This window comes from Malus sylvestris, chromosome 2 (genome assembly GCF_916048215.2).
Source record: "Malus sylvestris chromosome 2, drMalSylv7.2, whole genome shotgun sequence".
Lineage (NCBI taxonomy): Eukaryota > Viridiplantae > Streptophyta > Magnoliopsida > Rosales > Rosaceae > Malus > Malus sylvestris.
Window position 1 is genome coordinate 4,555,627 of NC_062261.1, and position 67,849 is coordinate 4,623,475.

At 37.9% G+C, this 67,849-nt stretch overlaps 9 protein-coding genes and 1 long non-coding RNA gene across 27 annotated transcripts; 6 read left to right on the forward strand and 4 right to left on the reverse strand.

The window, feature by feature from the left end:
- Positions 1-4,337: 4,337 nt before the first annotated feature.
- LOC126595933 (uncharacterized) lies at positions 4,338-11,208 on the forward strand. Of its 2 annotated transcripts, none has more exons than XR_007613768.1 (5): positions 4,338-6,159; positions 6,281-6,350; positions 7,443-7,523; positions 10,375-10,457; positions 10,554-11,208. It is a non-coding gene; the product is annotated as an uncharacterized LOC126595933 (long non-coding RNA). The 2 variants fall into 2 exon arrangements; XR_007613765.1 differs by having other exon boundaries at positions 4,357-6,159; positions 6,281-6,320.
- A 736-nt stretch (positions 11,209-11,944) lies between these two features.
- LOC126588144 (uncharacterized) lies at positions 11,945-12,754 on the reverse strand. The gene has a single exon (XM_050253217.1). It carries the CDS (start codon positions 12,752-12,754, stop codon positions 11,945-11,947), a length of 810 nt encoding a protein of 269 aa, XP_050109174.1.
- Positions 12,755-15,846: 3,092 nt separating this feature from the next.
- LOC126595914 (sugar transport protein 14-like) lies at positions 15,847-18,777 on the forward strand. Its single transcript, XM_050262299.1, has 4 exons — positions 15,847-16,078; positions 16,862-17,184; positions 17,277-17,906; positions 18,096-18,777. The coding sequence occupies exons 1-4, from the start codon at positions 15,940-15,942 to the stop codon at positions 18,567-18,569; spliced, it is 1,566 nt and encodes a 521-aa protein (XP_050118256.1). The 5' UTR covers positions 15,847-15,939; the 3' UTR covers positions 18,570-18,777.
- Positions 18,778-19,125: 348 nt separating this feature from the next.
- Positions 19,126-22,282, reverse strand: LOC126595966 (CRS2-associated factor 1, chloroplastic-like). The gene is made up of 5 exons (XM_050262370.1): positions 21,229-22,282; positions 20,882-21,009; positions 20,513-20,738; positions 20,285-20,412; positions 19,126-20,179 (listed from the first exon to the last, which is right to left on the reverse strand). The coding sequence occupies exons 1-5, from the start codon at positions 22,082-22,084 to the stop codon at positions 19,193-19,195; spliced, it is 2,325 nt and encodes a 774-aa protein (XP_050118327.1). The 5' UTR covers positions 22,085-22,282; the 3' UTR covers positions 19,126-19,192.
- A 2,225-nt stretch (positions 22,283-24,507) lies between these two features.
- Positions 24,508-28,079, forward strand: LOC126596025 (probable glycosyltransferase At3g07620). 3 transcript variants are annotated; one of them, XM_050262472.1, is made up of 5 exons: positions 24,508-24,786; positions 25,051-25,911; positions 25,999-26,129; positions 26,390-26,744; positions 26,860-28,079. In XM_050262472.1, exons 2-5 carry the CDS (start codon positions 25,072-25,074, stop codon positions 27,526-27,528), a joined length of 1,995 nt encoding a protein of 664 aa, XP_050118429.1. In that variant the 5' UTR covers positions 24,508-24,786; positions 25,051-25,071; the 3' UTR covers positions 27,529-28,079. The 3 variants fall into 3 exon arrangements, with proteins under 3 accessions (XP_050118429.1, XP_050118421.1, XP_050118412.1); XM_050262464.1 differs by having other exon boundaries at positions 24,509-24,693; XM_050262455.1 differs by lacking the exon at positions 24,508-24,786 and having other exon boundaries at positions 24,793-25,911.
- A 39-nt stretch (positions 28,080-28,118) lies between these two features.
- Positions 28,119-28,930, reverse strand: LOC126596073 (probable LRR receptor-like serine/threonine-protein kinase At4g29180). The gene is made up of 2 exons (XM_050262545.1): positions 28,799-28,930; positions 28,119-28,706 (listed from the first exon to the last, which is right to left on the reverse strand). Exons 1-2 carry the CDS (start codon positions 28,872-28,874, stop codon positions 28,351-28,353), a joined length of 432 nt encoding a protein of 143 aa, XP_050118502.1. The 5' UTR covers positions 28,875-28,930; the 3' UTR covers positions 28,119-28,350.
- On the reverse strand, positions 28,119-44,550 carry LOC126595975 (putative disease resistance protein RGA3). 10 transcript variants are annotated; one of them, XM_050262446.1, is made up of 13 exons: positions 43,311-44,550; positions 32,610-34,253; positions 31,852-32,468; positions 31,583-31,772; positions 31,314-31,503; positions 30,998-31,219; positions 30,834-30,920; positions 30,544-30,720; positions 29,691-30,465; positions 29,484-29,602; positions 29,148-29,365; positions 28,945-29,059; positions 28,119-28,864 (listed from the first exon to the last, which is right to left on the reverse strand). In XM_050262446.1, the coding sequence occupies exons 1-4, from the start codon at positions 44,451-44,453 to the stop codon at positions 31,745-31,747; spliced, it is 3,432 nt and encodes a 1,143-aa protein (XP_050118403.1). In that variant the 5' UTR covers positions 44,454-44,550; the 3' UTR covers positions 28,119-28,864; positions 28,945-29,059; positions 29,148-29,365; positions 29,484-29,602; positions 29,691-30,465; positions 30,544-30,720; positions 30,834-30,920; positions 30,998-31,219; positions 31,314-31,503; positions 31,583-31,744. The 10 variants fall into 10 exon arrangements, with proteins under 10 accessions (XP_050118403.1, XP_050118348.1, XP_050118387.1 ...); XM_050262391.1 differs by having other exon boundaries at positions 30,834-30,904; positions 31,852-34,253; positions 43,311-44,547; XM_050262430.1 differs by having other exon boundaries at positions 29,691-29,792; positions 31,852-34,253; positions 43,311-44,547.
- Positions 44,551-46,812: 2,262 nt separating this feature from the next.
- LOC126596036 (probable glycosyltransferase At3g07620) lies at positions 46,813-50,331 on the forward strand. 2 transcript variants are annotated; one of them, XM_050262493.1, is made up of 5 exons: positions 46,813-47,101; positions 47,447-48,530; positions 48,608-48,738; positions 48,828-49,176; positions 49,423-50,331. In XM_050262493.1, exons 2-5 carry the CDS (start codon positions 47,682-47,684, stop codon positions 50,089-50,091), a joined length of 1,998 nt encoding a protein of 665 aa, XP_050118450.1. In that variant the 5' UTR covers positions 46,813-47,101; positions 47,447-47,681; the 3' UTR covers positions 50,092-50,331. The 2 variants fall into 2 exon arrangements, with proteins under 2 accessions (XP_050118450.1, XP_050118444.1); XM_050262487.1 differs by having other exon boundaries at positions 46,814-47,101; positions 47,596-48,530.
- A 1,199-nt stretch (positions 50,332-51,530) lies between these two features.
- On the forward strand, positions 51,531-55,045 carry LOC126596046 (uncharacterized). 5 transcript variants are annotated; one of them, XM_050262534.1, is made up of 10 exons: positions 51,531-51,791; positions 51,916-52,020; positions 52,312-52,457; positions 52,569-52,821; positions 52,932-53,036; positions 53,229-53,357; positions 53,524-53,573; positions 53,679-53,776; positions 53,869-54,153; positions 54,341-55,045. In XM_050262534.1, the coding sequence occupies exons 3-10, from the start codon at positions 52,388-52,390 to the stop codon at positions 54,908-54,910; spliced, it is 1,560 nt and encodes a 519-aa protein (XP_050118491.1). In that variant the 5' UTR covers positions 51,531-51,791; positions 51,916-52,020; positions 52,312-52,387; the 3' UTR covers positions 54,911-55,045. The 5 variants fall into 5 exon arrangements, with proteins under 5 accessions (XP_050118491.1, XP_050118478.1, XP_050118470.1 ...); XM_050262521.1 differs by having other exon boundaries at positions 52,325-52,457; XM_050262513.1 differs by having other exon boundaries at positions 51,954-52,020; positions 52,325-52,457.
- A 6,234-nt stretch (positions 55,046-61,279) lies between these two features.
- LOC126596080 (ethylene-responsive transcription factor TINY-like) lies at positions 61,280-62,599 on the forward strand. Its single transcript, XM_050262554.1, has one exon. The coding sequence runs from the start codon at positions 61,608-61,610 to the stop codon at positions 62,433-62,435; it is 828 nt and encodes a 275-aa protein (XP_050118511.1). The 5' UTR covers positions 61,280-61,607; the 3' UTR covers positions 62,436-62,599.
- The last annotated feature ends 5,250 nt before the right edge of the window (positions 62,600-67,849 follow it).

Below are 67,849 nucleotides of genomic sequence, written 5' to 3' on the forward strand. Positions count from 1 at the left end.
TAGATAAATATCGTTTGTTAAAAAAAAATCAAATAGAATGTGACTGTAAAGATACAAAACATAGGTTCGAATAAAATTATGATATATTTACATTGAGGGGGTTAGGGAATAAATTGGTTGCGACTCGCCAATCCCGAGATTCAAATCTAAGACATCTCACTGACAGGTGAAGAGAAATACCACTAGACTGAAATACTAAGAGCTAGTTTGATATTGTTGTGCTTTTTAAAAAAAAAAATTGTTTCTATTGTGCTTCGAGAATAAATAGTTGTAAAATAAAGTTTTTGAGTTTTTGATAAACTTTTTTTTAAGTGTGTTGATGCACAAAATCAGTGAGGACTTTGGTACAACATAAAGTATTAAGTTTGTGACATTCGCTAGATTACTCCGATCACTAGTGTGGATAAGTATGTAAATGGATAGGGACAGGGAAGCAAACACAAGATGTACGTGATTCATCCAGATTGGCTACGTACACGGAGTAGAGGAGTTCTCATTAATTGTGAAGGGTTTACACAAGTACCTAGGTTCAAGCTCTCATTTAGTGAGTACTAGTGAATGATTTAGTACAAATGACATTAGGAAATATTGTGAGAGAATGATCTCTATTTATAGAAGAGTTTCTAGCTTTGTTCTGATATTGACACGTGTCGTGTTGTGATTGGCTTCTGATGTTAACACGTGTTGCGCTATGATTGACTTCTGATGTCGACACGTGTCGCACTGTGATTGGCCTCCTGGTTGGAGGGAAACTCTTATGGGTCCTTGATGGTATAACGTTGATCGGTGCTCAGTAGTTTCGAGATTGGTGAAGTATGGTACAAACAAAGTGCTTATAAAAAAAAAACAGTGTCTGAGTGTTTGATAAACTTTTTTTTTTTCAAGTGCTTATAACAAAACAAATAGTGTATGAGTGTTTGATAAACTTTTATATAAAATTAATGTGGATATGTTAAATGACTAAAATGATATGGTATTGAATGTGATATAATAATTGCCAAAGAGAATAATGCAGGGGCAAAAATTTTAATTTTATAAAGTATGCGGAGGTATACTTACTATTTGAAAATTTCATTAAACGAGCACTGTTCACTATTCTTTGAAAAAAAAAACTTTTTTAGAAGTATGACATCTGCTTCTACTTTTCTACTATCATTGACAATTGTTTTTAGAATATTTTTTTTTTTTAACCAAACACATTTGTTGTGTGCTCCAAAATTTTAATCAGCTGCTTTTTTTAGAAGCACCATAATCTCAAACCAACTCTAAGTGGCTAGACAAACACAATGTTAATCCACACCTTATTTTGCATTTTATCATTTATTTGTGCCATTTGTCTTATGATAGCCTTTTAGTGTAAGATCTTCATTTAAGTTTAATCTTGAACAAAAGCTGTAATTTTATTTTTTTACAAATTTTTTGTGGCTTTTCGGTTAAGAACTTTTAGCTTTGCCCTCAAGACCACGATTTGAAATTCCGGCCCCCTTCACTAATATTGCTTGCATATAATAATAACTAGCACGCGTGAGAGTGTTTTTTCCTAGTCATGAGCCCTACCGCGGGACTTACAAGTTTTTAATAACTTAGGTTAGACGCAACTTATAAATTTATATTTTATTTTCGGTATTTTTATTTACCAAGATACTTTTGTTAGAAAAAGTTAGAAATACCAATCAAAACTGCTTTATTACATTGTGATCAAGTAGAGGGGAAATTTTTGTAACAGGAACACGGATAATACATCATGTGTTTTTATGTAAGTGGTGGAAAATTTTACTTTTTAAGTTATTAACTTTTTGACACACATATCTCATCATTTGTATAATGACACGTGGTGTACCACCTCGTGTAAAAAGAAGTAGATAAATCAAATAGAATGTGAACCACCTTATTGCATTTCTTAATAATTAATAAGAACTAATTGAGTGTAAAAAGAAGTTTAGATAATTGAGTTGGGTTTTCACAAGCAAGGGTGGTTTTTAGGAACTAATGTTGGATACAAAGATATAATAAATACATAAATCAAATAGAATGTGAACCACCTTATTGCTAGCCCATTGTAAGTGAGATGTCTTATATTCGATTCTTGCCAAAAACAAATTTGAACCATGTTATTACTAGCCCACTGTGAGGCTTAGCCCACTCCCTAGCCCCTTAGTGTAGATAAATATCGTTTGTTAAAAAAAATCAAATAAAATGTGACTGTAGAGATACAAAACAGAGGTTCGAATAAAATTATGATATATTTACATTGAGGGGGTTAGAGAATAAATTGGTTGCAACTCGCCAATCCCGAGATTCAAATGTCACATTCCGGCCTGGACGAGACCACTTCCCGGGCTCAATTTTACCGTAGCACGATATTGTCTGCTTTGGGCCCCGACCACGCCCTCACGGTTTTGTTTCTAGGAACTCACGCGAGAACTTCCCAGTGGGTCACCCATCATGAGAGTGCTCTCGTGCGCTACTCGCTTAACTTCGGAGTTCCTACGGAATCCGAAGCTAGTGAGCTCTCGAAAGGCCTCGTGCTAGGTAGAGATGAGAATATACATATAAGGCTTACAGGATCCACTCCCCTGAGCGATGTGGAATGTTACATCAAATCTAAGACCTCTCACTTACAAGTAAAGAGAAATACCACTAGACTGAAATACTAAGAGCTAGTTTGATATTGTTCTGCTTTTTAAAAAAAAAAAATTGTTTCTATTATGCTTTGAGAATAAACAGTTGTAAAAAAAGTTGTTGAGTTTTTGATAAACTTTTTTTTTAAGTGTTTATAAAATAAAATAAAAAACAGTGTCTGAGTGTTTGATAAATTTTTTTTTCAAGTGCTTATAACAAAAAAAAAAAAATAGTGTCTGAGTGTTTGATAAACTTTTATATAAAATTAATGTGGATATGTTAAATGACTAAAATGATATGGTATTGAATGTGATATAATAATTGCCAAGGAGAATAATGCAGGGGCAAAAATTTTAATTTTATAAAGTATGCGGAGGTATACTTACTGTTTGAAAATTTCATTAAATGAGCACTGTTCACTATTCTTTGAAAAAAAAAAACTTTTTTAGAATTATGATAGTCTTTGCTTCTACTTTTCTACTATCATTGACAACTGTTTTTAGAAATTTTTTTCTTTTTTAACCAAACACATTTGTTATGTTGCTCCAAATTTTTAATCAACTGCTTTTTTTAGAAGCATCATAATCTCAAACCAACTCTAAGTGGCTATACAAACACAATGTTAATCCACACCTTCTTATTTTGCATTTTATCATTTATTTGTGCCATTTGTTTTATGATAGCCTTTTAGTGTAAGATTTTCATTTAATTTTAATCTTGAACAAAAGCTGTAATTTTATTTTTTTTACAATTTTTTTTGGCTTTTCGTTTAAGAACTTTTACCTTTGCCCTCAAGACCACTAATATCGGTAGTCCAAAAACACAGAAATTTCGATGGAAATATCGAGATATTATCGATATCGATAAAAATTGAATAAAAACTACGGAAATTATAAGAAAAACTTGAAAATTTTTATTGAAACTTTGCAGGATGTTTATTTAGTCAATTATCTATTAGTTTATCACAAAAAATTGGAAGGAAATGCATTACATGATAGATATAACTGATTTAAGTTGATTATATAGAGAGCTGGCAAACATTGTGAATGTAGAAAATATGTAGTAATTAATTAAATAAGTTTAAACACACCATAATCATTTATATATAATGAATTAGTACAATATTTTACACTTTATACATTGCATGGTAAGATACATGAGTGACTTAGCAAAGTCTAAAATATCGATGATATCAGAAATATCGGTAGTCCAAAAAAATATCGGTAGTTTAAAAACACGAAAATTTTGATGGAAATATCGAAATATTATGAATATTTTAGATCATGCTTGCATATGATAATAACTAGCAGGCGCGAGAGTGCTTTTTCCTAGTCATGAGCGCTACGCGGGACTTAAAAGTTTTTAATAACTTGGGTTACACGCAACTTATAAATTTATATTTTATTTTTGGTATTTTTATTTACCAAGGTACTTTTGTTAGACAAAGTTAGAAATACCAATCAAATCTGCTTTATTACATTGTGATCAAGTAGAGGGGAAATTTTTTATTGTGACGGGAACACGGATGATACATCATGTGTTTTTATGTAAAGTGGTGAGAAATTTTACTTTTTAAGTTATTAACTTTTTGATACACATATCCCATCATTTGTATAGTGACACGTGGTATACCACTTCGTGTGGCGGTCACATTGAAAAATCTCTCCAAGTAGAGAGAGAGTTTCCTCACAAACAAAAACCCTCATCAGATGAACCAAAGCTAACACACCACCATAAACTAAGGGTTATCATTTGGAACATACAGAATTTCTGCATTCCTCTGTCTCTTGCCCCTCTCTATCTTCATATGTCGCTTTTAACTTCCTCAGGTTCCATAACCTTTAAATTGTCAAAGTCGTAACATAACTGGCCTGCATCTTGAGCGGTCGAAAGAACTTTAAGCCCTGTACTCGTCTCTTTTAGTCGGCAAACAATCAATTGCCTTGAGCGGTCTAAATCCCTTGGGCTGATTCATGCGCTCGTTACATATCACTGAGATAGTGCTCGGTCTACTAAATCTCTTGGGCTGATTCATGGGTCTAGTACCTTGATCTTTCAGCACTTGTGGCTTTTCTCTTTGTAAAACAATTACTTTTCATCACGAAAGAACAATTTACAAAACTTTCAAGCTCTCTCTCTCTCTAATTCTCTATGCACTCTTTTCTGCATTTCTTCAATTCTCACATGGTATCCTCGCCAAGAAACAATCCCGCGCTTCCGCAATCTCCTTAAAATTTCTCTTTCTCTTCTCAATCCTCTAGTTTGTACAACTTCTGAGATAAAATTGGGCAAGTACAATCATCCGATTCCCAAGAAAATTGGAGTTCTTGATCATGAAGATCCACTGTTTGATAAAATGCAGCAGTGAAGAGATTTTTCTCTTCCCACGGTATCAAATCGGCCGGCCTCACCTTCAACAACAGCTGCACCGGTCTAACCTGTGATCAATGTTTTCTACGTAGTTCTACACACTAACTACCTCATTTTTAAGGTAGTGCACGAATACTTTTGCTTTTTTGTTGCAACTTAATTTATTTAAGGAGTTTATTTAATTCGCAATGTTGTCTTGAAGAATCACGCGCACATATATAGTTACTCTAGTATTACATGCATAAAGGTTGTTTATCCCAAGAGCGTCTGTAAGAAAACACCTTTTTCGGTGTTTTCATTCTTGGTGTTTGAAGCTAGACAGTCCATTTCTTTTCCCTCTTTTCCATTGTTCTATCCATGGCAGCTCCGCCATGGGATGTGCCAGAACATTTCAAGATGGCGACATGCATCAACTTCTTAATGAGATAAAGGATAGAGTAATTGATGAGCCGTCAGACCAAGAATTAATCTTGTACTTCTTGAATAGGTGGATAAACGGTCAACCTCAGCCTTCTTAGTTAGTAGCCCAGATAGATGTCGATGAATTTCATAGTAGGGGCGGGCATAAAAACCACCAAACCGCAAAACTGCATCGAATTGTATGAAAAGAAAACCGAAAATAACCGTGTTGATCGAAAAAGTCAACTTTGAGTCAAAAACCGAACCAGACTATTTCAAACCGGTTTGGTTCCGGTTTCAAATGAACGGGAGCCGGACGGAATCAAACAGAACCGTTTTATTATTAATTAATTAATTAATTATATATATATATACACACATGTCATGATATAATAGGTTAGGTTGAAAATTAGTTTCACCAAATTGTAAAGCAGTGAATCCCACCCTCATCCTCACTCACGGCCTCATCAGTCATCGCCCATTTCACACTTCTAGATTTCCATTCCTGTAGGCTTCTTCACTCTGCTGAGTCGCCGCCCACCTCACTCGCGGCTCTTTGCGACGACCCTCGTCATCCCTCCTCTGCGACAGCTTCGTCCTCCGTCATCCGTCCTCCGTCCTTGGTATTTTCTCTATCTTTTCTCATATTCTCTCTACACCCCTTCGTCAAGTCTCTGAAGCATTCGCTTCTTTGCTTGCTGCGGAGGACCTCTTGCTTCACTCACCTTCCCCACTTCAGTCGCCACCGCATCGCATCCGAATTATCAGGTTCGATCATTTTCTCACTTTCCCCAATCGATTGTGTGAATTTCTTGAAACTTTGTTTTCTGATTGGTGAATGGTGATTGATTGCGCTGTCGATTCATGTGCTCCCATGGCTTCCATGCAGAGTGATATCTTAGCTTCTCGCGAAAGGATCTTCGAGAACGGTATGGCTCATTGAGCTTTTGTTTTTCAAGGTTTGGGTTTTTTATTGCTTTTTTTTTTTTTTTTTGAAGCTTTCATGACCCCGTGTAATATTGGCATATGCTTCCTCAGAACTATAATTACTTTGATTTTGAAAAGAATTTATTTTATTTCCTTGGTTTGGGTTGTAAGAAGTGCTAACATCTGGGGAGTGGGAGGGCAGGAACACGATTTTCTTAAGAAATCTGGTTTGGGACTTGGAGTAGACATGGAACTGGAAAATAGAAAGGTTGTAGGGGTTGTGTATCAGCATTTCTGGTCAATCAACTAGAAGAAAGCCTTTAGGTTGCACTTTCAATTGGATGTGTGCAGATGTTTGATTATGATTTTTCATTGCTTCTTTTTTCTGTGCTTATCGAACGAACACTTGGGTTTCATAGGATTTACGTTTATGGTTTTGGACCTTGGTTTTTGTTTTTCTCTTGTGGTTCATATCTTATTTTTTACGAGTTCTATTTGGTAATAAGTTCTTGTTTCCTACTAAAAGAACAAAAGATTGTGTATTTCTCATCTCCACATTGGAGATGGGCACCTCTCTCGACATTGTTCTTTCATAAGACATAGTCTTGGTTTTGAGGATGTTTGGTATTTTCAGGCTTGCCCTTGAGATTATTATCTTTTGTTGGAATATAATGCTCTGTTCTTGGGGAGTAACAAAATTTTTGGCTCTCTGGAGGTGTATGATATTGGCTCTTACATGGAGTCATGGACTGTATGGTTGAACTAAAATAAATAATGTTATTTTTTTCTATTATAATGCAAATTGATGAAGCTGAGAACTAAAAGTACCCCCACAACAGAAATAATATAAAATGAAAAGTAGTATAACGTAATTGTCTAATTGGGGTCATTTTGATTGAATGGGTGTCCACCCTGTACAGTGGCATTGAGGCATATACATTACTTAGCCCATTCGCAAATAGACGATTGAGACCTAATTTATTGTTCTCATTTCATCTTAGGAGGGCGTATCATGCATATCATGCTTAAACCTTCTGTCCTTTTAAATAAAGATTTTGTGTCCACTTTCAATTTGAAGCGTACAGATGTTTGATTAATTATCTTCTATTGTTTCCCATTTGAAGCTTTTCGTGAAATTTTGGAGCGGAGGGCATCTGCACACTCTTGTCTTCTACTGTTTGATTAATTATCTTCTACAGTTCCAGGTTAGTTGAACTTAATTATACTTGACTAATTATCTTGTCTCATATTTAGCATATTTAGTAGTCTAGAGATGTATTTGAATGCATGATGATTTGGTGTTCAAATAATTTAGTATTCGGAACCGTAAACCAACAAGAATTGAATCGAAACCGGTGTAGACCGAACCGTAAGGTTCTAGTAATGACTTTAAGCGGAACCGCACCGAATCGAACCGTTGATATTTTCCGGTTCCGGTTTAGGGCTGGAACCGCACCGTGCCCACCCCTATTTCGTAGTCTAACCATAGAACAACTTTGCAGTAATGATTTGTGCTTAATTCTTGTTTTCCAAGATTTTCTCTGTTCTATATATATTCTTTATTTTTATTTTTTATGAATTGTATATATTTTTATTATGTATAAATCTCTATTTCTTGGTTAAATGTGATAGATGATCTACAACAACTATATTTGTATACGGCAATAGAGAGGGGGTCCGGCGATCAGATCTTCTGGATCGACGAATCTACATTGGATAGGATCCCTTGGATAAAAACAGAATTCTCGGATGGTGGATCTCTAAGATATCTAAAGAAAACATATTAGAAATAAGCACCAATGATCCTGAACTTCAAATTTCAATTGGATACAAGAAGCCTTATGTATATATTACCATATAGGCAATAAACGAAGGGATGCCGTAGGAACAAACTGGCATATGATTGAGCATACCACATAACCAAATCATTCAAACTCAAAGGGCTTAGAAATTGTAAGTTATTTGATAACTTGTTTAGTACGTATACTAAAACCAATATGATATCTCTACTCCTAACACTTTCATGTGTACTGCAACTGTACAATTGGTCGCTAAAAAAGATATATCTTGGTAAGAAAAAGTCTACTAGGCAACGTCGTGGTTCTAATAATGTGCACGCTGATGAAGTAAGTTTTTAGAGATTTTATATACACTCACACTACTGTAGTTTCTAGTGTCTTTATTTTTTTTATTTTTCGTTATGACGTTTGGCCAATCTCTTTATTTTCTACATAGTTTTGTTTTGTTTTGGTTTTGGTTTGGTTTTTTTTTTCTTCTTATGTCGAAACCACTTTGCAATGTCAATAGTGCACATTAGGCCTACGAAATAAAGAATAAAGAATCACTTGATTTTCTTCTGTCGAAACCACTTTGCAATGTCAATAGTGCACATTAGGCCTACGAAATAAAGAATAAAGAATCACTTGCTATATAGCATGGTTAATTTCTTATTTACAATGTTGTTTATTTTTAGCCTAAGAATATGTTAGAATATGCTCCAAACCTTATGACGTTTTTTCAATGGTCTTATTTTTTATGCTTAATTATATTCATCTTATGATTTTCGTTTTAGTTGTTGGGACAATGTTATTTATATTCAATGTCCCAACAATTAAAACGAAAATCGTAAGATAATATGATTAAGCATCGAAAATAAGACCATTGAAAAAACGTCATAAGGTTTGGAGCAGATTCTAACATATACTTATGATAAAAATAAACAGCATTGTAAATAAGAAATTAACCATGCTATATAGCAAGTGACTCTTTATTCTTCATTTCGTATGGCTAAAATGCACTATTGACATTGCAAAGTGGTCTTGACAGAAGAAAAAAACAAACCAAACCAAAACTATGTAGAAAATAATTCAGAGATTGGTCAAACGTCATTTCGAAAAAATAAATAAAGACAATAGAAACTACAGTATTGCGAGTGTGTATAAAATCTCTAAAAACTTACGTCATCAGCGTGCACATTATTAGAACCACGACGTTGCCTAGTAGACTTTTTCTTGCCAAGATATATCTTTTTTAGCAACCAATTGTACAACTGCAGTACACATAATAATTAAAAGTGTTAGGAGTAGAGATATCATATTGGTTTTAGTATACGTACTAAACAAGTTATCGAATAACTTACAATTCCTGAGCCCTTTGAGTTTGAATGATCTGATGTACTATGCTCAATCATATGCTAATATGTTCCTACGACATCCTTTCGCTTATTGCCTATATGGTATACATAAGGCTTCTTGTATCCAATTTAAATTTGAAGTTCAGGATCATCCGTGCTTATTCCTAATATGTTTTCTTTAGATATCTTAGAGATCCACCATTCAAGAATTCTGTTTCTATCCAAGGGATCCTGTCCAATGTAGACTCGTCAATCCGAAAGATCATGACCGCCGGGCCCCCACTCCATTGCTGTATACAAATATAGTTGTTGTAGATCATCTATCACATTTAACCAAAAAATGGAGATTTATACAGAATAAAAATGTATACCTTTCATAAAGATAAAAAGGAAAAAATATATAGAATAGAGAAAATCTTGGAAAACAAGAATTAAGCACAAATCATTACTGCAAAGTTGTTTGGGGGTTAGGCTACGAAATTCATCGACAACTAACTGAGAAGGCTGAGGTTGACCGTTTATCTACCTATTCAAGAAGTAGAAGATTAATTCTTGGTCTGACGGCTCATTAAGAAGCTGATGCATGTCTCCATCTCGAACTAAATGTTCTGTCACATCCCGTGGTGGAGCTGCCATGAATGGAACAATGGAAAAGAGGGAAAAGAAATAGACTATCTAGCTTCAAACACCGAACAAAGGTGTTTTCTTACGGACGCTCTTGGATAAACAAGCTCTATGCATGTAATACTAGAGTAACTATATATATGTGTCACTCTTCAAGGCAACATTGCGAATTAAATAAACTTCTTAAATAAATTAAGTTGCAACAAAAAAGCAAAAGTATTCGTGCACTACCTTAAAAATGAGGTAGTTAGTGTGTAGTACTACGTAGAAAACATTGATCACAGGTTACACCGGTGCAGCTGTTGTTGAAGGTCAGGACGGCCAACGTGACTCACATGCGTTGGCGGGCCCTACTTCTATTAGAGAAATTTACAAACAGGTGGTAAGTGTACCGTTTTTGTTTTGCCATGAAATTATCCTTTTCTCCTATGTGATATCTATTTTGTATTCTTTTTAACAATTTTTTTTATTATTTCAGGCAATAGATTTGTTGAATACAAGGCAGTATGAGATCTTCAAGTTCGGGAATCAAGATTAGGGGCCTATCTCAAAATTTGGAATCAAGAAGTTTTCATGAATTTTTGAACCACTAATGTTGTGAGAATAGAGTGAGCTTAGTCAGCTATGTAAATCTCTACAATCACATGCAGGTGGAACCTGTTGAATTGAAGGAACTTCTCATAGGCCCCGATGGTATCTACATAAAGGTGAATACAAGTGACTTAAATTTTAAACCCCGAGTCTTGAAACGAAATGGAAAACCCTAAGGAAATTGAATAGTTGGTTTTCTCCCTAGAGGGCGAGCCTTGGTGCATTGAAATGTTGCTTCTTTGTGACCGAACGGTTTCGGGTTCAAGTCGTGGAAACAGCTTTTTTGCAAAGCAAGTGTATGATTGCGTGTGATAGATGTTCCTCTTGATGCTCGCAAAGCGACAAGCCTTGTTGGTTTGGGGTCGTCTTTTTATTTAGTTAATTCTTTCTCCTAGCTGTTTGTTGACCATATATGATTGGGATGTAGGCACTTACAGAACTGACAGATTGTTTTATCGTCGTTAATGTAAGTGCTAATCTTTCTTGGTAATTTTGGATGCCATACACAATATTTTGGTGATAAAATTTAACATGTTATCTCACATGACTTTCTTTTCATCTGAGTTATTTCACTTCCTATTTAACAGTTCAATTTCTGCTATTCAATTATTCTTGAAAACACGTAATGTATGCCTAAAAACACCACACATTCAAGTCATGCGTTTTATACAAAGAACGATTTGTAATTCTGCAGGACATGGTACAATAAAATAAAATTTGTAATGCTTGTTCGAATTGATAAGGTAGGGCAAGCAAATACAACTCTAATCGCATGTTTGTATAAGTGACAAACAAGACTTTCAAAATTATATATAATTAAGTACTTACAATTTGATTTAAACACTTCAATTTCGGTGAGATACTAGTGCAAACTAAATATTTTCTAAATATAATTTAAGTACCATCAAACAAAGCTCAGATTTGTTCATCCTGCAAACTAAAGATTTTCTAAATATAATTTACGCATTGTGATGGACTCGCTTACTAATTAGTCGCGACACATTGGATTCAATTCCAAACTTTATGGTATATATATTTGTGAATAAACTAATAAAATAAAAAGCAATTTATGCAAATTTCGTACACTCCACCAACATCGTTGTAGGCTTGTAGCAACAAAATTGAAAAAAAAAAAAAAAACCAATGAACTGCGATTAAATACTGAACGTTATGCCCAAAATCTGATAATCCTAAATGGACATGTTATGCCAGAAATCAGAAATATTGAGAAAAACCATAAATCTAATCTCATTAACCCCTTTTATGAGGTCCACAATCTCAATTACTCCTCAATCTTCTTTTCTTGATGGTTTCATACACCGGCAGCCTTCTTGAACTAATCACAAAGCAAAGGCTTCCATTATCGGCATTCCGGAAAACCCACAACGTCACAAAATCTTGCTTCTCAACGAGTCCATGATCATGAACGAAGTTTTTCCAGCCTCCAGTGAGGACATGAATTTTACCCGCCCAAAGTTTGTATACCATCGGGTAATCGTTACCGTCCACATCATAAGTTGTGACATGGATGCCCTTCCTAATGTCTTCACCTTTCTTCAACAACAGGAAGATATGGTTTTCGACGTCTTCTTTGTTGATGGCGAACCTGCACTGGCCATCCCTCACATCACTACTTGTGAGTTGTTTCTCAAAGGGCTTGCTGCACACTTGAATTAAGTGCTGTATTCTAGGAACATGTGGCACATCAGGAGGGGCATAGTTCCCATAGAACAAACCTTCTGCTTCAACTTCCTCATCTTTTAGTTTTTGTAACTCTCCAGTCAAGGGTTGTTGTCCTTGTGCAGCAGCAACATTATAAACGGCTTCTAGGGTTTTTGGGGCTTCAGTTTCTTGAATTATACGTTTCCTCGTCGTTCCTTCATGTGAGTATTTCTTCTTCCAATAATTTGAACCAAGAAATTTGCATTTCATATTTTCCAATTCCCTCGCACTATCGGAATCCAAAACCTTATGCTTCATATGTATAAGAATTAAAGCACCTTCCTTCATCGTCATCGATTTGTCTTTACAATCAGGGTCTTCTTCATGGTCTCGATCATCCATGTCTTGCCTAGAGCTCTCTCCCATTCTCGTATTTCTCTTGGGATTCATGAGGGCGAAGGGAAAATTTTCTTGGCTGGTTTTGTGAAGACTCTTCACAAGTTGTTAATGCTTGGACGAGGGAAGGAAAAAAAAAAGAGAGTGAGTTAAAGAGGAATTAGGGCATTTACGCTGTTTCTTGACAAAGAAGTAATTGTTGGGTTGGAATCAGAATATGTTTGGCGACCAATGACTAATGAGGAGGTGTCGTCTAACAAAAGTTATGCTACTGTTTTAGATTTGTATAGGGATTCGAATCCCTTTCTTAATCTTCACATGGAGTGTGCCTAATTAGGAAGGCCAAATTACCTCATTTTCTAGGTCGATTTAGTAGAAAAGGTACCAGGCTCAAAGATGAACCCATTAAAGGCCGAAGCCCAAAAAACAAAGCTTCACAAACTCTCAATTTTGGTAAAATTAAAACTCTAGTAGGGAAGTCATAGGATGCGATATAACCAATCTACTAGTGTTATAATTACATACAATTTGCTTATTAGTTACCCTAAAACATAAATTCATTATTTATTCATATTACAATCTATAAATTGATAACATCTCTATATTAAGAATATATCGGTTTTACTTTTCAATTTTAATTTTGATAGTGTATTTTTTTGTTAAATGATAATGTTATTTGTTCACCCTCATCAAGCAGGTGCAAAGAGACAAATGACTCGTGGAAGATTATATCAACCAAAATTTAGTGTGATTTCTTATGGAGAAAATAATAGTCCTACTAGTAATATTTCTTTGTAGAATTGCATTGTTTACCAGATTGGATAAATGGCTTGTGCCATATTGTTTCATCTTCTTCCTTAATCCTTATCCCTTATCCGAATGGTTGTGGACTTGTAGTTGTAGGTTGACAGTTAAGATGAATAACGTAGCTGTTATTCTGCTTTCAAGTTTCATCCAAATACTGGATAATATCCGAAATGCACTCCTCCCCATCCCATGCCATGCGGCTCCACACAGAAACATTCAGTTTTGGTAATCTTCCTTCCATATACGATATTATCTTCCAGTTTACCATTTTTATCAACTTTCCCATCAGATTTTACAGTTTTATTTATAAAATACAGTTGAATTAATATTATGATCAGTTAATTTAGTCATCGGGGAAGTGTGACCCAAATTTAAGCCTAAGTGTGGCTCAACTTGACAAAAAAAGCATGATGAGTCCATGACCTAGTTGGGTTTTTGGTGTGGAGGAAAAAGCCAGCCACGAGAGTTGAATTCTTGAATGCTTAAATTCAAGATTCTATATATAAAAAAAAATATGGTGATAATCTAAAACTATATTAATGAACTTTCTTTGTTAACAAAAAGAGGGTAAAAATACATCTTTTTTGTCACATCCCGGCCCGGGACGGATCACTTCCCGGGCCCGCTCCACCACCGTAGCACGATATTGTCCGCTTTTGGCTCTAACCACGCCCTCACGGTTTTATTTCTGGAAACTTACGAGCAACTTTCCAGTGGATTACCCATCTTGGGAGTGCTCTGGCCCCCTTCTCGCTTAACTTCGGAGTTCCGACGGAACCCGAAGCCAATGAGCTCTTAAAATGCCTCGTGCTAGGTAGAGATGAGAATATACATTTAAGGATCACTCCCCTGAACGATGTGGGATATTACAATCCATCCCCCTTAGGAACCCAATGTCCTCGTCGGCACACTTCCGGCCAGGGATTGGCTCTGATACCATTTTGTCACATCCTGGTCCGAGGCGGATCACTTCCTGGGCTCGCTCCACCACCGTAGCACGATATTGTCCGCTTTGGGCCCTGACCACGCCCTCACGGTTTTATTTCTAGGAAACTCACGAGCAACTTCCCGAGTCACCCATCTTGGGAGTGACCTGGCCCCTTCTCGCTTAACTTCGGAGTTCCGACAGAACTCGAAGCCAGTGAGCTCCCAAAAAGCCTCGTGCTAGGTAGGAATGAGAATATACATTTAAGGACCACTCCCTAGGGGATGTGGGATGTTACATTTATCTTCTATCACAAAAAAATAAAAAATAAAAAAGTTAAAAACAATAACGTAATTTTATAAAACAAAATTTTGTTGTTTTTTTAAACCTCACTTACATGTAAGTTTATCATTTCTAATTAAAAAAAAAACTATATTAATAAAACCATTTTTGTCAACTGAACCCTAAACCCTAAATGACACATCCCGGCCCGGGGTGGACCACTTTCCGGGCCCGCTTCATCACCGTAGCACGATATTGTCCGCTTTGGGCTTACCAAGCTCTCACGGTTTTGTTTTTGGGAACTCACGAGCAACTTCTCAGTGGGTCACCCATCCTAGGAGTGCTTTGGCCTCCTTCTCGCTTAACTTCGGAGTTCCGACGGAACCCGAAACCAGTGAGCTCCCAAAAGGCCTCGTGCTAGGTAGGGATGAGAATATACATTTAAGGATCACTCCTCTGGGCGATGTGGGATGTTACAATCCACCCCTCTTAGGGGCCCAACGTCCTCGTCGGCACACTTCCGGCCAGGGATTGGCTCTGATACCATTCTGACACATCCCGGCCCGGAGTGGACCACTTCCCAGGCCCGCTCCATCACCGTAGCACGATATTGTCCGCTTTGGGCTTACCATTCCCTCACGATTTTGTTTTTAGGAACTCACGAGTAACTTCCTAGTGGGTAGGAGTGCTCTGGCCTCCTTCTCGCTTAACTTCGGAGTTCCGATGGAACCCGAAGCCAGTGAGCTCCCAAAAGGCCTCGTGCTAGGTAGGGATAAGAATACACATTTAAGGATCACTCCTCTGGACGATGTGGGATGTTACACTAAAGACATATTTGTCTTCTATCACAACAAAAATGTTTGAATTGAAAATTAATTTATATTATAAAAATTATGTAACTTACATGTAATTCATTAATATATTAATGATAAGAACTTTGATGAAAATCTAAAAACTAATAAGGTCTTAATCAATGAACAAAAATTAGGGAGCGGATACTAATTTTTCTTATATATATACGTATACACTCACAGACACTTGTGCTCCTCTCTATGTATATATTGTCCTTGTTCCCCATCATTCCAAGCAAGTCAATAGTTCTATTGCCATAACTGACATATTAGAGAGAGAGAGAGAGAGAGAGAGAGAGAGAGAGAGAGAGAGAGAGAGAGAGAGAGAGAGAGAGAGAGAGAGGGAGAGAATGGCAGGAGGATTTGGAGGTGCAGTAGTATCTGAAAGGCCTCATCAGTATGAGTACAGAATTACTGTGTATTTCGTCTTTGCCTGCATTGTTGCAGCTCTTGGAGGCTCCCTCCTTGGCTATGATCTTGGTGTTTCAGGTCAGTTTTCTTCGTGGTCTGTTCAAAATTTTAAATAGATTAGTTTTTTTTTTGTTAGGTAGTAGTTTTCACTCTCATTTTCTTTCATTTGCACTCCTCGTTGTTTTTCTAGCATTGGATTGAATAAATTAGAGGAGAATTGAGCGACGGGACTGTAAAAATCATTATCTTCTGATCTGCCATATATCTGTATTTCATAGTATCATCATATCCTGTGAACCAGATTTGTTTGACTGATGCTTAGCTTCAGTACTAATGTTTTTATAGAACTAATTTGAGAGATTAGAGGAGGTGTCTGAAATATGAAATTTTGAGTGTTTATGGACATATGAAGAGAAAGATGAAGACTTTTTTATGTTTGTTCAAGAAAAAAAAAAAAAAAAGCAAATGATGATATAAGGTTTTTATGGTATATTTCAAAGTAATAAATAGACATTTTTTCACTCTTGTATTATGTGTCACATGATAGTGATTTTCACGCTTTCGTTTTCTCTTTGCGCTTCTCATGTTTCCCTCCCTTGATTCTTGGTTTATTTATTCAATTCAAAGGCTGGAAAAAATAGATTGTTGCAACAAAACAATGCAATCATTTTCGTTTACTAAATTTCCAAATTGCTGCAAAAATCTTTCAATGATATACCTTAGTTGCAACAAACCATCAGTGATGTGCTCCTCACCTAACATTGGAGCTTATCCTTTCCATGATTCCCTTTTGATAAAAATAGACAGAAGTCTTTACAAATTAAGAGTTACCATAACAAGTTACTCTCTGGTAAATTTCAGGTGGAGTGACTTCCATGGATGATTTCTTGAAGGAATTCTTCCCCAACATATACAGAAGGAAGCAACTGCACCTCAATGAGACAGACTACTGTAAATATAATAACCAAATTTTGACACTCTTCACATCCTGTTTGTACTTTGCGGGCCTCATTTCTACATTCGGAGCTTCTTATGTTACCCGAAACAAAGGAAGAAAGGCAAGCATTCTTGTTGGAGCAGTCAGCTTGTTTTTAGGAGCAGTCCTGAATGCTGCTGCAAAAAACATTGCAATGTTGATCATCGGACGAATATTTCTTGGTGTTGGCTTTGGATTTGGAAATCAGGTAAGCCTAATGCTATGCTATCCATCGACCAAAGAAAAATAACAACGTTCTAATTTCTGATTTACTAACAACTTTCTTGTTCTGTAATCCAGGCAGTTCCCTTGTATCTCCGGGAAATGGCTCCTGCGAAAATTCGAGCAGCAGTTAACCAACTTTTCCAGCTGACAGCTTTCTTAGGCATCCTGATCGCTAACTGGATAAATTATGGAACCGATAAAATCCATCTGTGGGGTTGGCGATTGTCTCTTGGATTAGCTACAGTCCCAGCAGTTCTTATGTTTGTTGGGGGTCTTTTTCTTCCTGAGACCCCAAATAGCCTTGTAGAGCAAGGCAGGTTAGAAGAGGCAAGAACTATACTTGAGAAAGTGAGAGGTACCAAAAAAGTTGATGCGGAGTTTGCCAACCTGGTTGATGCTAGCAATGTAGCTCGAGCCCTAAAGAACCCATTTAGGAATCTACTTGCGCGAAAAAATCGCCCCCAATTGGTGATAGGGGCCTTGGGAATCCCTGCATTCCAACAGCTCACTGGCATGAGCTCGATCCTCGTCTATGCACCTGTCATATTTCAGAGCTTGGGATTTGGATCGGGGGCAGCTCTGTACTCATCTATCTTCACAAGTGGAGCATTTCTTGTTGCTACATTCATTTCAATAGGTTATGTTGATATGTTTGGTAGAAGAGCTTCCTTCTTAGCAGCTGGAACTGAAATGATATGCTGCTTGGTTAATCCTCTTACTTTAATTACCTGAATGCCTATAACTGGGATGCCACTGTGGCAGTATTCCAAGTCAATCAAGTACTGTTGCGTGTTTGATTAGCTTGGGATGCCACCACATTGACATCCCAATGGTACGGAAGTTCTTCTCTGGACTTCAAATAAATTACTCACTAGAATGTCTGAATTTATGCAGGTTGCTGTGACCATAACCCTAGCCCTGAAGTTTGGACAAGGAGAAGTCCTCCCAAAAGGGATAGGAATCTTCCTTGTTATCGTCATATGCATATTTGTTTTGGCTTATGGAAGGCCATGGCGTCCTTTGGCGTGGTTAGTTCCAAGTGAGCTGTTTCCTTTAGAGATGAGATCAGCTGGACTGAGTGTCGTTCTCTGTGTCAATCTCCTCTTCACGGCTTTGATAGCGCAGGGCTTCCTCGCGGGGCTTTGCCATCTTCAATATGGGATTTTTCTGCTGTTTGCAGGTTTGATAATCATCATGAATACCTTCATCTTCTTCCTCTTGCCAGAGACAAAGCAAGTCCCCATAGAAGAAATATATCTTCTGTTTCAGAAACATTGGTTTTGGAAAAGAATAGTAGGAGATGGGGAGCAAATTGGACCCAATGGGAAGCCAAGCCAAGCAGATGGGAAGTCTGGAGCACAAGTTTAGAATCAATCTCTCTCTAGCTAGCAGCCTAGTCCAAAAAACATTGTTCAGATTTCTTTTCCATAGTCTGTTTTCTGAAACCCAGTTCTATAGATAATTAGGGATTAGTTTCAACAATTTTCAAAGTTTAAAGAATTGATGTCATTTAGGTGTTGGATAAGTCCCTAAGTCATAACTAAAATGTGGAAGAGTCTCGTTCTTCTGGACACCATGTGTTGATTTGATATTAAGAGTTGTGATTGAAACATTAAAAGCACATTCATAAATCTCCACCCTTGATATCAAATCAAAGTGTCGAAATATGGAAATGCCATTTGGGATGGGTCAAGTATGCATAATCTTTAATTCGGGTGATTCGTGGTACCATAGGATCAGCCCGCTCTAATACCATAATAAAGTTTATGAGTTAGTCAAATGGCCCGTTACTAATCAACACCGATATTGTCCCCAACTTCCCGGTTCTCACCTCTGCAGTCCAATACATGTGGGGTTTTGTGTTTTCAAGACTAAAATAACAGAAATTGAGAACTGAAATGGGAAGTGAAATAAGATGAAGTCATGTGAGATAATGTGTCATATTTTATCACCAAAAGCTGTGTTTACATTCATAAATACATCTCAGGAACTCATGCTAATAGCTTAGCAAGTTCATCAACTCTCAAACTTCCCTGTGGTACAACATTATCTAGTAGATTTTCACCAAAATCTCTTGTCCTTTTAACTTTACTACCCTTCTTCTGAATCTTCTCACTTCCTCTCTTCACAGAAACTGTTATCTCTTTCACTTCTGAATCCCCGCCATCTTGTTTCACAACCTTTACTCTCTTTAAAACTGCTACTTTCTTGGGTCGTTGATGCTTAAACACCGGGCCAGGGGGAGCAGACTGCGCTAAGGCAACTGACCGTTGATAAATAATATCGGCATCCAGGGATAACTCGTCTAAAATAAGTGCACTCCCTCTACCAACAGCTTCATTCAAGAGTAACAGCACATTTTCTGTACAAAGTGCACTCACTTTTGCTGGCTCGCTAAGAATTTGTGAGCCTGCCGAAGCATCTTGAGGATTCTTGTCACTTCCAGGACCTGCCGTGATGGAATCCAACTTTGTTTCAGCACTTTCAACAGGCACTGCCATGGTCCCAGACCCCATGACTGCAGTTGGTGATGCTTCATCAGCACAGCCTGCGTTAGCCAACATGGGCTCAATTTCAGATGTATGGGGCGTAGTTTTTGACTTATCATCAGCATAGTGGATATTGTCTGGTATGGTTGAGCTGTTATCGGAATTCATTTTAGCTTCTGATTTATTGTTTATATAGCCTTCAACATCTGAAATGGGTTTGGTTTCAGAGGTTCCTCCAACAGTAGAAGCCCCATCAACTGTGACACGTGGCTCAACATATAGTGAGGGCAAGAGATCCTCACTTCCTTCTGCACCCACAACTTCAGAAGTACATGATGTTGATGCAATTGAAGTTGAATCATCAACATCAGATCCGTTGACTTCCTTGAGATCATTCTCTGGATTTAGAAGCGAAGACTTCCATTCCCGTCCCCTCCACAAAAGAATGTGCTCAAGTTCAAATGACATTAACACACAAGGGACAAGATCCTGTATTCACATGGTAAAAAATATTGCTTAACATGCTTTCTTATGAAAATAACCATTGACTTGAGAAATGTTTTGTTAAACAAAGAAACTATTAATTTTGCATACCTTTAGTTTAGCACCTATTTTTCGGTAGTCACTTCCGTTCATCCCCTGACAATTTATTCGAACTAGCTCACACTCTTCGAAGGCCTCACTGACATTTTTTACCAATTCAGAGTACACACCATTTTTCCCTGTTAAAATCAAACAACACATTATCAGTTTACTTGAGGCCAAACCTGAAACATTCTTATTGCCATTCAACAGATTAAATTCAAGGCATAAGCACGTTACCTAGCTTGCATATTGGTATCAGATTCCGTCCCTTCTTACGCATCTCAGATGCTTCTTCTACTGTTAGACCCTCGGGAGCCCGCTGAACCAGTCTAGGATATACAGGAGTGATAGGTCTCCAAAGCATGAGAGGAAACTTAGGACGAGTTTTATAGTTGTAGTTTCTGCCTCGGAAAAGGTATATCACTCCACCTTTCCTGTAAATGATCTTCCCTCCAGTTCTTTCCTGTCAAATAATATATGATCCAAGAATAATTAACTTAAAAGAAAAACTGGAAGTAAAACACAAGGACGAGCATATTCAACTAAACTGGAAGAAAAACACATCAGCAAACCTATCCATTCAGCAATCAGCAAGGAGAAACCAACCTCTAATTGCTCGCACACATTCTCCATATCGACTGTACAAACACCTTTGCATTTAATCTTGCACACTCTCCGGCGCTTCCAGTGAGCATGTATGTTATCCAACATGTTGTGTGTCAAACCATCTCTACCTACAAATTCCAAATGAACTGAATCAGTAACCAGAAACTCATAACCTTTCTTCCTATTTCCCTGCATTTCGAAGCTCTAAAGTCGAAAACTTTCATCAACGAAAACCCAAATCGAAACGCTCTCCAATTTCACAATTCTCGTTAAGTAGCAATCGAATGAATCAAAATCCGAAATGAAGGCTATAAAAAACAAAGGAAGAAGATTATCTATAGATATACCCATATTCAACTGCCTCTTGGTTTTGATGCACCCTTTAACTAATTCCTTAACTTCCTCTACTGTCAGCGGCTCCCCCAAAATCTCCTCCCTGGACTTCACATACTTAGGACCCGACCCTGCCAAATACGGACCCGGAGATTGCACCGGCTTAACCCCCTTCTTGTGCGGCGGAGGCAGCTGGAAAGAGTCGAATTCCTTCAGTTTCTTCTTGCTTGCTGGCAACGGGGCCCGACCCGTCCATGGCCGGTCCATCGTGGTGGGCCCAAATGGTAAGAACGGCGGTTCCCGGAGCTTAATGGGCTTGATTTTAGGAGTCTCGGTGTAGCTGTACTTGAATTCAAAAGGGGCTCCGTCGATGACGTAAGAAAGCCCATCGTCGCGGATGGAAATGTCGGCTTTTCTGTCGACTGCCGGCTTTTTCTCCCTCAAAATTTTCGAGACCTTCGTGGGTCTTATGATTCGGCGAAATGCCGGGTGCGAATCGTTAGGGTTAGGGTTTTTGGAGTACTTGGATTTCTTGCCTGGGATTGAAGGGCTCGAGGGATACGACGGCGTGCCGATGGATTTAAATGTTTCGCTACTCGTCGTGGCGTTGGCAGCGGCGGTGGTGGTGTCAGTGGCAGAGTCGGAAAGAGTGGCAATTCTGGTGGCGGACTCGAATCGACGCTCCCGGCGAATATCGTCCTCGATTTCTTGCTGGGCCCTCCGGCGCTGGTTGAATTTCTCAGCGTTGGCGTTGTTCCACCGCGCGAATCGGACCTCCGTTGGCGGGCGGTTCTGAGCCGCGTTGTGGGTGGGGCTCGGGTTCAATAGTGGCGCGAAAATCGGACAGGAAGTGGGCAAATTCAGCGCCATTTCTTGCTGGGTTCCTCAAATTGAAGCCGAAAGCTTCAAACTTTTAGCAGATAGGAGTCCTTTTTGCTGGGTTCTGGATGCATATCAGTTAAACGACGTCGCAGCAGCTGACAGTAGGGGGCTTTCAAAGTGAGAGTTTTGCAGGGAAGAATTGAGAGAGAGAGACAGAGAGAGAGAGAGAGAGGAGAGAGGGGGGTTTAAGGTTTAACCCGCGGCGCTAACTGCCAACGGCCATGTTCCTTCGAGCGCGATAACTAATTGAACGACGTGCCGTTTGACGAAAAAGTGGCTTTCACCGTAGTACTCCAGCTTGGTAGTTTCCGCAGCCGGTCCGGGGCTGAGTCTGGGATTTGTGGGTCAAACCATCTCTAATTATTTTGAATAATGCTTGCATTCTCCGTATTACCACAGCTGCTATCATAAAGTTAGTCGATATTTATTTCTCAGATACCGTCATTGCTTATTCTCTGAAAAAAGAAATTCATGACACGTAGGCCTTCGTAGATACAACAAGGTTACTTTGGCAGTCCCGTTAAACCCCTAATTTAACGGCTTGTTTGGTACCTTCGTAGATTCCATTTTCTGTTTTTAAAACTAATTACTACTATTACTAACTAACTTAACTATATTTATAATTTTGAAAAACTATAAATTGTATTGTAGACATCGAAATTTCGGTAAACAAATGTTGACCGATGAATCAAAGTGTCAACGCTCATGTATTACATAAATTTTACACGTAGCGTGTGACTCAACGAAAATTGAAATGAGTTGGAAAAGTCATCAAATAGGACACGTGTCAACACCTGGTAGAAACGACTTATTTCATTTGGAATATTATATTCAAAATTAGGCCTTGGAAAATTCTATAAATACAAGCCCATTTCATTCATTTAGGGGACGAATTGATATGACACCTTGAAGCTCTGAAGCTCTGAAACTCCGAAGCTCTTAAGCATCTAGGTTCCCGAAGAATCAAGAAAGCCTTCTTCGTTCTTCGTTCATCGTTCTTCCAAGATCAAGCCCCGACGGCCTTTGGATCAACAATCATCCACCAATTCAAGATCAAGCCCCGACGGCCCTTGAAGAAAGTGTTCTTCGTTCTTCGTTCATCGTTCTTCCAAGATTAAGCCCCAACGGCCCTTTGGATCAACAATCATCCACAAATTCAAGATCAAGCCCCGACGGCCCTTGAAGAAAGTGTTCTTCGTTCTTCGTTCATCGTTCTTCCAAGATCAAGCCCCGACGGCCCCTTGGATCAACCATCCACCAATTCAAGATCAAGCCCCGACGGCCCTTGAAGAAAGCACCATCGTTCATCATCCGTTCATCCAAGATCAAGCCCCAACGGCCATTTGGATCAACAACGTCGACAAATCCACAAATCCAACCGTTCTTCAAGATCAAGCCCAAAACTCATTGAAGATCCGTTCATCACTGTTCTTCAAGATCAAGCCCAAAAGCCCTTGGAGATCCGTTCATCACTGTTCTTCAAAGATCAAGCCCAAAAGCCCCTTTGAAGATCCGCTCAAATCCACCTTCAAGATCAAGTCCACGGCCCTTGAAGAACGTTCATCCTTAGATCAAGCCCAACGGCCCTTTGGATCAATCACATCGACAAATACACACCTTACGGAGATCGAATCAGAGGATCAAAATAGAGAGAGATTGTAACCCAAAATCATCAAACACAAATATTTGTTTGTGCGCGTTTGTTCTTGTCTCTTTCGTTTCAGGAATTTTCCTTGTTCACATGTATATTAAAAAAAATACCAACATCCCCTTTACTAAAGTACTCAAAAACAATGATTGATTTCTTTTATTTGATCTTGTAAAGTGTTTAGATCAATACCTGCAGCACTCTCTGATTTATGGAGCAGGATTTAAGGGGTTCTGGTTATAATCCAGAAACGATTCGTGTATATATTTCACAAAAACGTAAAATCAAAGTAGGTGATAAAGTTGTTGAAAGACATGAAAATAAAGGCATTGTTTTAAAAAATTTATCTCGATAAGATATGCCTTATTCGCAGAATGCCTGTTGATATGGCCTTCAACCCATTAAGAGTGTCTTCACGAATGAATGTAGGAGAGATATTTGAATGCTTGCTCGAGTTAGCGAGGGATCGGCTAGATAAACATTATCGACTAACACCTTTTGATGAGAGATATGAACCAAAGAGTTTGAAAAAACTAAATTCTCTCACATCTCTTCTTTCCTCTTTTCTTATCTGAACCATTGCAGTCACGTCAATATTTTGAGTTGATTTTTATCTTAAAAAAAATAAAAAGAAAAGTGAGGAAAATGAAAAGAAAAAAAAAAGGGGAGGGATCTAAATAGGAGGGGCCTACTGTCTGTTTCCTGTCGCCAATGTATACGGTTTTGCAGTGTGTAAAGCTCATGGATGACGAAAGAGTGGCTTCACCGTAAATACTAGGAAACAGAAAGGGCGTTTTAGCTGTACCGTGCCGCTTCCACTTCCAGCGTGGAGTATTCTGAGATTAATAATTTGGCCAAAGCAGTTGCAGAAGCAGAAGCAGTAGCAGTTTTAGTGGACCGAAGGCTACAGAGATCTCTTCTGAAGTCGGAGCTCCCCCATTCATTCAAGGTTCTCAATGCAACCAGTGATTCTAATTCCTCATTTGATCTTGTAAAGTCTTTAAATTTATGGGGGGGTTTTCCTCAAATTTAAGCATATTAGGTAGGCTGCTTTTTAAATCATAAATCTTTCCTGTTCTGAAATCTGAATTTGGAAAAGTTATGTAATTTCTAGATGGGATGCATAAAGATTTCTGGGTTTTTGTGGTAAATGTGTAATTTTCTTCCGCTGCTTCAAGGCTCGTTACGAAAATTCTAAATCTTTTCGTGTTTTGGATTTGGCAATATGTGTGTAAATTCTTGATGGCATGTATTATGTGTATGGATATCATAGTTTTTGTGGTAAATGTATAATCTTTTGTTTCAGCTGTTGTGCATTTTGTATGATATGGATACTGCTGCTGCTCGAACCCAGAGATTTTGGAACATTGGAATCCGGAGACTGCTGTTAATAATCGGCGGGGCGGTTGCCATTGTAGTTGTATCCCAGTGTTTTGAGCTTCCCTATGACACAACCTTTTTCTTTTTCCCTGCTGATATTGGTTCAATTTCAACAGCCACAATGTTTGCCAATGTTGGTAGCTCAAACATGTCAAAGTCTGGCAAGTTTAGTGTTGGTGGTGTAGAGGGCCTGGTGGGTAATGACACTGAAGTTTCCGATTCGGAAGGAGAAACTAGGCATGGGAATGATACGAGACAACAGACCTGGGTGTATGGATTAGCACTAGGTAATGACAGCAGTTTGACCGGGGACGGGAAGTCCATGTTAGAGAATAATGTAACACTTGGAAAGAGTTATCCGGTGGGAACGGGTGGAAATGAAGATGGTATCTTTATCCGGGGAAAGACAGATTTTAAAAATGGTTACTTACAGACGGCTAATGAATCAGTTAACGGTTACAGGGAAGACAACGACCCTGGAATCAGCTCTGGTTTGAAGGTTAATGAAGTTAGAAATGAAGTTGGTCTTGTACCAGTTGTATCACAAGAAAGCTCTACAAAGAGACCGGAAAACTTGAATGTAGATTCAAAGGGCAATGTCGAACGAAATACAGAAACCCAAATTGATCACCAGAAGATTGAGCTACAGCAACCTGTTTCAGTCACCTTGGACGATAATTCTACAATGACTGTAGATTCTGTACTAAGGAAGTGGAATCGACGACCAACATCAATATCACAGATGAACTCATTATTGCTTCAAAGTGCTGTTTCTTCTCGTTCAATGGTATGAATTTAATTTTGAGGTTCCAATTTGAGAAACGAGAAATGCGTTTGATTTCCAGATCCTCACTTGTACTTTTTTTGGCACTAGAAACTGCGGAGGCACTCAGCACGTGATCGTGAACTACAATCTGCAAAACTGGAGATTGAGAATGCTCCCATCATAAGGGACAATGCAGGACTTAGTGCTTCTGTTTTCCGAAATCTCTCCAAATTTATACGGTAAGCCCAATTTGTCTGTCCACTCCGTATGTGCATCTAGTAAATGCTTTATATTGTTTTCTCTTTATGATTGCTTGTAAACCGCTTCAATTGTGTCCGTATATAAATATGGGGCTTTTCAAATATCTGCTTAACGTTGAAGCTTATCATCTCTATAGTCTATACAGATATGGAATCCTTCGAGAGTAAATATTTTGAAATGTAGGCTTCTTTTTGGAAACCCGTGACAATCTTGAGATTTTATTGGTACTCTACTGCAGGAGTTATGACTTGATGGGGCACATGCTCAAAGTTTACATCTACAGTGAAGGTGAAAAGCCGGTATTCCATCAGCCTTTGATGAGAGGCATCTATGCCTCAGAAGGCTGGTTTATGAAACTAATTGAAGGAAATAAAAAATTTGTTGTGAGGGACCCCAAGAAAGCTCATTTATTCTATTTACCCTTCGATTCGCATATGCTAAGGTTGACTATTCCTAGACACTCTATCCATGGTAAGAGTAAGACGGTCCTAGAAGAAGTTTTGCAGAGCTACGTTGGGTTAATTTCTAGAAAATATCCTTTCTGGAATAGAACGAAAGGGGCAGATCATTTTCTTGTTGCTTGTCATGACTGGGTATGATTCTCATGCATCAATCTAGTTTCTATTTCATACTGATGAGGTCCTATGGATTATAGACTATCTTCAATCGATGCCTTAATCTAATACATCCTTGTAATTGGAATTTCAGGCCCCCAAGCTCACAAAACAGTGCATGAAGAATTGCATCAGGTCTCTTTGCAACGCACATGTCGATAGAGAATTCGAAATTGGCAAGGACACCAGTCTACCTGTGACATATATACGTTCCGTGGAGAATCCTCTTCAGGATCTTGGAGGAAAACCTGCTTCAGAAAGATCTATCCTGGCCTTCTTTGCCGGGGGCTTGCATGGCTATCTCCGACCAATCCTGCTACACTACTGGGCAAACAAAGAACCCGACATGAAAATCTTTGGCCCAATGCCGCATGATATTGAAGGCAAAAGCATGTATAGGGAATACATGAAGAGCAGCAAGTATTGCATATGTGCCAGGGGTTACGAGGTCCACACGCCTCGAATAGTTGAGGCCATATTCTACGAGTGCGTGCCGGTCATCATATCAGATAGTTACATGCCTCCTTTCTTCGAAGTATTCAATTGGGAGGCATTTGCAGTTTTCATACAAGAGAGGGACATCCCCAATTTGAGAAGCATTTTGCTCTCGATCCCGGAAGAGAAGTACCTCACAATGATGTCGAGAATAAAGATGGTGCAACAACATTTCTTCTGGCACAAGAAACCAAAGAAGTACGACTTATTTCATATGGTACTTCATTCAGTCTGGTACAACAGAATTCTTCAGTTAAAAACCAGATGAAGATGCGAGTTTTTTGGGTTCTTTGATGCTGAAAAAGAAGACCGGTGAGTGCAGATTAAAAGGTTTCTGTAAACAAGCAGCAAAGAAAGAGATACACAGAAACCACACTGACTCTACTGAATCTTTTGCCACTGAAATTGAATTTGAAGCTGACACAGGGATTCATTCAAGTACAAGGAAATGGTCGTCGGATTGTCATTTATGGTCGTCGGATTCATTCAAGTACAATTTCAACTCCGATAGCGAGGACGTGTGTAAATGACCAATGGTTAGGGCCGGCCTAATCAGCTGCAGGTTTCGACCACACAGGGTTCATAAAACTCTAAGGCCGGCCCAGCCAGCGACGTCATAATATTCACCTAAGGAAAACAAATCTCTTGATCGCAAGTTTTTTTTTCTGGTAGGACTGTATGTAGAAGAAAAATGTACAACAACAATACTATAGAACTGGACCGAAAGGGGGAATACGATGCTGATGGGTCCGTCCGTCTAAAATCGTTCTGCGTATGGATTTTATTTACGAATGAAGGTGGAGTCAATCGTTTCACATATATTGGAACATAACATTTTTCTTTCACATATCAAAAGTATGGACATCCAACTGAAGTTAAATAGATCATAATGTTCACTCTTATCAATCTTAACTTAGAGCGTAATGCGACTAAAGTTCGACAGAATTTACAGTTAAAGAGAAACTAATATGAAGGGAGGCAAGAGATGTACGGTTCCCCAACCAATCTGGTAAAGCCTCCAGTCCACTAAATCTTCAAAGTTGTTAGAGAAGTACCCAAGTGCTGAATTTGCATAGGCAGAGACTCGAGCTTAGGCGACCCCCACAAGTCTAATCTTTTGAGTTGTGATGGAACTTGAAGGTTGAAAAGCAGGGAAAGAATCGAGCTCCTCCCAAAACGCACCGATTGACATCTTTTCAAACCAGTCAGGGAGTGTAATGATCAAAATTCTAAGAACACGAAATCTGAATATACTCGGGATCAAAAGATACCCCACTGTGCCCATGACCAATGCAACAACATGAGTCTCATTGTCACTAGGGAAAACCATGGACAGACCAAAATCTGCTATTTTTGCATCCAAGTTTTCACTTAAGAGAATGTTGGCAATCTTTACATCTCTATGCACAATACGTGGATTGCATCCTTTATGCAAGTAATGTAGCCCTGTGAGCCAAATTTCACAATGTACATAAGTTGAATTAGGCATATGAAGTTACGCAAATATATTAGTGTACGAAGTAACACGCAGCACCAGCCTAACGCAATATCTAATGCTATCCGATGTCTCATTTCCCAAGTTACATGTGAGCTTCTATCTGCATCTGCAACCATTAACGTGACACTTCAATATTTTGAAACCCTCTGATGGAGGACAATGCTTATGAAATATAGAACTACGTACCTGAGAGATGTTCTCTTAGGTTTCTGTTAGTCAAGTACTCGTATATAAGTGCCAAGTTGTCTGTATCCAATAAATGAGGCCAAGTTTCTAGATGGATTCTGATCAGGAGCTCAACCTGCAGCGATAAGGAACTCATCAATCTCTAACCAACAAGACAAGCCATTTAACTTGCATTCCAAGGAATTAAATTATAACCGTCAAACCTCTGTTTGGAACTCCCTAACTCCTAGCAATGACGATGGAGAAAGTATTTTAACTGCAACTTGAGTGCCATCTTTCAAGTAGCCATGGTATACAATCCCAAATCCTCCTTTCCTGATTTTAGTTTGAAATTTTTCGGTGTATTCCAAAACCTCGTCGAAAGTGAACTGGGACTCCTTTGATGCTACAGGTGTTTAGTTATGTTTTTCTCCATCTGCAGCTTAAGCAGACAAAAAGATATGAGTTCTGACAAAGTGGATAGGATCATAGGAATACCATTAAACCATAGTAGCAGCGTTGGTTCTAACTGAATAAGTATCAAGCGTATAAAATGGTACCTGGTTTTCTTTTTCTTCTAAGCTTCCAAACGAGTATGAGCACTATAACTAGAAGGAGGGCCACTGCTGATACTGATAGTTATGATCCCAGTATTGGAACAACTTGCACTTGCTTGAATCTGAGCTAAAAAAAGAACCTATAAGCAGATAGAAAATATAAATCTGAAGAATGCAATACCATTCGCTTTTGTTAAGGACAATGCTAACCTATTTGGCGCTCTCCATGAACGAAACTTGCACAGAGCAGTAGGATGAGGAAACCAGTTGAGATCTTCATCTCTCTTTGTCTCATTGCAGCCTATGAACTACCTGGTATTTAAAATGTGCGACAATGTCCCGATCAGAAAAATAGAAAAAGCGTATATGACAGTGTGGATTTGTAATTTCATGCTGCACAACTTGCACAGTACATACATGATCCTTATTACATGGAGATGCTTAATTAGTCTGCGACAATCAATGGATCATGCAATGTTCATACTAAGAGAGCAAATTGGTCAAGCCAACATATTTTCTAGTCAAAGCATTTCAAACATTGTTCCTGTTAGGGTTATGTTGTGTCATGCAAGTCATGGACACAACCCAAAGTATTGGACCAAAGTGCTGTCATGGAACCTGCATTTGTGGAATCTGGACATATGGAGATCACTCTATGTGAACTCTGGAATGGTGAAATAGAAACACGAGTTTCTTCATTTGAGCCTGGAGTTCTTTCTCGATGCTTTAGACACCTCTGTTTCCAAACATTGTGTTAGTTGACACAGCACAAAATCAATGGTGGCTCTATGTTGGGCGGTGGAACCGTGGAAGTTGTGCATGCCATTGCTGTTTTAAGGCTTTCCAGACCGAATCCACACTGAAATCTCCTAAAATCCTTCACTACAAAATAGTTGTAAAATCCCTTTGCAGGAATTCAGGATTAACCCACTCCACTATGTGGACAAGATCATCACTTTCTATGGTTGCAGGTTGTCCAGTAAAACTATAAACATCAAATTTCTTTATTCAACCATTATAACATGATAAAAAGGTCTAATAGAACAAGGAAATTTGAACATACTCTGGATCAAGATAACCAGCTGTGCCCATGACCGATGTCAGCACCCGAGTCCCATTATCACTGGAAAAAACCATGCACGGACTGAAATCTGCTATTTTCGCGTCCAAGTTTTAGTTGTGCTGCGCTTGCTCTCCTCTCTTAATGCAATTCTCTTACTGGATTCCCTTGTTAAGTGAGCTGAAATACTAATCCAATTTATCTGTGATTAACGTATTCTAGATAACTCGACATGATTTTTTTCGAGGATGAAAGATGGAAGAAAGAAGTTACATATTAACTGAACAGATTACCTTCCACAAAATGGGTCTAATAAAAGCGTGTTAGTTGGGTGAACCTGCACACAGTGAGATGAAACACAACCCTGTACAAAAGTGTATCTGCACCATAACAACCAAATGGAACTAAGACGAGAAGAGAACAAATCGTGAATTACTGTTTCGGGAAAGAAACCTACACTTGGGTGTCGGAAATGTGAGAAATGTTGGGCCAGTGGGGCAGGTTGCATCTTTCTTTTAATTTAGAACGCAACAGTTAAAATTGTACTGGCTTCCCGTAGATACTCAGAATTCCCACAGCTATAGATACTCAGAATTCCGTAATCACTCTGGCAAGAGCCTTTTGAATCATCAAGTGACAATGATTCCGATTCATCACTCTGGCCCAAAACGGGATATCACTAACATCCAGTTTACCGCAGAAAACGAGAGTGAGTGAATAATATTGGACAAAATATACATGGATAATTGATTTGAGATAAAAATAAAAATTACCTGTGATATTTGGAATGTGAGAAATCTTTGGCCATTCTGGGCCGCTGTCCTTGGCGCATCTTTCTTGGAGACGGGGACAATTAATAATACGGTGAAGGTGAAGGTGAATAGATAGATGGTCGATTCATGAAAGGTTCCGTCATCACTCTGGTAAGAGCCTTTTCAATCATCAAGTGACAATCATCTAATTCTGCAGAAAACGAGAGTGAATGAAGAATTTTGAACAAAAGATACATGGATAATTGATTGGCTCCAAAAATAAAAATTACCTGTGATATTTGGAATGTGAGAAATCTTTGGCCATTCTGGGCCGCTGTCCTTGGCGCATCTTTCTTGGAGACGGGGACAATTAATAATACGGTGAAGGTGAAGGTGAATAGATAGATGGTCGATTCATGAAAGGTTCCGTCATCACTCTGGTAAGAGCCTTTTCAATCATCAAGTGACAATCGTCTAATTCTGCAGAAAACGAGAGTGAATGAAGAATTTTGAACAAAAGATACATGGATAATTGATTGGCTCCAAAAATAAAAATTACCTCAGATCTGGAATGTGAGAAATCTTTGGCCATTCTGGGCCGCTGTCCTTGTCGCATCTTTCTTTCAGACGGGGACACCAGTAAATCTCTAGACGATGTAATTTGGTTAGGCGTTGCATAGCTTCGACCGTAGGCAGATACATCAGGTTCTCACAATTCAAAATTCCCAAATATGTAAGAGATGTGAGGTTGCCCAACCACTCTGGAAGAGCCTCCAGACCATCGAAACGAGAAATGGACAAAGATGTTAGAGAAGCAGAGTGTTGAATTTGCTGAGGCAGAGACTTGAGCTTAGGCCACCCGTACAATGTTAATACTTTCGATGGGACCTGAAAATCAGGGAAAGAATCGAGCTCTTGGCAGAAGGCACCGATCCACAACTGTTCCAAACGAGATAGAGAGTGCAGCCCCTTGGGCAAATATTGTAATTTCCCACATTCAGATAAATATAAAGAGGAAAGAGATTGCAAGCTGGACACATTGTGATCCGCCAGAGATATCAAATTGGAGCAATAATTGACAGCCAAACGGGTAAGAGATGTGCAGTATGCAAGCCCACTCGGTAGACTTGTTAATCCATCACAGTCCCCAATAATCAACTCAGTGAGGGACGTGAGGTTGTCTAAACTGGGAATATCCTCTAGATTAGGGCAATAGCTGACAAGCAAATGGGTAAGAGATGTGCAGTATGCAAGCCCACTCGGTAGACTTATTAATCCATCACATCTCATAATATTCAATATAGTGAGGGACGTGAGGTTGTCTAAACTGGGAATAGCCTCTAGATTAGGGCAATGCTGTATTTCAATCTTCTCAAGAGAGACGGGGGTTTGTAGCCCATGACCCGACAAAGTCCTCAAATTTCGACAATCATGAATAACCATTGTGCGAAGACTGGTACAAGAATGGAGCCCACTCAGTATACTTGTGAATCCATTGTAGCCATCAATCGTCAATTCACGGAGGGATGTGCAACCGTTTAAAGACAAGTCCTCCTGCTGCTGCTGCTGCTGCTGAAGAGTAGTGCTAGTCGTCGACTCTATATTTTCCGACTCCTCAAGAGACGTACATCTTTCAATAACCAATTTGCGGAGTGAGGGCAGATTGTGAATTTGAAGGGATTTTAGATTGGTGCAATGATCAATTAAAACACTTTGAAGATTCGGCCAGCGTACGAGTGGTGGGACTGCTTCACATTTTTTACACATGGATAGGATAATCTCTGTTAAGTTCGGCAACAAATCACTCATCATCCATGATGCAAATTTAGTACCCATGAAGTTCCTAATTGCCAAGCTTTTTAAGTTGGGGTGCGGTTGAAGTCCTTCAAGAATATCATGGTCAAGATTCGCATAATGGTCCCTCCCCCAATCTAATTCCAATTTTCGTAGGTTTGCTTTTCCCACTAAATTTGATTTCATTGCTTCTTCCTTGTCTCTCACATATTCCAATGCTCCAATAGCTAGTCGCCCCTTCAATCCATTTAACCCACCTAGCTCATCAAGTCTATGACGCCTTGCTCTATCCAAAATAAAAGAAGTTAGCGTTTGCAGATGAGTCAATCTTGTCATCCCAAATGGAACTTCCTTATACTCATCAAAATAAACATGTCTCAAGTTGATCAAATTTTCCATTTCCCTAGCAAACGTTTTAAGCCTCCATGCTCCTGACATTCTTAACGTCTGAAGATTATAGAGCTGGCCAATAGATTTTGAGAGTTTTTTTATTCTTGTATTAGAAATGTTGAGATACCTCAACTGTTTCAACTTTCCAATTGAGCTGGGCAAATCCTCTATTGCAGCCTCAGATAAATTCAACATCCGTAAAGCTCTAAACCTTTGGAAGATGTTACTAGGGACCTCCCAATCAACAAACAACGACCGCAATCTCCTGACACTCCCTTGTGGAATTCTTTTAAGTGTCGTGGAAGAAATTCGTGCAACATGTTGAATCTCAAGTGCATCATCCATCTGGTCAGAGTTCCACATCAAGCTTTCAGATTTAAATACTTCCTCTGCAAGATCATGCACAAGATCGTGCATCTTGCATTCGGTAATAACACCGTACTCATCTTCTATAGCATCTTGAAATAAGGAGTTTTGCAATAGAATATTAAAATATTCATTGCCTATATCCTCCATGCTCATGTTGGGAGAGGAATGGAGATATCCTTGAGCAATCCAGAGCTGGACCAAGTTATCTCGTTCAATTTTAAAATCTTTTCTAAACATTGAACAATATGCAAAACATTGTTTCAAGAATGGCAACTTCAAATTATCGAAACTTAACTTCAAAACCGACATGATTTTCTCCTCTTCATTTGGTAATTCCCATATCTTACTTTGTAGAATTGACAACCATTCACGTGTACTATAGTTAGAACGCATCACACTTCCCAAAACCTATTAACAACAACAACAACAAAGCCTTTTCCCACTAAGTGGGGTCGGCTATATGAATCCTAGAACGCCATTGCGCTCGGTTTTGTGTCATGTCCTCCGTTAGATCCAAGTACTCTAAGTCTTTTCTTAGAGTCTCTTCCAAAGTTGTCCTAGGTCTTCCTCTACCCCTTCGGCCCTGAACCTCTGTCCCGTAGTCACATCTTCGAACCGGAGCGTCAGTCGGCCTTCTTTGCACATGTTCAAAATCACCGGAGCCGATTTTCTCTCATCTTTCCTACAATTTCGGCTACTCCTACTTTACCTCGGATATCCTCATTCCCAATCTTATCCTTTCTCGTGTGCCCACACATCCCACGAAGCATCCTCATCTCCGCTACACCCATTTTGTGTACGTGTTGATGCTTCACCACCCAACATTCTGTGCCATACAACATCGCTAGCCTTATTGCCGTCCTATAAAATTTTCCCTTGAGCTTCAGTGGCCTACGACGGTCACACAACACGCCGGATGCACTCTTTCCATCCAGCTCGTATTCTATGGTTGAGATCTCCATCTAATTCTCCGTTCTCTTGCAAGATAGATCCTAGGTAGCGAAAACGATCGCTTTTTGTGATCTTCGCTAGATTGCTCCGGTCATTAGTGTGGATAAGTATATAAATGGATAGAGATAGGAAAGCAAACACAAGATGTACGTGGTTCACCCAGATTGGCTACGTCCACGGAATAGAAGAGTTCTCATTAATTGTGAAGGGTTTACACAAGTACATAGGTTCAAGCTCTCATTTAGTGAGTACAAGTGAATGATTTAGTACAAATGACATTAGGAAATATTGTGGGAGAATGATCTCGTAATCACGAAACTTCTAAGTATCGGAGTGTGGTGTCGTCTTGACTTGCCTTATCTGTCTCATAGGTAGATGTGGCATCTTCTCTGGAAGTACTCTTCCTCCATCCAGGGGTGGTATCTTTAACTGGTGGAGATGCACAAGGTAATGTATCAATTTCACTTGAAGCTTACTTGTAGTTTCAGGCTTGGTCAAGCGCGATACAAACCATGTAGTAGGAGTCCCCCAAGTCGCCGAGCTAGGGGGTCTGCTGAAAGAGGTGACAGACAAGGTAAGCAATCAGAGCTCCGACTGATTGTTCACCTTCTCCCCATCTTGCAGCAGCATGAAGGATAAAGAGAAGAAAAATGAGAAGAGATGATATGAGATACTTTTGCTTTTGAAGAAGTAACTTTCCACAGGCTTATTCTTGAACTGAGCTGGAGGGTTTTCTGGTTTCCTCCAGAGTATAAGGCCGACTGAAGAATTTGAGGGTCAAAACAAGTCCATCAAATCTAGAGTACGTTCCACCCTGCTGATATGGGATACTTTTGCTTTTGACAGAGTAATGAATGTATCGGCACGTGTGCTGTTACGCTTGTCTCCACATGCTTCCTTGTATCCTTCGCACTTGCCCTATCTGTTCCTCAAGCAGATGCGGAATCTTCCCTGGAAACATAAGATGTTGAAGATGAGTACTCGAGAGCAATGCCAGGTAAGTAATCAGGTAAGGGGTTCCAGGCAGTCAGTTCCTGGCTGGAAGCTTGATTCCAAGTGCTGACTGATTGCTCTCTTTCTCCTTGTCTTGCAGGTAAAAACAAGGCCAAAAGAAAAGACAGGGAAAAAGCATGATATGGGATACTCTTGCTTTTAACCCTGATGATATGAGATATTCTTGCTCTAGTATAGCTTGTTTGCAGAGGTATTATCGGGGGGAAAGAAAGCTGAATATTTCGAAAGGCATCGTTGGGAGTGCCCTCTCAGATATGATGAAGGGTTGAGCATTTTTGCAGGTCTGCCTGTCCGTTGGGGATGGAGGTCGACATATATAGGAGTCTCCCTAACAACAAGTAGTAATGCTATTCCTTTACCCTGCTTGGTCATAGCACGGTAGTGGGAGCTGCCAGTTTCACATGTTTTAACTCTGTCAGAGCACTTTGAAAAAGTGGTCTGTGGTATCTGGCTCTCGAGATTCGGAGAACGATGCCTCTTCGATTTTTGAGAAAGCAATCATGCTGGGTGTATGACTCTCGAGATTCGGAGAGCAGTGTCTCTTCGATTTTTGAGGAAGTAATCATGTTGGGAGTCTGGCTCTCGAGATTCGGAGGGTGGTGCCTCTTCGATTTTGGAGCAAGCAATCTTGTTGGGAGTGTTGTCTCGAATGTGAGTAAAGGTTGGGCATGTTTGCTAGTCTACCTTGCCACGAAGCACAAAGGTTGACACACAGGGACTTTCCAATTATCCAGCAATGGTACTGTTCCTTTACCCTCTCTTCGATTTTGAGAAAGTAGTCATGTTGGGAGTCTGGCTCTCGAGATTCGGAGGACGGTGCCTCTTCGATTTTGGAGCAAGCAATCTTATTGGGAGTGTTTTCTCGAATGTGAGTAAAGGTTGGGCATGTTTGCTAGTCTACCTTGCCACGAAGCACAGAGGTTGACACACAGGGACTTTCCAATTATCCAGCAGTGGTACTGTTCCTTTACAGTTGTGGGTAATAATATGGTAGCTAGACCTTCAAAATTTATGTGTCTAAACTTTTGTTAGTGCTGTTTCTTTGCTATTCTTTTACCTTTCTTGGTCAGAGCGATGTAGTGGGAGCTGCAAGCTTCACGTGCTCAACTTTGGCAGAGAACTTTGGCAAAGTTATTTGTGGTACCCATGAGCTATTGTTGCGTGTGGGAAGTGGGTGATTGAACAGTAAGATTCATGTGCTTTCTACTTCACCAGAAGTCTTCGACAGAATGCCCATAATTTCTGCAAAGCTGAGTGTGCGTGTGACAGGTGTTGACAAGGCTAGAAAAGTAGGTGCCTCTTCGATTTCTGAGATCGGCCCTCGTGGTCTCTGAGCAGCCCAGCTTTTGAGAAAGCGAGCGCCTCTTCGATTGATTCGGAGAACGATGCCTCATCGATTTTTAAGAAAGCAATCATGCTGGGGGTCTGGCTCTCGAGATTCGGGGAGCAGTGTCTCTTCGATTTTTGAGAAAGTAATCATGTTGGGAGTCTGGCTCTCGAGATTCGGAGGGCGGTGCCTCTTCGATTTTGGAGCAAGCAATCTTGTTGGGAGTGTTTTCTCGAATGTGAGTAAAGGTTGGGCATGTTTGCTAGTCTACCTTGCCACGAAGCACAGAGGTTGACACACAGGGACTTTCCAATTATCCAGCAATGGTACTGTTCCTTTACCCTCTCTTCGATTTTTAAGAAAGTAGTCATGTTGGGAGTCTGGCTCTCGAGATTCGGAGGACGGTGCCTCTTCGATTTTGGAGCAAGCAATCTTATTGGGAGTGTTTTCTCGAATGTGAGTAAAGGTTGGGCATGTTTGCTAGTCTACCTTGCCACGAAGCACAGAGGTTGACACACAGGGACTTTCCAATTATCCAGCAGTGGTACTGTTCCTTTACCCTTGTGGGTAATAATATGGTAGCTAGACCTTCAAAATTTATGGGTCTAAACTTTGTTAGTGCTGTTTCTTTGCTATTCTTTTACCCTTCTTGGTCAGAGCGATGTAGTGGGAGCTGCAAGCTTCACGTGCTCAACTTTGGCAGAGAACTTTGGCAAAGTTATCTGTGGTACCCATGAGCTATTGTTGCGTGTGGGAAGTGGGTGATTGAACAGTAAGATTCATGTGTTTTCTACTTCCCCAGAAGTCTTTGACAGAATGCCCATAATTTCTGCAAAACTGAGTGTGCGTGTGACAGGTGCTGACAAGGCTGGAAAAGGCTGGAAAAGTAGGTGCCTCTTCGATTTCTGATATCGGCCCTCGTGGTCTCTGGGGAGCCCAGCTTTTGAGAAAGCGAGCGCCTCTTCGATTTTTGAGATCGGCCTTCGTGGTCTTTGAGCAGCCCAACTTTTGAGAAAGCAAACGCCTCTTCGATTTCTGAGATCAACCCTCGTGATCTCTAAGCAGCCCAGCTTTTGAGAAAGCAAACGCCTCTTCGATTTCTGAGCAGGCGCCTCTTCGATTTCTGAAGCTTCGTCGAGTGCAGATTTTTATAGGGACTGGCATTAAGTTCCAAAGCACACTTGAATCTCCACCAGTAGAAGCTTCATTCTTGCACTTCTAAGATCTTGATTTGTCCGACCTCTTCTCTCTTCAACACCTTTGAAAATGTCTGGCCCCTCCGACCGTCGTTTTGACTTGAACCTTGTTGAAGAGGCAGCCCCGCCTTCTCCAGACAACATATGGCGCCCATCCTTCGTCTCCCCTACTGGTCATCTTACCGTTGGGGATTCCGTGATGAAGAATGATATGACCGCTGCGGTGGTGGCCAGGAACCTTCTCACTCCCAAAGATAACAGACTACTTTCCAAACGGTCTGATTAGTTAGCTGTTAAGGATTCGCTGGCTCTCAGTGTTCAGTGTGCAGGTTCTGTGTCTAATATGGCCCAACGCCTATTTGCTCGAACCCGCCAAGTTGAATCATTGGCGGCTGAAGTGATGAGTCTCAAACAGGAGATTAGAGGGCTCAAGCATGAGAATAAACAGTTGCACCGGCTCGCACATGACTATGCTACAAACATGAAGAGGAAGCTTGACCAGATGAAGGAAACTGATGGTCAGGTTTTACTTGATCATCAGAGATTTGTGGGTTTGTTCCAAAGGCATTTATTGCCTTCGTCTTCTGGGGCTGTACCGCGTAATGAAGCTCCAAATGATCAACCTCTGATGCCTCCTCCTTCTAGGGTTCTGTCCAGTACTGAGGCTCCAAATGATCCCCCTCCGGTGCCTTCTCTTTCTGGGGCTCTACCGACTGCTGAGACTTCTCCTAAGCAACCTTTGTGAAGGCTCCCTCTTGTGTGCTTATTTTGACTCATGTATATGTACATATTTGTAGCTTATCGGGGATATCAATAAATAAGCTTTCCTTCATTTCAACGTATTGTGTTAAATACACCAAAGCCTTCTTCGCTAAGTTCTTTGAATTTTCTTTTGTTAAAGCTTGTATGTTGAAGCTTTCTGAGTGGAGCATGTAGGTTGGGGTAGTGTTCTCTTAATTTCCCGAATGAGGAAAACTTCTCGGTTGGAGACTTGGAAAATCCAAGTCACTGAGTGGGATCGGCTATATGAATCTTAGAACGCCATTGTGCTCGATCCTGTGTCATGTCCTTCGTTAGATCCAAGTACTCTAAGTCTTTTCTTAGAGTCTCTTCCAAAGTTTTCCTAGGTCTTCCTCTACCCCTTCGGCCCTGAACCTCTGTCCCATAGTCGCATCTTCTAATCGGAACGTCAGTAGGCCTTCTTTGCACATGTCCAAACCACCGTAACCGATTTTCTCTCATCTTTCCTTCAATTTCGGCTACTCCTACTTTACCTCGGATATCCTCATTCCTAATCTTATCCAGTGTTAGAATAAAATCATCATGTACATAACTTAGTAATTGAAGAGTTCGTAAAGGCGGTTGTTTGAAAGAGCGTTTTGTAAAATGCAAGCTATACCTAGATTAAGAGTACTGTTACTTACCCACTTGTCCACTTGTCTTATTTTATTTCTCCACCCACCATCAAATTTAAAAATGAAGTTTTTGAAATTTAGTCCTTAAATAAGATTGAAATCTAATAACACTAAAATAATAATAAAAATAACTTAAAAAAGAAGATTGGGAAATATCAAGTGGGCGGTGAAGATAGTTGTGGCTGCATCATGACAGTCTATACCATTTCAGCAACCTCCAGGACCTTTTTCTCGATGTTGGCTAATTGAGTTGTAGGGTGAAGTTAGTGGTTGTGCGTTGGGTTTAGAGGTGATGGCTTGATATGAGTGGCGGTGACCGTTAGTTGGTGGAGACCATGCTTCCATAAATTTCTATTGATTTTGGAGACAAAGTAAGCCCCTGGTGATTTAATACAAATTTAATTGGGGCATAACAAATGTGACATTTTCAATACCATTTCAGCAACCTCCACGACTTTCTTCTCGATGTTGGCTAATTGAGTTGTAGGGTGAAGTTAGTGGTTGTGCGTTGGGTTTAGAGGTGATGGCCTGATATGGGTGGTGGAGACCATGCTTCCATAAATTTCTATTGATTTTGGAGATAAAGTAAGCCCCTGGTGATTTAACAGAAATTTAATTGGGGCATAACAAATGTGACATTTTCAATAGGTTTGATATTTGTTTGAAATGTTTAAACAGGTTAAGACCAATTTGGAATGACACTAAAAGGTTAGGGGATTTAGGTACTTTTTTTTTTTAACAAACGATATTATCTACACTAAGAGGGTGAGGGAGAAGGATTAGCCTCACAATGGGTTAGCAATAATGTGGTTCAAAATTCGCATTTGGCAAGAATTGAACCTAATATCCCTCACTTACAAGTAAAGAAGAATCACTAGAGGGGAGTACTAAGTGACGAAAGGTTTTAAGTACTTAATTCTAGATTATATATTGATTTTAGTCCTTTGACTATTTAATGTCTATCTTCATTCTAAAAATTATCCTCATAAATATTTGATTTTATGCGTAACTTCATCCAATTATAAATGAGAAAATATTTCCCAAAAAAAAAATATTAGTAATACAAAAAATATGCAAATCCATAAGTGTATCTAAATATATTAAAAGATGTACTAAATGTTTGTGCCAAAATGTACATTAATGTACTTAAGTATGTAGCAAAATATTATATGAGTTAATGTACCTAATTTTTTGTATCGAAATATATAAAATGAATTAATGTACCTAAATGAAGAACGCAAAGTATATCGAATCATATTGTTTAAAAAAATTAATGTACCTAAATGTATATATGAAAAATATTACGATGAATAAAATGAAAAATAATTAAGTGCATTAACATAATGTGAACACATGGTATTACTATTATAGTAAGGAAGAAAAGACTAATAAAACCTCAAATTATAAATAATAGGTGAGGTAATTAAATGTATTTTGACTTGGATATTGAGTAATGGGACTTGAATTAGATTATAATTTTACACAAGGTATTAATATAAGAGTAATCTTTTTCAACGATTAATTAAATTTTTTATTTAAAGATAGGGTTCTTTAAATTTAGGCCCCAACAACTCATGTTTTTCAGACATAAACCATGCCACAAGAGTCTGAATTTGCTCATCTCCCTTACCAGATGGTGAGCGTTAACCTTTCTCAGAACGTACAACATGTTCGTGGCATAACTATGATTAATTAGTTTAACTTTTATATATTTACCAAAAATATAATTCCATCAATTCCTTTCAAATTTGTTTTCATCAAACTTAATGGTAAAAGGATTCATAACACGTAAACAAACAAAAAGAAAATAAGAAAAGTGGATGCCAACCTAGAGTTTGTTGTGAGGTTGGACGAAAAACAAAAATTAAATAAAAAAGAACGTAACAGACTCCAAGGCCTTTTTTAAGGTACTCCATGATATTCATAAGCTTCGATCCCACAACCACCAGTGATATAGTTTGTTTTTAACTTAGTTTATTTTGTTTGTGTCATTAGCATTGATGATTTCTAACATTTAAAAAAATTAAGTTTTTTTTTAACAAACAATATTAGCTACACTAAGAGAAATGTGGTAAACTTAGCCTCACAATGAGATAACAATAATATGATTCAAATTCGTCGTTGGCCAGAATCAAACTTAAGATCTTTCACTTACAAATGGAGAAAAATATCACTAAACCGTACTATTAAGTGGCAAAAAAAATAGATATTGATAATGGATAATTGTCTCAAGATTTGATGGGAGCAAATTCGAAAGAATTATAATTTACTTATTAAGTTATTATTTTATATGTATAAAAAATAAATTAGTTAATTATGGTTAAGCCACGAAACATGACGTGTACTAAGAAAGGTAGTAACGCTCACCGCTGAACGGGTTGGTGAGAAAATTCAAACTCATGCCACTACATTGTATTAACGTTTCTCTCTCTCTCACACATATTATTTGCCTTGATAGGGCATTAAAATCTATCTAATAGTCTTCCTAATCTATCTGTCTAATTTCGTAAACATAAAACATAGATAAATTATGTTTTTAAAAACAGTAGGTACATTTTTTTTGTAAAAATTAAAGATAGGTAGATTATAGGGAGTTTTAACGAAAAGCCCACAGTACTGTTCACTTTAACGAAAAACCATATTTTTACACTAAAAAGTCAAACCTGGTACTATTCACTTTACCCTTTATTTTATTCTTATCATTAAAACTCAAAGTTTGCAAGTCATTTTCATTAGTTTTCCTTAAATTAATTATATTAGTAAAAATAAAACGTAAATAGTTGTTTTTTTTGTAAAAAAATAAACAACAGGTATATTTTCATATAAAAAAAACAATAGGTAAATTATAACAATAGGTAAATTATCTTTGTAAATTATGTCTATATATATACATTATTTTGTAAAAATTAACCATAGGTATATTTTCATATAAAAACAGTAGGTATATTTTCAAATAGTAGGTAAATTATATCTATACTAGCCTCTCCATATACATTATTTTTGTAAAAATTAACCATAGGTAAATAAACAAAAATTAAATTAAAATCATTAAACAAAAAATAGTAGATACATTATCTTCGTAAAATTAAACAATAGGTAAATTATTTTTGTAACATTCAAATAATAGTAATATTATAGTGTTTTTCATAAATTTATTTGCAAATGTAGAAATGAGCACTAGGAAATGTAAGTATTGTTTATTTTCTTATTCATCATAATCAATTATTTTCTTATTCATCATAAGTCACTTAATACTACGGTCTAGTGGTATTTCTCTTCACTTGTAAGTGAGAGGTATTAGGCGATTCTAGACAAAGGTAAATTTGAACCACATTATTATGGCTCGCCTATTGTGTGGTTTAACTCACTCTCTCACCCTCTTAATAGATAATATTGCTTGTTATTAAAAAAAATAAAAAATAAAAACGCATGGAGGTCACCTATCTTTTCCCATTACACCCAAAAAACCCCCACCCATCTTTCTATTTCTATATTATGTTATTAAAATAGAATTTCAAATACAGAACAACAAAGAGGAATATAATAATATATCAATGCATACCTTTGCCACCAATGGTAACCCAGCACACTTTTTAGCTATATCCTTTCCAATGCGCTCTTGATCTGAATCTAGAGGAAAAACATTACCATTTGATAATGCTTTACTCTTTAATATGGACCAACAATCCTCCACCGGTAGGAACCCCAAATCACACCTCGGCATTGTCTCCGTGATAGATGCAACCCTAGCACTGCGGGTAGTAACAAGGGCAATGCTTCCGGGGGCAGAATTGAGTCCTGACAAACAACTCTTAAAATTGCTCCATAAATGCTCATCTTCATTCCAAACATCGTCGAGTATCAGAATATATCTCTTCCCTGTCAACCTTTCTTTGAGGTTATTCAGCAATGCTTCCCGACGTTTAAGTCCAGCGTTTTTTGGGTCGAGCAATTCAAGCATCCCATCTAGAATCAAATTGACCTCAAAAGTGTTGGACACACACACCCACAATTTTTCCTGAAAATGTCTACCAATAGCATCATCATTGAATATTGATTTTGCCAAAGTCGTCTTTCCGAGTCCCCCCATTCCCACAATGGCCTTAACCGAAAGGTTCTTTTCCTGATTCTTGGACTCGATCAACGTTGCAATGATATCCGACACAATCTTCTCCCTTCCGATGATCTTCTCATCATGACCGAAGCTTGAGACGGTTTCTCTGTTCCCCATACCCGGAAGGGTTGGATCTACTCTCCTTGCAGTTAAGCCAATGAAAGATGCCTTACTCTTGAGAACCGCCAGTGACGCACTGATGTTCCTAATTTTGTGTGCCATCTTTTGACGAAATAAAATGGGATTGGAGAGCGAAAAGAAGTTAAGTACCTTCTTCTTCATGTGGTCTTGAATTTCTACTTTACGCCGGAGAACTTCGTAGTTGATGTCCTCCAAGACTTCATTGGCATCATGAGCTACGTCTTTCAGTTTCTTGACCCAGTTTCTGACTGCCACGCCCCGATCCTGTGGTTGGTGGGCAACATCGCCTAAGTACTCTTGAATTTCCATTAACGATTCAGAAAGCTCATCTAGTTCTTTTTTGAATCCTCGGAAAAGACTGATTTCTTGAGCAGCAAGTGAAGCAACCGAATTCAGTATTCCCTCCACCGGAAAAGTGTAGAGAACTTCTAACACCTTTGCAGCTTCCATACTCACGAAAGAGATAATGGAGATAAGATGAGAGCAGAGAATAGAGAAATAGCTAAAGGACACAGGAAGAGTGGAGGCGTAGAGTGTTGGAAGCTGATGAATGAAACGTCTTGACAAATTGACAATATATAGTTCATGCAACAGTGAACAATAAGAGAGGAGAAAGATCCATTACCATTACTTGTTCTTTCTGCAAAGGAGATGCTTTGCTTCGCCTTATCACTTTACATAAGCATAAAGCATAAAACTGCTTCCATCAAGCAAGACACAATGCTCACAGCCCCGCCAAAGTACAATACTTTACCCAGGCATAAAGCCTAAATCTATTCCATACACCCATTTAAAAATCTATCTATGAATAAAAAAAACTTCATTTGGTTTCGGTCTCTAGTTAGTCAAGCTAATTGTTAGACTCATTGTTTGTTTATTATCATTTAGTACTACAGTTTGGTAGTATTACTTTTCATTTGTAAGTGAAATATCTTAGACCTAAATCTCGTGGATAACGAATTTAATATCAAATTAGGTTGTCCAATGTGTGGCTTAGCCGAACTCCCTTTTTCCTAGCGTAAAATATATCGTTCTACCAAAAAAACATTGTTTGTTTATTTTTTTATATTAAAGATAATACAATATTCACTGGGGAGTACCCAATTTAAGGATCAACTGACATGGGCCAATAAAATCAGCACAGTTGTCCCCTTAATTCTTTATTAAACTTTTACTATGTTAAGAACCAAACAGCCCTCTCCTTCCTCCCATTACGTTGGAATAATGTTATTCAAACCATTGTTTTTGTACCATATTTTCATATCATCTTAGGTGGCATTTGATGTGGATAACCACATCATTTGAATTAATCAGATTTTTAAATTTAATTCATTATTTAATAAACTAATAATTAAGAAAAACTAGTTAATTAAATGATGATTGTGGTATACGATGAGTCTTTCTCCTTCCTTTCCTTAGGTTTTGCAAATTTTTCAAATGATGTGGCTATCCACGTTAAATGTTACCTAAGGTGATATAAAAATGTGGTATAAAAACATGGTATGAATAACAAAACATTTGCCAATGTTCATACTTGGTTGCTCGAACGTGTCGATGTCTAGCAAGTTTAATGTTGGTGGTGTAGAGGGCCTAGTGGTTAATGACACTGATGTTTCGGATTCGGAGTAAGAATCTGGGCATGGGACTGATAAGAAACAACAGACCTGCGTGTATGGATTCGCACCGGGGCGTCCATGTTAGAGAATAATGTAGTACCTGGCAAAGTTATCCGGTGGGAACGGTCGACAGTGGCAATCATGTAATTGAATAAAGCCAAAGTGTAACTTCAACTTTGATAGGGGTCCTTTAAAGCCAATATAGCTTGCTTCCAATTTGTTTACGTTGAGAAAAATTTCGGAAGAATTGTCTAGATTAATCTGTTCTTAAGTTGAATGTGATTAATATGAATCAAAAGAGACTAAAAATGCAAGCGAGTCTTAAATTTTTGTGTAACATGCCAAATAATTAATTAACATGGTCGGGATGTCATCATCATTTCTTCTGTTAAGTATGTTTTGACGAATTCTTTGGAAAGTGATTCTAAACTACTTTAATTTACATAATTTTTTTTTGAACAAAATCAAAGATACAAGCATACTGTCCTTTCAACTGATATTGTCTTTGCGAGCTTTTATGCTAATAAATAGAGTAAAAAGGGATCATTTTAGTACTAGATCCTTAACCATTAAATCTTTAAGCATTGAATCCTTGACACACATTTTGTTATTGAATCATTGATAAACATCCAACTCTCAGTTCAGTCGATACAGACTATGCCCAGGAGAAGAGTAAATTTTCTTGAAACTTAGTAAAAGTTTAACCATCAAGCAGGAAAGCAGTTTAATGGACAAAAGAAATCATACTTAATTCTGGCACTGTAGGATTTGGATCATCTCCTGAACTAATGGAGATGATCCTCCTGACCCATCATCTTGGGCCGTTGAATTTTTATCCAACGGCTACAAATAAGAGGTCTCTTTAAAGTTATAATAATTATAGCCGTTAGATAAAAATCCAACGGCCCACGATGATGGGTCAGGAGGATCCTCTCCATTAGCTCAGGAGAGGATCCAAATTCCTCAATGGTAGTCTCCGAACAGTGTCACAGTAAACAACAACAAAACAATTTTTCATTAAGTGTGGTCGGTTATATGAATCCTAAAATGCTATTGCGCTTGGTTCTGTATTACGTCTTCTGTTAAATCCAAGTACTCTAAACTTTTCTTATAGTCTCTTCCAAAGTCTTTCTAGATCTTCCTTTACCCCTTCGACGTTGAACATATGTCCCGTAATCTCATCTTTTAATCGGAACGTAAGGAGAGAACAGTGTCACGGTAAAACCAGTATTTTATTTCAGAGAAAATATTTTAAGATAATAAGTGGATGTGACTGTGACTGATGAGAGAGATTCTCTCTTTCTTCTTCAAACGGAGTTCCGACCGGCCCAAATCCCAACTTGGAAAAGCCCTGTTCTTTGCAAAGTTTTCATCTGGGTCCTTGTGTTCTTTGCAAAAATCTTCAACTGATCGGTTTCTGGGGTTTTTCTGTTTGGCTTCTGAGAAAATCCAGTCTCAAGTTTTGTGCTTCACTGTACTCAGGTCAGTTCAAAACTTTCATTTTCTCGGCAACCAAACAGGAAATAGCATTTCCTTTTTACTAATGCTTAGTGGAATGCTACTGTTACTCACTCTCATAAAGCATAGATTCATTCATAAATTAGAATGCCTGCTAATTGCAACTGAAATTTACACTGGGATTGCTTGGATTCTGATTAGCATTGTTGAGATTAGTCTTAATCAATCAGTTCTGACTATGCATGTTACGAGTCTAGTGTTTAATTAGCCTGAATTAACAAGCTCTATTAAGCAAGATCTCACCTTTATTTTCTGTGATTAATTGTGAGTGTTCTGGAAATGCTAATGTGCTAATTCTTTGTCCTGCAGAATTGCTAATAACTACTGAATTTCAATCTCTTTGTTTTGGTTTTCGCTATGACCCCGATTTCAGGACAGATCTATGATCTAACTATTAATGAACTGCACTGTTGGATTTTGATTGTGCATAATTTGTGCTGTTGTGGGAGTCTATGCAGGATTTGGTTTTGCAAGTGAGTCGATTTCCTGTTAAGATGTTTCGGTAGCTTCTGAATTATCTGCATTGCAAGTATTAGGGACTAGTATGGAGTACACATTTCAATTTCCTAAGCTATGCAATATAGAACCCCGGAGTCGGAGATGGCTTTTTCTTCTCGGGGTAGTGTCTGTTACTTATTTATCGATTCAGTCGCTTTTGATTCCCTATGGCATTGCTCTTCGGTCTCTATCGCCTCACAGTGAGGTTCCAGCACAAGTCGAAGGTAGTGTCCTCCCTGTTCATTCCTCTGCCAAGTCCATGATGGTTCGCAATCCTCTCAAGGTAAATTCTTTGGATTCGATAGATGTTTCTATGTTTGGAGGAGATATTAGGCAGGGTACTGAACCAAAGGGAAATGATGTATCTAAGGAAATCGATTTAATGCTAGAAGAAAGAGAAATAGACAATGATTTTGAAAGTGACATTAATCGAAATGTAGATGATGATTTCCTGTCTGAGAATGTTGTAGTCGTAGATGAAGGTCTAGCATTAGTCAGCATTAAGAATCGAGAAAATGTTACTATTTTGCATAAGGCTGACGAAACTAGGCATGGCTTCCATTTGAAGAAGATTGTGTTGCCGAACTCTGAAATCACGAGGGAGAATGCTTCAAAAGAAAATTCAACCGTGACAGCGAAAAGATCTGATGGTGTCAAAACTGCTTTTCATTCGTCTCCACTCATTTTACCTGCAGCGAATTTGTTAGAAAATAGAAGCACTTCCGTTGGTTCTACTTCCTTGAAAAGTGGTGTTGTGGCTTCAAAAAATGGTTCTGTAGTGATGACAAGACCTGGGAAGAAGAAGATGAGGTGTGAATTGCCACCAAAGTCGATAACATCAATATCTGAGATGAATCGTATACTAGTGCGGAAGCGCGTTTCTTCCCTTTCACCGGTAAGATACTGCTGCTGCTAATCTAATCATCCCCCAATCAATTTGTTAGGGTTCCTAACTTCTTCCATTGATTGTAGAAACCGCGATGGTCCTCTGTACGTGACCAGGAGATTCTAGCTGCAAAGTCACAGATCAAGCATCCTCCTGTTGCAATAAATGATCCAGAACTTTATGCTCCTCTCTTTAGAAATGTTTCCATGTTTAAAAGGTAGTTAGGATTAAATTTAAGAGGTAAATTTAATTTTAATGCTAAAAGAATGTGATTCCTTTTACAGTAACATTTTGTTCCGTTCTTAGGAGTTATGAACTTATGGAACGCACGCTGAAAATCTATATCTACAAGGAGGGAAACAAGCCGATCTTTCATCAACCAATACTCAAGGGTTTATATGCTTCAGAAGGATGGTTCATGAAACTGATGCAGGGATATAAGCGCTTTCTTGTCAAGGATCCTAGCAAGGCTCATCTGTTTTATATGCCATTTAGTTCGCGGATGCTGGAGTACGCTCTATATGTACGTAACTCTCACAACCGTACAAACCTACGCCAATTTCTGAAGGAATATACCGAAACAATTGCAGCAAAGTATCCTTATTTCAACAGAACTAGTGGAGCAGATCATTTTCTTGTTGCTTGCCATGACTGGGTATGCTCTCCATGCACCTTTATTTTTTCTTGCTTTTTCCTTCATGACTGATATCTGCTTCGTTATTAGTGATAAGATACTACGATAGTAAAGTGGGATTCCACAAATGGTTTTGAGATTCATACGTAATGCCAAGATTCTCATGAAAATGAATCCTATCATAGTGGACATCGACACGAATGTATTTCTTACATGCATGTGTCTCAGAGTGCATGCCTTTCTAACATGTGAGGTTGACTTTTCTAGGCTCCATATGAAACAAGGCACCACATGGAGCGCTGCATCAAAGCGCTTTGCAATGCTGATCCAACATCCGGCTTCAAAATAGCAAGGGATGTGTCTCTTCCAGAGACATATGTTCGTTCAGAGAGAAATCCCCTTGTAGATCTTGGAGGCAAACCTCCTTCTCAGAGGAAGATTCTTGCCTTTTATGCTGGAAATATGCATGGCTACTTACGTCCAATTCTGCTAGAGTACTGGAAGGACAAAGACCCCGATATGAAGATTTTTGGCCCAATGCCTCCCGGTGTTGCAAGAAAATTGAACTACATCCACCACATGCAGAGCAGCAAATACTGTATCTGCCCCAAGGGTTATGAGGTCAACAGTCCGCGAGTGGTTGAAGCAATATTTTATGAGTGCGTACCTGTGATCATATCTGACAACTTTGTGCCGCCATTTTTCGAGGTTTTGGATTGGGGGGCATTCTCTGTGATTCTTGCAGAGCAAGACATTCCAAAGTTGAAAGAGATACTAGTTTCGATACCAGAAGAGAAGTATCTTCAGCTGCAGCTAGGGGTCAGGAAGGTTCAGAAACATTTTCTGTGGCATGCTAAACCCCTCAAGTATGATCTCTTCCACATGACACTTCATTCGATTTGGTACAACCGAGTTTTTCAGTTAAAACTCCGTTAAGTTCTGCTGAAATTCCCCGACGAACAGAGGCGGAGATGTTAGCACATGAAATTGAAATGAGGCAGTTTCCGGTCGCTTCTTGTTCTACCTGTGAAGCTGTAGAGTCTGTTTAAATGCTACACCATGAAGTCAACTGTGAGTAAAGCTTTTCAACTGTTTTGTAAGTATTATATTTCACATTTTCCTGTTTTGTAAGTAATTTCTTTCTTCTAATCCCAATAGCTGAAACTGTTATTACTAGTTGCTACCAGTAAGAAATTCACACACCCAAAAGCCATCTTTTAATGGTTGAAGTATGCAACGTGATCACCAAGACAAATGAAGGTGGTAAAGATAAGTTTTAGAGCGACGGACACGAGGACTTTCATGGCGCGGACACCAATGTGATAGTGTTCCATGGCATAAAGTTTTTTTCTACTAAGTGGGATCGGTTGTATGAATCCTAAAATGTTATTGCGCTCGGTTAGCGTCATTTCGTTTAAGATTCATTATTATAAGGATTCGACGTAAAATATGAATGTCGGCTATCGATTACCTAACGCATTTTCCTTTCTCTTTTATCTGAATTTGGGACCGGCAAAATCAACGTAACAGTGTTCCGTGCCATGCAAATTGCTCAGCGACTGAGTTTGACGTAGGATTCCCAGCATGGTTCATTGAGCAAAAGAGATGTCTCCACACCAACCCAAAAGAGTTCGTTCCCAATGCGCCGTGTGTTTCTTATTCTCTCACACACGAGCGAGCCATCCGCTTGGAATTTTGAGTTGTCACAGAGAGACATAGACGTCTTCTTGGTGGGTCCCAGCTGTTCCACTCGCTGACTGTTTTCTGCACACACCAGAAAGGCACCACGTATACTTCTCCATCTTCAAAGTTCAAGCCTTGTCCCCCTTGTTACCCTACAATTGTCACTGCTTCCGAGTTTCGATCCTCAAATTCTGGGTTTTACTGTTATGGCGGAAGTTTAAAAATGATTTCTCCGTTTGCCAATGTTTTTATTTTTTTATTAGTTTTTCAAAATACTCATTCAACTCCTACATTTTTGCCAATTTGAAGACGACTCTCTTCTAAATCTCATAAAAATGGTAGGAAGTGATTTTTATAGACTAATACATCTTCAATCTTCAATTGACATTGAAAGTTTCCATCATTTCTTCGTTTTACAAACATTGGACCGTGTTATACAAAAATATCATGTTTAATTCACTCATCATGTATCTCCGCTTAAAAATGATTCTAATACAACAGAAGTCATTATAATAATATTATAAATCTAACACTCTCATTTAAAGATATTAACAGTTTACGATTAGTTTAAGATATCGTTCTAACATCTCGACGATGAGTTATCTCCCTTTGCCACCTTGGCTGCTGTTAAAGTCCTATGGTGGGCCAGAGCATCCACGAAATAAAGGTAACTGGATAACGATAATCTATTGCTCCATTGCATCCCTCACGACAGCTCTTTTCTCATTCGGTTGGTACCATTCCCAATATTCCACTAATCCACTTCTCTCTCTTGTCCTTCTCATTCATTAACTTCACTTATTTCAAGCTTTCAACTTCGAAATTTAGTTTGGACTTCATTGGAAATGGGGTCTGTAGATACTTGTCCCTCACTCTTCCCTCTATAAATTCAACTGCCTTTGCTTCTGAACAGGAACCTGCTTCTGGGGTTTTCAAATCGTCCTTCTTTGACTGTAAGTTGCTATCTTTCTGCTATTTTACTTGCATTTTGTTTGATATAATGGAGTTGTTTTGTTGTGTTTTTTGTTCCATATGATTGATTTGCTCATCTGGGTTTTTGTTGTTGTACCTTAATAGTGTCAAAGTTCCAACCTTTTAAGTTTTCTTGTTGTAAGTTCAGGATTCAAAGAGTTAATGGGCGATGTGGTTTTTGAGAATGATATATCTGAAATGCCTGTCACAGTAAGTACTTTCAACTTCACAATTCTGCATTATTGTAGACGATCTCTACTTTTTTCTGTGAGTGAGTGTATATTTTGTAATCTCTTCTCTATTGTAAGTTTGTAACTATTATTTTTTCGCCTTTCGTCTTAATCTTCGATCCATTCCGCCATCTGATCTACATCAACATGTTAAAATTCGGAAGCAACTTCCGGTCCATATTGAGATTAGCAACAAAGTTATAATTAACTTATTGAGTTTTAATTTCTTTAAAGTTTGCTTTTTAACATTGTGTTTAAAGTGCTAATATAGGTAATTGCATCAGGTCTGTAATGATACTGTGAGGAAGAAAAGTTTTCTTTTCGATAGCTTGGGATTGTATTCGTCGATGGATGACATTTTCACCCGTCTATTGACATTGGCTAGTTATATTAGTCATCGGTTTGTTCAATTTATCGGTGAGTAGTTTTTTCTATGGTCACATGTATGCGTAGCTGCATAATGTATGCTGATGCTGATGTTATATTCTCAGAACGTAATGGATGGATTTGGAAATGATGTTATTGCAGAGGATCTCGCACGTACAGATGCTGATAGATGTTCAGATGATTTGCTGGTCAATTCTGCTGGACAGTATTTAAGATCATTGAGACACGGTGTTTGTAATTCATTTTTTGAAGGTTATTCATCGTCTTCAAAATCTTGTTTATCCGGTCAAAACCCTGGAATCTGTGAAAGAGTCTCAGAGCCCAGGGAAGACGCTAGAACTGAAATTGTAGCAGCCAAGTCCAGTTATGCAGTTGTCCCATTCATTTTTGAAGGGTAATACCATTTGGCCCAATTACGATATAACGTCATGATCCCATCTGGTTTTAAGTTTCAAACTGAATGATTAATTTTAATATTTAATCTGTTGCTTCATCCTGATGCAGGTTAGTACTGCCATTACATGGTTTACAATTTGCATGGAGGTTGGCAATGTCTTGTTGCAGAAGCTCTGTGGCATACGTTAGATGTGCTCATCTTCGAATTTGTAGGTAAACAAGCAGATTTTAGTTATACAAAATTGCAAACTGATGAATCCATATTCCATAGTCTATGGATAGTTTCTTTTAGTTTTAGTTCAGATTGGATTTTATTTTACTTCGACTAAGAAATTTGTTGCTTTTACATGTCATCATTCATTGTTTTAGGTTCTCGTAGGTTAACATTCATTTTGCATTTGTCAGCATTGCATCTCGAATACAGAAATCATTGCGAGGCTCAGCAGATGATATTGGATGGTTGCAGCGCACTGACGGCATGCCTGGTGTGGAGGATGGTACAGCAAGATTTTTGGAATTGCTTGCAGGAATTAGGTACCAACTAATATAATAAGCTCGACTGCACTAGACGGTTGGATCTGTTAAGAACTGGGTTCAATTTGTTTTTATGTGCTGTTCAGATATTTGATCAATTGTGTTTACTAGTGTGTTCATATGTTTATATATTCTTATTGCTTGTATGCCATGCTGTATACTTCAGGAATGGAAAGCACAGACTTCCCAGCTCATATGTCTATCTACTAATTCCCGGTACAGAAGATTTACTTTTCCCTGAGTTTTGATTTTGTTCTTCTCACCTGTTCAATCCACATTTAGCGTTTTGCTCATATAGTTACAGGAACTTTGAACTTTCAGGCCTCTTTAGCAATCACGGCCCCTTATACTTTGTTGGAACTAAGAAATTCTTTTCGAAGATGGGTCTAGCGTGCCATATTGCAAAAATTCACAGCGAGGTAATTACTTATTACTGACCTTTTAAGGATCTACTGAACTTGTAAAAACATGATATTAGTCTTCTTTTTTTTCATGTTATTTTTGTACAAAGGCATCAGTTGCGCACAATGCATGGGAACTCAAGCAATATATCGAGGAACTATATTGGGGATCCGGTAAGCGTGTTATGCTGCTAGGGCACAGCAAAGGTGGTGTGGATGCTGCAGCTGCATTATCAGTCTACTGGGGTGATTTGAAAGACAAAGTGGCTGGTTTAGCACTGGTACAGAGCCCATACGGCGGCACTCCATTGGCTTCTGATTGTCTTCGTGAAGGCCAGGTTGCTGATAAAGAAACCCGCCGGATCATGGAGCTCTTGATATGCAAGCTAATTAAGGTAATAGCTACTTTTTACAAAACACAAACATCATGGCATTCCCTTTTTCGAATTTTATAAACTCAATCTAGTACTATATGTTTTCAAGGCCTTTCCTAATAGGTTTCTGTTTTCAATTATTCGCTGATCAATGTTTTGTTACGCGTATTTTTGTTACATTAATTTCCAAATGCATAATCATGGAAAGTTTTTCCTTCAATCATCTTGTTGGGGTTTTGTTCATTGCCCTCTGTTGCACTGGAAGGGTGACATTCGGGCACTGGAGGATCTTACATACGAGAAGCGAAAGGAGTTTATCTTGAATCACAAACTTCCCGCAGAGCAAATTCCTTTGATTTCCTTCCACTCTGAGGCCAGCATTGCTCCCGGCGTCCTTGCAACAATGACACACATAGCGCATGCAGAACTTCCCTGGCTCCCCCTACCAAACTTTGGCAATAAAGAGTCAGATGAAATCATTCAAGCAGGGCGTCAGCTGCCAGTAGTGATTCCTTTATCTGCTGCCATGGCCTTGACTGCACTTCATCTCCAACTCCGGTATGGGGAGAAGAGTGACGGGTTAGTAACCTGCCGTGACGCTGAAGTTCCAGGTTCGGTTGTGGTCCGACCGGACAGGAAGCTTGATCATGCCTGGATGGTTTATTCTACAAAGAAAAGGAACCCAGGTGAGGCTGATGCCTCAGAAATGTGTGAGGCTATTCTGACTCTGCTTGTAGAGCTTGGAAAGTTAAAGGAAGAGGCAAAAGCTATGAACTGATCTAATCCTTCATACAATTTCTTTACTTCAGCATTTTATTTATGTTGTTTTTGCTTTGATTTGATTTGCTATAAATGCTGTTATTTAAACATACATTCACAGCAATCAATGGTAAAAGAGAAAAACTACTGCCTACTTGGTCTCTAACAAAACTAATGGAATTTCCTATATTTTGGTTTCACTTAACTCTATGTTAATTATTTTCTATATGAGAATTACCCTAATCAGATAGCTTTGCCGAAGTTTCTTTCCGTATAAGAAGGCCCAAAACTATCTGCTAGGCCCAATTAACAATAAATTCTGCTTGAGTCCATCAACAAGTAAATTTGCTAAGTCCAAGCCAATAAATTCTTGTAGGCCCAAACGGCCACCAACCCATTAGCTAGGACCCAAAATTTTCTTAATTGAACTAGCAAGTTAGCAACAAAGCTTAGCCAACAACCCATAAATTGTTAATGAACAATTGAACCCTAATATCCTCATATCATAAGAAAAGAGGCATACCAAAAATAGTTTTATTTTATTTTATTTTTTTTATTTATAACAAATGATAGGACAATCTACATTAAATTTATCTAAACTACTGACACGAGAATTTGGACGTAGAACCACAAGCAAACCGAGTCGTAAGCCACTTGCACCAAAGGTAGCTTCTTTTGACATATATTTATTTTCTTTGAGAATGTTTATAGTTGAGGTCAGATTTTACGTCCCCTTCATTGTAATGTTTCTAAACTAACTAATAAAAATTTTCAACTCATCGTGGAGATTCTCTTAAGATTTAAAAATAAAAGGAATAAAAGAGTATGATCCATTGCCATATCATAAGGTAAGAAAAACCAATTCTAAACCCAGCAGAATCCAACAAGTTTCTTTCTTTATAAAACGTATGGGTAACACATGGATTGCATGTGTATGAGATTGAACAACAGTAGGGCTTAGCATTTATATTTTTAAAGGTCGAAATTCATGAAGTTATCAGTTGGCTCAAATGACCACAAAAAAAAATCAGTCGGCTCCACATATTTAATGGCTCAATGGGTCTTGCTCTGCACAACTACTCCTCAAACGTGAACGCTATCATATATAAGAAAACTAATATATATATGACAACCAATTTATAAGGCTTATTTCGTAATGTATTTCAAGTTTAATGATCCAAATTGTTCTTATTTTAATACATTATTCATAGATCATTCTTACAAAAAATTAGATAAATCCAAAACCATCAAGATATTCATTTCTAGTGAAGAAAATAAGCAAATACAATTTTACAAAGAAACACTAAATTTGATTTAACGGTCATATGATTTCGGATATAGGGATTTTTGGTAGAGATGATCTTTGAAGTAAAACATAAAAGATAGACGGTTGGATCATTGAAATATATTCATAATCGGCCCAACAAAAAAATGTGTCAAAATGTTTGTTAAAAAGGTGTGTATTATATATGTTAGACATATTTGAGGATGATAGAGAGATTCAAAAAACATAAGTAACCAATTGTCTGGTATTAGTGAACATGAAAAGTACTAATTAAAATTCAGTTTTGAAACTTTAGGGTTTTCCTTTTAAACAATTATGTTTCAGGTAGCTGTAAGTTTCATTTTCATGAAATAACATCACATTTTCTGGTGCAACTGAAGCGGTGAATAAAAGCTTCTTCTGTTTTTGTGTTAAGAGATGGATAACTTTCTGGCTTGCATGTCGATTGCTTCCATGGATGTGGCTGCTATTAAAAGTTCAAACCACCAAACTTTCCATCAAACTGAAACCCTAGATCAATTCACGAGAACATTATTTTTCTTCTTAAGACCTAAAAACCAAGAGAAATCTTACTTTCTGCACTAGTAAATTGACATCCAAATTACATTTCAAACCCCAATAAATAAATACTCCTTGTGTTTTCGATTATGTTGTTTTTGCAGAGAGAATTTTTAAATGCTGGTTTAAAAGCAAAATTTTTTTGGTCGAAGTTTAAAGCAAACTATTCTCACCATTGTACGAATGATTAATGCATGACAATTTCTTGTATAACCCGTTAATTATTTGACATGAAACGATTCAAACGACACAACCTAATAACTAATTGAGTTGTTATCGAGTCACCTAATAAGAACCTGTTAAGATAACGGGTTTGACACGACTTGTGGAATTGGTTTGTTGGCCGTATTATTTCCTTACAAGAAAAGTTTAGAATTAGAGCATGATTTTCTCATTCCAATTTCACAAAACGTTCAATATTGGCTTTAGTTCGATACATTCTACACAGCAATGAATATAATTTAACCCTTCAAAGGTATACGTACCATTGATATTGCAATCAAAACCATATGTTGAATATTGGTGGACACTTTCCAGTGAATATAGGACCCCCAGTATATGTTACATTATTTCAAGCTTTTCAGGCCACCCATCAGTTGATTAAATTGTACGTGTGGCCATGAAGGCAAGATGCATGCATGCAAACCCTAGCTAGCAAAGCGGACCCAATTGATAACTACGTTGCGATTCCAAAACTGGAATGGAAACAAATTGAAACATTTTTTGCAGATCTTGTTTTCGAGTCTGGCCAGCTCTATATATAATTATTCAACGACCTATATCTTATACACGGAGTAAAACATGCTACAAAAATCAATTGGTGCATGCATGGGAAGTTAGTTTTTGACCTCATATTCTTCATCACACTATATTATTATTGTTACAATCTTCTGGAGTTATGCAGAAAAGATGAACAATGTGGAAAATGAGCCTTATAGCTCGTTGATATATAAGCTGAGTCTCAGTCTGTACTTTGTTCAAGGTGGGGGACGCATGAAAAAGCAAATTTATTCAGCATGCATAGAGTGGTTGATTCATTTTCCTATTAATAGATCAATTTAATTACACGAACATCCTCTAGAAAAACGATTACTTTTCGTTCGGTTTAGATCATGTATTTTCTGTTTCTTTGGGTTACATTAGGAAGAAAATCGAACCCTTTGACCTAACTTGATCCTAATTGAACCCTTATCAACATTATGCCGATATATAAGATTGGAAGAGAATCAAACTCTTGATGATCTGACCTCATTCAAATCGAACCCTCAAAAACCTATGCCTATAAGACCATTTGGGACATAGTAAAGTTCTCATTATAACTTACTTTAATTTCTTATTCGTCCGATTTTCCAATAATTCAAATATCTACAAGTAGGGCTAGCTCGAAGGAAAGCATGAGTTTGGTTTCTAATATGACGCAAATAAAACAAAAATCTATATTAAAAAAAAATGGAGCTTGAAAATTAATTCAAAAGTTTGTTGCGTTAGAGTTGCCTTAATGGTCAATCACTGTTGAGTTCAGATGCTGATAGCACAATATATGAAACTGGGACAATGATTGTCTGCCCTGCTTGCTCCCGTGCCCTCCGATGCCCTCTTGTTTTGTGTGGTTACGTTTAAGCCACGTCAACATTTTATATTGTTTTTTTATAGAGATAATAAGACAAAAATGAATAATAATATAAAATATTGACGTGGCTTAACCGTGACCACACATATAGGAGGGCAGATAATCCTTGTCTATGAAACTGATGAACCCAGCTGGGCCATCTTATATATAGGCCTTTTTTGTTCTAGTACTCCCTAGATGCCTGCATTATTTTTTTATTTTTGGCAAATTAGCATTAAATATGCGGTTTCCAGCTTGCTTTTGTTTTCGTTTCAGACCAAACGAGTGGAAAACTCATACTTTACGATGCTCGTTTGCTTTGCAAGATTAATGGATATCTTCTAAAAATCAAAGATATCGCGTTAAATTACGAAATAATGGTGGAAATAACTTTTTTTATTTTATTATTTAATGTTAAAGGTGATAAGTTTTTTTTAGGAGTGTGATATCCACACACCCCTTTTTACTTCTCACACACCTTTTTAATTTTCGATCGTTAGATCAGATTAATTGAAGAAAATCATGCGATAATTTGTCAATATTTAATAGGTATGCCGAAAAAATTTCAAAAACTAGTTATCGGTTGAATTATTGGAGACTTGATGGATTTGCCATTTCTCTGCTGGGACCTGGAAAAATTAAAAGCCCATGACCTCAATTTATGAAGCCCATATTTTGTTGGAAGAAGTTTCAAATATTATAAACTCTCTCTCTCTCTCTCTCTCTCTCAAAAATATAAACTCCTTTGGTAAGTGGAAACAATTACAAGGACACTCATGACTCATATTATTAGAAAAGAACAATGAAACCGTACATGTACTATAATATAGGTAATTTATTTACAGTATTATTGATCAGATGGTAATAACTTGGAATGGATAAATGGACTTTGAATCAATGGGAGATTTTTAGATGTCACTAATTGTATATATTCATACATATATTTCTTTCATCGTAATAATTGAGGATGTGAAAGATTCTTTATTTTACAGTCGGTTGTAAACATTTATATGTCTATTTCTTAATTACATAACATATTGGGAATAGAATAGATAATTTTCTAAAAAACAAATGTGTTTCACAACTATGTATCTTTTTTTCACATCACATGACGAACAGTAAATAGAGCAATTTCTCTATACATCTATTCATCTATTTCACTTGGCACGTGACAAACTGTGAATAGGACAGCTTATCTAAAAAATAATTGTTGGATACACATTTGAGTCTATACCTAATATCTTTCATCACACGACGGACTGAGACTAAGACAAACTCTCTAAAAAAAATCGAGTTTACATATAGACTAAAAATAATTTATCTTTCTCATCACATGACAATCAAGAACACAGTAAATTCTCTAGAAAAAACAAGGCATGAGCCAAAAGTACCCGAAGGGTTTTGCAGGGCAGTAGTCTAGCTGTTAAGATTGGTCCGGCAATGGCTGTGGGGTATGGGGAGATTAATGAATCAAAAAATTTTGAAGTCTAGGTTGGCTGAAGAAAGTAGAAGAGTTTTAATTATCGTTGGTGCTTAATGCTTACGGGGAGAAGGGGAAAGAAGGAAAGATATATTGGCAGGATTGGGTGGTGCACAACAAAGGCCTAGCCCATCCTTGTATGGTAATATTAAGGTCATTTTCAACCAAAATGACTAAATATAGTCTCGTTCAAAATTATAGTTCTACAATAAATTATTTTTAAATAAACAATGTTAGGCCATATTCATATATCATTTATAATCAAATGGGCTAAATATAGTCTATTCAATAATTTATTAGTTAAATTAATTAAATTACTGTTAGATGTTTTCAAACTTAGGCGTTGAATAAATTATTGTTGCAGATGAGCTATGCCCCAAAAAAAAGGCTAAAATGGGGGCTAGTGGTCTTCATAGAATTATAATAGTCTAGTGGTCTTCATACCCAACCATCCATTGGTAATGTATTTTTTGAAAAATTAGGCCATTTTTGGCTTTGGACCTTTAGCCTCTTCGTTGAAGATGACCTAATTATGGAGAGATTTTTTTAATGTTACCGGAATATAGGACAATACGTTATATATTATTATACAAGTATGAAAGATTTTTTTTTCAAATATTCCTGTATTTATATAATGACATATGAGTATGTATACATGTTCTGACTACAGTAAAAAAATATCTCTTAATTGTCCCCACACGACTGTGTTTCTGTGCCAGCAGCTCTGCTTTTCTGGCCCTTGGAAGCTGTCTCTGGTATCCTAATTTACCCGTACCATTTTCTCTTTTTACACTCCCATTGCTTTCTGACCGTTTCTTGTTTCCTTTATCTCTGCACACTGCGTATCTTATGTACTAACTTTACTTATTTACAATGAGATTGGTAGTTTGGAAATAGAACAAAAAATGGAGTTATATTTTAGGAAAAGACTTGGTTCAAAGTAGGTATTTCTGCTAGGTATTTTCTATGGTGCTATCGATTATAGTTTGACACTTGAGCATAAATTTTTCTTCTTTGTGTTTTTACAATGGGTTATTTTTGCATACGTGTCAAATTAGATTGCAGAAATGAGAAGTCGTCATTCTTCCTTCTACCACAAGGTCATTCATGGGAAACTCACTAGACTACCAACCGTTAATTCGACTCACTACACAATGTATTAGATGATTTGAACCGTCCGTTTTATAGACTTTGAGCGTAAAATCATTTTTACAAAAAGTCATTTAAATTGAAAAAGAAACAAAAGACTAATTTAGATTACAACATTATATTGCAATTAGACTTCAATGAAAAAATATGTGTCATATTAGCTTATTAACGGATTAGTGCTTGAGATTTTTATATATGGTCAACAGAATGATGAAAACGATGGGGTTAAAAGGAGGGAGTCAGACCGACTCAGTGTTGTTGGCGTGGTCACTTAACGAAGAAGCCCACGTTTTCCACTTCAGATTCTCTCTCTCTCTCTCTCCCTTCCTCTAATAAAACCCCTCCCTTCACTTGCTCTTCTTTCTCAATTCCCCTTCTTCCTTTCCCGTTTTCCTCACTCACTCACACACGCAACAACTACGTACACTCTCCAACTCTCTCTCTCTCTCTCTCTCTCCAGCATTACCCTATAAATAATATAACTCGGTCACACTGCCTGAAGCTCACAAAAGCCAACTCCTTTCCACTTCCAGAACGCATTCTATTTATAGTAAACCAGAGAAAGAAACGAAAGCTCGATACTTTTGCCTTGGTTTCTTTTTTAAGCATTTCACTGAGTCCACTACCCATCAACAATGGCTGACCCAACTCACTCGGAGACCGAGTCGAGCTTCAACTCCTCCTCACACTCCCCTCCTTCCCCGTCCTCATCTGGGTTTTCCCACTCCATTCCGAACCCCGGTCAAAATCCACTTCGCGAAATGTCCAACTCGCCAGACCCGGATCAGAAGCGGGCCAGAGAAACCAGCAGCAAGCACCCGGTTTACAGAGGGGTCCGAATGCGGACATGGGGCAAGTGGGTGTCAGAAATCCGCGAGCCCAGGAAGAAGAGTCGGATCTGGCTCGGTACATTCTCGACACCCGAAATGGCCGCGCGTGCCCACGACGTGGCAGCGCTGACCATCAAAGGCAACTCCGCGATCCTCAACTTCCCCGGACTCGTCGGGTTGCTGCCTCGACCCGACTCGAACTCTCCCCGGGACATACAAGCCGCGGCTGCCAAAGCCGCTTCCATGGAAACTCTAAACACGCCGCCTCCTCCACCGTCGCAGTCGTCTTCGTCGTCGTCGTCAGCATTGTCACAGTCCTCACCATCATCCTCAACGGTGGGTGCGACAAGCACGAGCGAGGACGCAGGAACGCCGGAGGAGCTGGAGGAGATAGTGGAGCTGCCAAGCCTGGGAACGAGCTACGAGTCGGCCGAGTCGGGGAGCGAGCTCGTGTTTGCTGATTCGGTGGAGGGGTGGCTGTATCCTCCGCCGTGGTGGCACAACAGTTATTTCGAGGAAGATTATGGGTATAATAGTCTTATCAACAGTTTTATTAGGGATGATCAAATGTTAATGCCTGAACCACCAGCTGCCGAGTGTGTTGAAGTTGAGGCCTTATTGTGGCATCATTAAATATGAACCGCTGGATCTTACTTTCTTGTTGGTTGAGTTAATTTAGTGCCCTTTTTAATTTTCATTTTATTAGGATATTTTGAGTACTTTACCCCTTTTGCCAATAGGAGTTGTTATCTAGAAATCTATTTTTAATTAATTTATGTTATTTGATACTCTTCAAATCCTTTGATTCGACAATTAAAAATTAAAAGAATGTCGTAAGAGATAAAACAGGACATGTAGATAACGGCACCCTTGTTAAAATGGTCAATGGTCTACTATCCACAGTCCACAGTCCACCCACAAGTTTTCAGTTACTTTCTTAATTTTTCTTCTTAAATATTTATACTTTCTTGAATAATAAAATACAATTTGGAGTTGAGATTTTGACTTCCCCCTTCATTGAAATCAAAAGGGGCTTTTCTAGATACAATGAGATTCGAGCGGAGGATTAAGTCACGTAATGAGTCAGTCAGTATTTGATAAAGAACTTATCATTAAAGAGAATTGAACCTAATATCGTTAGACTATTGTTACCCTTATTTTTCACGACTCGATCATTTATATCCTATGAGTAAATTAATTTTTTTATCCAAAGGTATAATAAAACATAATAATTTAGTTTTTTTTTTTAATCAAAGGACATTCTACAGCTTTCTCAAAACATCAAATTAGTAATTTATCGAAACTGGAATTATTAATTTACTCAAATTAGAAACTCTGTTTTTTTCTAAATTTTCAGGCATGAGGCAAATTTCACAACCAAAAGGCATACACTCTAAAATATGTCTTCTTTTTGTTGAAAGATCGAATAAATATATTAATAATTTTGTTACATGCATTCTTGCCCCCGCCCATGCACTACATAATTTTGGCCACGTGTGCATGTGACGCATACATGTAAAAAAAGGGTTGATATGAATTAATTATATTTTTTTCGTCCATCGTACGCAGTTTTACTTTTATTTTACAAATAGACTGTTTACACATCTCGAATTCGTAATCTTTTTATTACAAAGGAGCAACATTTTCATTGTGCCAAGGTTAGAGTTTGACATATGTAAATTAATTTCATCTCATTTAAGATTGTGGTTACTTAACTAGGTAAGTGCGTTATTTGGAATTACATAGAGGTATGTCGTTATTGGTCTATTTACGAATAGATTGTACAATATAACACGATGTCTAACCCCTTACTTTCACATTTCTCCGCTAGAGATCATCTCTGGATCTCTCCTACCAAAGCCACCAAGTCCATTCATTAGGGTCCTTGAAATTTGATCTAACGGCTACAATTATTATAACTTTTTTAAATGGCTCCCTGTTTGTAGTCGTTAAATCAAATTTCAAAGGTCCAGATAGGTGGATTTGGTGGAAGAGATCCGGAGATAATCTCTTCCCATTTGTGAAAACAATAGAATACAATGACATCGTCTATAGTACCTAAAGAATCTCTCATGGTGAGAGATCTTATTGCAGACTGTAATATATATCTCGTTATTTCTACATCTCTAATTAAGTAACGAGCGAGTATTGCCGAAACACAAAGACACATCATCAGATAAGTACCTAAAGAATCTCTCTCCCCTTGTGAGGGGACTTGTTGCAGTGACAATTGCGTTTCTGCTACTACGCAGGGGCCGGTCTTGTTGTGTTCTGTTCTGAGAGTCTTCTGACATGTTCATATATTTACTCATATCTTTATAATTTGCACAGTCAATGCTCTATGCCTGCATTTTTTTGGTTTTCTCTTGCTGTAACTTGTTTCAAATATCATACTGAATCAATGACATCAAATCAAGGACATGCATATAAATATGGTCAGAAAATATGATATTTATAAACCAAAGTTCCAAAACAAAAGTTCACAGGGATAGGGTTGTTAAGATTTTCTTTCTCCTCTTTGTACTTCCTTATTTGTTGCTGAAAATGGTTGTTGGTGCTAATATTTACAAATTTTTGTGGAATTGTTAAATTACTGATCAAGGGTTTACATTAAGAAATTAAAGTATGTGGGTTGTTTTTAATAAACCCTAGTATTTTTGGGTTCATATCTGGTTTTTATTTTTTATTAAGGGAACAATAGTTGATGGATCAAACACAATTTCTCAAACATAGGAAACAAGGAGTTAGGAGAAGACAGCATGTTGATTTGGTTGGTAAAGCATTCGAATTTGAGAGTAGAGCAGCGGCGAAGTCAGAATTTTTAAATAATGGGATCATGATTTTGATAAAAAAATTAAAAAAAAACCTTCATTTGACCATTTCATAGAGCACCTAGTAGGAATTTATCGATTCTTGCCAACATCTGGCGAAATCTTATGCCTACAACTATTATGATTTGTAGAAGCTTGTCGAGGGTGGCTATAGTAAATGGTGGAGTAATGTTGAAGACGGTCAAGGTTTATCAATTGAGGCATATCATCGAGTGCTTGGTGCGTACAATAAAGTTGCACACAAGAAGAGGAAAAGGAAAGACAAGAATGATAGGAACAAATATAGAAGACGAAGTAAGAGGAGAAGGTTGTATGGTTTGTCCTAACTATTTATAGAGTGAAATACAATATAGATACAAATATTCATAGAGTTTTTGAAGTTGTTGAGATCATGAACAACCTATGACCCCATGCTAGTTCGCCTGTGCTATTGATGTAGATAAATGAGTATACTACTCTAGCCAACTTGACATGTTCAACTTCACATCTTCATTTTAAACATTATATTTGATCTTTTTGTTGTGAAAACAAAATTACAAATAAAACCATGAAGGCAATCCCATCATAAACAATCAAATTTGAAAGGCATAACTAGAACAATGCTAATGAAGTTGTACGATTCCATTTTATATAGTATATATAGTACAAACTTTGCTTAAAAAATAATTTATAGGGCTTGGAAGCTGTCAATCGAGTTTGTTAATCAACCTCATGAGCTTCCTAAGTGCTACGCACTGCATAAGGATCTCAGCTGCTAGCTCAAAGCCAAGATCACGTACTATTTAAGTTTGTGCTTCCATTTACCGACCAAAACAAAATAGTACTATTTAAGTTTCTGCTATCTAGAATCTAGCTAACCTTTTACACAAAATTTAAAAAGGTTTTTTGTTAACTTAATCTTCACATTCTCCCCATAGTTTTTGGTTGGAGTTGATTACAAATGGAAACTTTTCATTCAATCATCTGTCGACAAGAAAATCCTAAACCCAACCACCTCGGACTGGCCTAGTAATCGAAAACGAATTTCAAGTATGTATTTTTTCAGGATATGTCATAAGTTCGATTCTTAAAATTAGTGAATTATTTGATGATGGTCAAGAGGAGGCTGAAATGCCTCTGTGAATCTTTATAATTTCTGAAAAAATAAATTGTCATGAACCGAAGAAGAATGTTGTCGTTAATGAACTAAGACTTATATTCCCTGTAACCACCAGCTGATCTCTTTAAAAAGAAAAATCCCACAACCCACTTGCCCTATGTTTTCACTGAAGCCCTGAGATGGGTCGTGGCTAGGGATGGGCAAATACCCATTGGTTATGGGTAACCGCGGTTACCCGTCCATTTAAATTAAACGGTTACTGTTATGGGTAACCGTTTAGATAAATAAACGGTTATGGGTATAACCGTTTACCCGTGAAATTTAAATGGGCGGTTATGGGTATTAACCACGGTTATAAACGGGTAACCGTTTACCCATTTATTTTATATATGTAAAACTAACACAAACCATGTTCTCAATCCAATAATACTTAGCACCCAATAAATTAGCAAGGAATTCATCGGTCCTTCTCTCAATAACATTACTACAGGAATGATGATTCTCATCATCAAGGAATTGACCAAATTAATTTAAATTCTTTGCGGGTAACCGTGAAATTGACAGAAATGTTTTGACATAAATGTCTTCTAAACAATTTTTGTAACCCAATAATACTTAGCAAATATTATATTTACCGTCATTGGTAACAGTTAAAAATATCGTCCGTAAACTATTATTTCAATTATTGGAATGGTATAAGGACTTAAAAAATTAAAATATGGACATGTATGATGAATGTACCTATAACGGTGTTTAATTGTCAAAAAAAAATTATGACAATTTTTTTTTAATTTTTAAGTTGTTAAAAAACATGTAGACGGGTGAAAAAAGGGTAATGGTAAAAAAAAAAAGATAAACGGGTTAAAAAGGATAAATGGGTAAACGCGTATTAAACGGTTACGGTTAAATGTGTATGCGGTTATGAGTATGATTAACCGTTTATAAATGGTTATTGGTATGGGTATAACCGTTTAGGTAATTACCCAACGGGTAAACGGTTATGCGGGTATGAACATAAACGGTTATGGATAAATTAACCGCGGTTACCCGCCCGCATAACCATTGCTCATCCCTAATCGTGGCTCCTCCATTGATTACAAAAAATAATGATTGAAAATTGAAGTCAAATATCTTTGACTCCATTGCAAATTTATTGCATCGCTGGAAAATGTGTGATGAAAGCAAATTAAGGACCCCGGTCCTTTGATTAACATTTTTGTCTTCTAACTAGAATTATGATTATTGTTTTGCAAGGTTCTGGAATATTAATTTTTGTGGCTGGAAATTGGGAGTCCTTTTTATTTAAGTCTAGCTCGTAATATGATTGAGTCATTGCAAATCAACATCAAAGGACCAATGATTTATAAATTTATAAAAATAGCCAAGACAATTGTTGAGAGTAAATTCTACATTGAAAAAAGAAAGAATATCGCATGTGCTTACATGAAATTGAACTACTCCTCAATTGTTAATTGAATTTATGGTGGAACTTCAACTTTCTTCATGGTATCAGAGTAGATTGTCTCATATGTGAACCCTAACGGTCTCACGTGCTCCACGTCATCCTGCTTTTGTTGTCCACGTGATTGACTTGAACATTCACCACATGTGAGCAGGCGCGTGGGGAGTGAAACCCAAATCGAAGAAATGAGGAACTTTATATGTGTTTATAAGAGATTAAACTAATCTTCATATTGCTAATTAATTTTATAGTTGAATTCAACCTTTCCTCGACAATCTTCACTGTTTAATCCATGGTGATGAGACAGATCATATGATATTCGTGTCTATTACCCACGAATATTACGTCTCACCTGTATAAAGCTCTTCACCAATATTATTGGTACTTCTTTAGATATGAAAGCTACGAGCTAAGGACATAAAATGGTATATGTACTTTTGGAGAATTTATTGCATGTACCAAAATATGACCACTTACTTGACAAAAGGGTTGTGTTTGTATCATTTTCGTGTCATATTTGTTATCTTAACAGGGTCGTATTGTGTCAAACTCGTTATCTTAATGGGTTCTTAATAGATGACTCGATAAAGACCCGATTTGTTAACGCATCGTGTCAGGTTAACAGATTATGTAAGAAATTGTCATGTTTAATGTT

What these genes read in the sequence shown, in the direction of transcription:
- LOC126596073 (XM_050262545.1), bottom strand. Translation starts at nt 28,874, where the DNA reads ATGGTTGCAGATGCAGATAGAAGCTCACATGTAACTTGGGAAATGAGA. An exon ending in AGCATTAGATATTGCGTTAG is followed by an intron (nt 28,707 to 28,798) that starts GCTGGTGCTGCG and finishes TTTGGCTCACAG; the next exon opens with GGCTACATTACTTGCATAAA.
- LOC126596025 (XM_050262455.1), top strand. Translation starts at nt 25,030, where the DNA reads ATGTATAATCTTTTGTTTCAGCTGTTGTGCATTTTGTATGATATGGAT. An exon ending in CTGTTTCTTCTCGTTCAATG is followed by an intron (nt 25,912 to 25,998) that starts GTATGAATTTAA and finishes TTTTGGCACTAG; the next exon opens with AAACTGCGGAGGCACTCAGC. An exon ending in AATCTCTCCAAATTTATACG is followed by an intron (nt 26,130 to 26,389) that starts GTAAGCCCAATT and finishes ACTCTACTGCAG; the next exon opens with GAGTTATGACTTGATGGGGC.
- LOC126596036 (XM_050262493.1), top strand. Translation starts at nt 47,682, where the DNA reads ATGGAGTACACATTTCAATTTCCTAAGCTATGCAATATAGAACCCCGG. An exon ending in GCGTTTCTTCCCTTTCACCG is followed by an intron (nt 48,531 to 48,607) that starts GTAAGATACTGC and finishes CATTGATTGTAG; the next exon opens with AAACCGCGATGGTCCTCTGT. An exon ending in AATGTTTCCATGTTTAAAAG is followed by an intron (nt 48,739 to 48,827) that starts GTAGTTAGGATT and finishes TTCCGTTCTTAG; the next exon opens with GAGTTATGAACTTATGGAAC.
- LOC126588144 (XM_050253217.1), bottom strand. Translation starts at nt 12,754, where the DNA reads ATGGGAGAGAGCTCTAGGCAAGACATGGATGATCGAGACCATGAAGAA.
- LOC126595975 (XM_050262394.1), bottom strand. Translation starts at nt 44,453, where the DNA reads ATGGAAGCTGCAAAGGTGTTAGAAGTTCTCTACACTTTTCCGGTGGAG. An exon ending in GGTTACCATTGGTGGCAAAG is followed by an intron (nt 34,254 to 43,310) that starts GTATGCATTGAT and finishes TGTTGTTAATAG; the next exon opens with GTTTTGGGAAGTGTGATGCG. An exon ending in TCTCACATTCCAGATCTGAG is followed by an intron (nt 31,773 to 31,851) that starts GTAATTTTTATT and finishes CGTTTTCTGCAG; the next exon opens with AATTAGACGATTGTCACTTG.
- LOC126596046 (XM_050262521.1), top strand. Translation starts at nt 51,973, where the DNA reads ATGGGCGATGTGGTTTTTGAGAATGATATATCTGAAATGCCTGTCACA. An exon ending in TCGGTTTGTTCAATTTATCG is followed by an intron (nt 52,458 to 52,568) that starts GTGAGTAGTTTT and finishes ATGTTATTGCAG; the next exon opens with AGGATCTCGCACGTACAGAT. An exon ending in GAATTGCTTGCAGGAATTAG is followed by an intron (nt 53,358 to 53,523) that starts GTACCAACTAAT and finishes TGTATACTTCAG; the next exon opens with GAATGGAAAGCACAGACTTC.
- LOC126596080 (XM_050262554.1), top strand. Translation starts at nt 61,608, where the DNA reads ATGGCTGACCCAACTCACTCGGAGACCGAGTCGAGCTTCAACTCCTCC.
- LOC126595914 (XM_050262299.1), top strand. Translation starts at nt 15,940, where the DNA reads ATGGCAGGAGGATTTGGAGGTGCAGTAGTATCTGAAAGGCCTCATCAG. An exon ending in GCTTTGGATTTGGAAATCAG is followed by an intron (nt 17,185 to 17,276) that starts GTAAGCCTAATG and finishes TCTGTAATCCAG; the next exon opens with GCAGTTCCCTTGTATCTCCG. An exon ending in CTGAAATGATATGCTGCTTG is followed by an intron (nt 17,907 to 18,095) that starts GTTAATCCTCTT and finishes GAATTTATGCAG; the next exon opens with GTTGCTGTGACCATAACCCT.
- LOC126595966 (XM_050262370.1), bottom strand. Translation starts at nt 22,084, where the DNA reads ATGGCGCTGAATTTGCCCACTTCCTGTCCGATTTTCGCGCCACTATTG. An exon ending in ATGTGTGCGAGCAATTAGAG is followed by an intron (nt 20,739 to 20,881) that starts GTTGGTTTCTCC and finishes ATTATTTGACAG; the next exon opens with GAAAGAACTGGAGGGAAGAT. An exon ending in AAATAGGTGCTAAACTAAAG is followed by an intron (nt 20,180 to 20,284) that starts GTATGCAAAATT and finishes ATGTGAATACAG; the next exon opens with GATCTTGTCCCTTGTGTGTT.